The sequence below is a fragment of the Dreissena polymorpha genome, chromosome 3 (assembly GCF_020536995.1).
Source record: "Dreissena polymorpha isolate Duluth1 chromosome 3, UMN_Dpol_1.0, whole genome shotgun sequence".
In the NCBI taxonomy this organism is placed as follows: domain Eukaryota; kingdom Metazoa; phylum Mollusca; class Bivalvia; order Myida; family Dreissenidae; genus Dreissena; species Dreissena polymorpha.
In genome coordinates, this window is record NC_068357.1 from 107162024 (window position 1) to 107234112 (window position 72089).

A 72089-nucleotide genomic window follows, 5' to 3' on the forward strand; every position below is an offset into this window, starting at 1 on the left:
AACTCTTATAAATTCCAACGATTTCCTCGTTTTGTTCACGTTCTGCCATCAGCATCATAATATACGGTACATGCCCTCATCAATATTTCCGCAAACATCAATGTCATTATCTTCACTTTATTATGTTGTCTCCAACATCACCATCACCATCCCCTATATTATCAAATATTTCACTATAATATATCGCCACCATAACCATCATGTGAACATGTATATCATGATCATACCGTTCAACTACAAAATACCTGTATAACAATAGCCAAGTTTCTGGGAAAACTGGACTTTATGCGTGTGGGTAAAGTTCAGACACAGATTAACGTGTGCACAGGCTAATCCGGGACAACACTGTGCTTTTAGAGAATTTTTCGTTTAAAGGTGGTCTCTTCTTAACAAAAATGAAGTGAATGAATCAATGGGGAACATGTTGTCCTGATTGGTCTGTGCGGCCGGCTAACACTAATCTGGGACGACACTTAACGTACACGCATTAAGCCACGTTATCACAGAACGCATCTCACCTGTATATTATTGTTGACAAGGGATCATGATGACGCCCTACTGGAAGACCAAAGACGGATTTGAGATGCAGCTGGGCACCAACCACCTGGGTCATTTCCTGTTCACCAACCTGCTTTTAGACCTTGTGAAGAAGTCGGCGCCCAGTAGAATCATCAACGTCTCCTCACGGGCCCATATGCGTATGTATGGGCATATATTTGTTTGAACATATGATCATATGAGCGAATGAGTGTATTGGCGAATGAGTATATGGGCGTATGAACATATGGGCGCATGAGCATATGGGTGTATGAACATATGAGGTTTTTAGCACATGAGCGTTATTGCATATGGGCGGATGAACATAATGGTTGTATGAACAAATGGGCGTATGAGCATATGGGTGTATTGGCATGTGGGTGTATGAACATTTCGGTGTATGCGCATATTGGCGTATAACCGTATGGGCGTATGGGTTTATGATAATATGGGCGTATGAATATGTAGGCGTATGAACATATGGTAATATGATTATGAACATATTGCCGTATGAACATATGGGCGCTTAAAAATATGGTCATATGGGTGTATGATGATATACCTTTAAGGGGTATGTACAGTTGGGTTTGTAAGGGTATATAGACGCATGGAAAGTGGATTTTCAGACACGAATATTATGGTTGTTGTGATTTGCATTCACTACACGTATTCAGAATAACATTTAGTTAGTTACTTGTTAGTTCAGTGATGTCCCGTCACACTGGCGCAAAACATGTTTGAATAATGTCCCGTACATGAATATTACGTTTCACTGATTTGAGTGATGAGTAATCGATATCTTGCGTTGAAGTCAGAGTCGCAAACATAGGACACTCTCAGAGCCAATTACAATCTCAATTTCTGCGATCTTGCAAGAAAACAACAATTTCGGATGAACAAACATAAACAAATATATGAGGAAGGGTGGAAGCCTCACAGCTTGATTGTGACGAATATATTTATAAACTTTATAACAGCTCCGAACACATATAATTTTGTAGTGTTCAAACCATTATTGATATTGCATAGACGTTTTCACACGTTGAATTTAGGGTCCGAATTTCATGATATCAAGGTCAATGTGGTATCGGGTTTTAATAAATGGCAAATCTATCCGACACATACAGAGGCTATATCGATATTTAAAATTATCGTTTTAAGAACGTTTGTTTAAAAAAAACAGCATGTTGCGAATAGCAGACCCGTTTGTCAAAGCGCTAGGTAACTATTATATGTTTAATGTAACATGGGCTTGTCTAGACAATACCCATAAGTTCACTTCCGGTGTGAGAGGACTATTGGTTTTCCACCGATCCGTCCGTGTGTCCGTCCAAATCTGGATCCTGCGATCACACTTAAGTACTTAAGCCAAGTTGATGAAACTCATTCTGAGGAAAGAGAGAGCATTATCGGGAATATTTACAGTATCTCCGATTTCGTAATACAAAAAATGTGGTTGCTATGGTTGCAGAAATAAGTGAAACCTAAAAACTGGATCATGAGAAAACTCAAAAAGGATTTTATGAAGTTTGATGAAACTCGGTATGTGGATAGAGGGCCATATGGTACATATGCACGTTGTTTCAGGATTGTTCGACAGACCATAATTGTGGTTGTTGCGGTTACAGAAATAATTGAAAACTAAAATTTGCATTCTGCCATAAATAAATACCGGGTAGTACTTAAGCTAGCTGTATATAATAACTGATTGAGTTCTTTGCCTTTCTCTGCCAACACGGCACGGAATTTCAGTTTTTGTCCGTGATAAGGCTGTGTTTTTCCCTTTTTTAGGTGGTTTACGTCGGATAAACTTTGATGATCTGAATAGCGAGAAATTGTACAGCCCCATGAATGCATACGCCCAGAGCAAGTTGGCTAATATCCTCTTCACGCGGGAGCTTGACAGACGACTGAAAGGTACGTAGCATATTAGCTTTCAAGCGCCTTAATACGCTGATCACAGCTCAGTTTTGTGTAACGTTTATCATCACAATTGAAACAAAATCAGACACAAAAATCAGATCTCTACAATGCCGTGCCATACAATAAACCAATCTCTTGTTGTTCAGGTACCAGTGTTACTGCAGTCAGCTTACATCCGGGCGTGGTGGCCACGGAGCTTACCCGCTACATCGAAATCCCTATCTACTTCCGGTTGCCAGCGTACGTGCTCTACAATGGGCTGATCCAGCACCTGATGAAGACGCCGACTGCTGGCGCTCAGACCACCCTGCACTGCGCGCTCGAACCGGAAGTGGAACAACAGTCTGGAAAATACTTCAGGTAACTGGAGCCTACCCTGGTGTTCCAAGGTTTTGAACACTAACGCAATCTACCTTACCGTTCTATGGTTTATTATCCTAAAAAATTCTATGGCATGCGTTTTTTGTTTTGGAACAATGCATGTGCTGTTGTTGTTCTTCAAGGTTCTGTAGAACTTAATAGTCTACCTTATATGTTTGTTTCTGACCATAATACAATGTACTTACTTTATTACATGTTTAGGGATGATTTAAAGTCTTCCGTATCTATTTATGGTTTTGGACACGTAATGCAATATTTTACCGTCCGACTATTTAGGGTCACAAATGTTTGTATTTTAATTTTGACGATTGGTTACTTTCCGAGAGGCCATGTAGCATGACACTTGATGCTAGTAGACAGACAGACAGACAGATTTTTTATTCGAGACTTATATAAAGTACATCGTCTATATATATACAGTTGCACATATATATTGTCAAGTGATTTTATACAAAAAATGAATAAGAAGAAAAAAATGAAATAGATACAAAAAAAAACACAAAAAGAAAACTCGTGTTTTTTAAATAAAATTGTAACAAATGCAGTTGGAAATATATAACATACATCATATGTATACAGGAGATAAATATATTATGATATATCATTTATCAGTCTTGATCGTATAGATAGCGCGTTTTTGACAAACATGACAGATTAATAAGTTCCATTTTATCCACCGTTTTTAACAAATTCAAGTATTTACAAACAGATGGTTCGATATAATATTTGTTGTTTATGTATTTTTTTTCTAAAATCGTTAGACGTAGGGCATTCACAAATAAAATGATATTCATTCTCAATATCATTTAAATCGCAGAACATGCAGTATCTTACAGATCTTTCATCTACATTTCTACAGTATCTACCCGTTTGAATTCTCTAAGGGTGTACAGATAAACGTAATCTACTAACATATGCTCTTAATGATTTAGGTAAAATATTTAGATATGGTTCATATACTAGAGCTGCTTTTAATTGCCTATACATATCCATCATAGAGCTTTCGTTCACAGCATTGCACCATTTAAGTTTAAAAGAGTCTACAATTCTACATTTAAATACAACCAAAATGATTTCATGTCAAAAGCATGCGCATTTTCGAATACATCTGTAAAACCATAATCATTTAACATCTTTTTAATATTATACCCAATTTTTACAACCCTTTTCACAATATCTAACGGCTTCGTTTCATAAATATTTTAAAATGATATTTTATTTAAGTTAATATGATATTTCTAGTATACAGTTTGAATTTTAGATTAGCAAGTTAAATGCAATATGTTTGAACAAACTCAAATGCAATTTTCCTCCCATGTTTTAGTGACTGCGCGGTGCTCGAACCCACAACCTTTGCTCAGGATGACGAAATGGCCTCCAAGCTGTGGTCTGTTTCTGAGAAGATGGTGGGGCTGACAAAATAAATGAGACCCCCTCTATGTTTTGTATTTAAAAAGTTTGCATCGATATACCATATTTTTGTCGTTGAGTTCTGTGATATCCGGCGGTTGCTGAGTAATCAATATTGTTGAACGGAATCAAGGAAATAGAGCGACGTTTTACAATTTAGTTTTAATAAAATTTTCGTTACAACGAAGTCCATTGTTAACTTTGTTCATTAATTTTGCTTCTATGTTAACAGTTATTGCCGCAATGTTTTAGATTCAATAAATAAACTTTGAACTTTTGTATTGAACGATCTTCTTGTTGCTTAATTAAACTCCGAATATACATGTACAATTGAATAGTGTAAAATATCTGGCACTACGCATTTAATGCTCAAATATACACTACTTTTTAGCTCACCTTATTGCTCAGGTGAGCTTTTGTGACCGATCTTTTTCCGTCGTACGTCCGTCCGTTCGTCCGTCCGTCGTCCGTCCACATTTGTTCGTAAACGCTCTAGAGGCCACATTTATTGTCCGATCTTCATGAAACTTGGTCAGAAGCTTTATCCCAATGAAATCTCGGTCGAGTTCGAAACTGGGTCGTGCCGGGTCAAAAACTAGGTCACTAGGTAATTTTTTTTTTTAACTTGTAAACACTGTAGAAGTCACATTTCATGCCCAATCTTCTTGTAACTTTGTCAAAATGTTTGTCTAAATGATATGTTGGTTGAGTTCAAAAGTGTTTCAGGTCCGTTGAAAAACATGGCCGCCAGTGGGCGGGGCAGTTTTCCTTATTTGGCTATAGTGAAAACATGTGAACACTCTAGAAGTCACATTTTTGGCCCAGTTTTCATGAAATTTGGTCAAAACATTTATTTTCTTGATATGAGAGTTGAGTTCGAAAATAGTTCCGGTCAGTTGAATAACATGGCTGCCAGGGGGGTGGGCAGTTTTCCTTATTTGGCTATAGAGAAACCTTGTAAACACTCTAGAAGTCACAATTTTTGCCCAATCATCATGAAAGTTAGTCAAAACATTGGTTTTATTGGTATCTCGGACGAGTTTGAAAATGGTCCAGATCGGTGATAAAACATGGCCGCCAGTGGGCGGGGCGTTTTTCTCTATATGTATATAGTGAAAACATGTGAACACTCTAGAAGTCACATTTTTGGTCCAATTTTGATGAAATTTGGTCAGAACATTTGTTTCCTTGATATGAGAGTTGAGTTCGAAAATGGTCCAGAACGGTGAAAAAATATGGTCGCCAGTGGGTGGGGCATTTTTCTCTATATGTATATGTTGAAAACATGTGAACACTCTAGAAGTCACATTTTTGGTCCAATGTTCATGAAATTTAGTCAGAACATTTGTTTCCTTGATATGAGAGTTGAGTTCGAAAATGGTTCCGGTCATGTGAATAACATGGCAGCCGGGGGGGGGGGCAGTTTTCCTAATTTGGCTATAGAGAAACCTTTTAAACACTCTAGAAGTCACAATTGTTGCCCAATCATCATGAAAATTGGTCAGAACATTGGTTTTATTGATATCTCGGACGAGCTCGAAAATGGTCCAGATCGGTGAGAAAACATGGTCGCCAATGGGTGGGTCATTTTTCTTAATATGTATACAGTGAAACGAGTGAACACTCTTGAAGTCGCATTTTTTGCCCAATTTTCATGAAATTTGGTCAAAACATTTGTTTTCTTGATATGAGAGTTGAGGTCGAAAATGGTTCCGGTCAGTTGAATAACATGGCTGCCAGGGGGAGAGGGGATGGGCAGTTTTCCTTATTTGGCTATAGAGAAACCTTGTAAACACTCTAGAATTCACAATTTTTGCCCAATCATCATGAAAGTTGGTCAAAACATTGGTTTTATTGATATCTCGGACGAGTTCGAAAATGGTCCAGATCGGTGAAAAAACATGGTCGCCAGTGGGTGGGGCATTTTTCTCTATATGTATATCAGTGATTCATTTTGAAATCTACATCAATGAGTCTCTGGGACTCACATATTTTTAAACAATGGGTTCAAACTGAAAACAATGGGTCCCAGATTGTGTCTTGTGTAAATTCGTTACAAATAATCTACTTAACATGATACGCCAGGGGCTCTTTTAAATTATGCAATTTTACAGCTAAAAACAGAAATATGTTTAAAGCAAGTGAAATCTTTATTTGTTTTACTTTTAATATTAAACAGTGAAACATACAACATCTTAAACAGAGAACTTTTAACATCTTTAACAATTTGGACTGACTAGACTTTTAATAAATTGGATCAGTCTTTATAATTATTTGGTCAAAATTAGTCCTTTCAAACAGTGTGACAAAATACAATTTCTAGTTTGGTCAAAAGGTTTACAACTTCAATACAGATTTAGTGTAACAACACTCATACTGTATTTAAGGTGTATAGCCTTCTCGCTTGTTTTTTTCTCCAAACAGAGAGAGCTTTTCCCCCAAATTCATTCAGGGCCAAATTGCACAACTTCACACTCATGAGTTTGCCTTCTTTCCCTACAGTTAACCTGTTCCTGAATTTGGTCAAGACCTTATTCTGTATAAAAAAACTCTCACATCCTGCAGTATGAACAGCAGATGTCTGTGTTGTCATATGTACTTACATTCTACGTAACATAGGACGGAATACTGTACGACCTGTATCACTATTATGTATGTACCGTATACAAATAAAAGATGCTATTTATTTCAGAAGTTGCAAATTTTAATTGTCACTTAAGAAACACCAACACTGCCCAATTAATCCAGAAAAGTATAATAACATCGCTTTACTAAGTAAATAATAAGTGTCTGCGCTCACAACAGACAAACGCAAACTGTGTTTTCCGCCGTTTATTCTTCATATTTAAACCACATAGTTTACATGGAGGCTGTGTTATCGATAAATATCTACACAGCGAGTTTAAATTGTTCAGGATCAATTTCGAAAAGCTTTTTCGGTCGCATTTTCTTTGTTTACCATCCGGGACAGCAAATAAATCGTCCAACGAACTTTTAATAACGCCGTAACTGATTGGAATATTGATAAATTTCAACCAACCAAAATACGCGTACTACATTCCCAATGTAGTAATGTGACTTCCGTTCTACTTTTCAAAACGGTGTTGACATGTGTTTTGCTTATATCCACGAATCGTACTCGGTATCATGTACAACTTTGACGATGTTGAAAATCGGAGTTTTTAAACAATGCGTCCCGAAAACGCACATGTTTGAGAATGATGCGTCCCAAGAAAAAATCATGCGTCTGGCACGCGGGACGCACGGCAAAATGAATCACTGTGAACACTCTAGAAGTCACATGTTTGGCCCAATTTTCATGAAATTTGGTCAAAACATTTGTTTCCTTGATATGAGAGTTGAGTTCGAAAATGGTTCCGGTCAGTTGAATAACATGGCTGCCAGGGGGGGGGGGGCAGTTTTCCTTATTTGGCTATAGAGAAACCTTGTAAACACTCTAGAAGTCACAATGTATGCCCAATCATCATGAAGTTGGTCAAAACATTGGTTTTATTGATATCTCGGACGAGTTCGAAAATGGTCCAGATCGGTTAAAAAAAGGTCGCCAGAGGGTGGGGCATTTTTCTTTATATGTATATAGTGAAAACATGTGAACACTCTAGAAGTCACAATTTTCATGAAATTTGGTCAAAACATTTGTTACCTTGATATGAGAGTTGAGTTCGAAAATGGTTCCGGTCAGTTGAATAACATGGCTGCCAGGGGGCAGTTTTCCTTATTTGGCTATAGAGAAACCTTGTAGACACTCTAGAAGTCACAATTTTTGCCCAATCATCGTGAATGTTGGTCAAAACATTGGTTTTATTGATATCTCGGACGAGTTCGAAAATGGTCCAGATCATTGAAAAAACATGGTCGCCAGTGGGTGGGGCATTTTTCTCTATATGTATATAGTGAAAACATGTGAACACTCTAGAAGTCACAATTTTGGCCCAACAATTTTCATGAAATTTGGTCAAAACATTTGTTTCCTTGATATGAGAGTTGAGTTTGAAAATGGTTCCGGTCAGTTGAATAACATGGCTGCCGGGGGGGGGGGGGCGTTTTCTCATAATTATATAGTAAAAAAAAATGCTTGTGAACACTCTAGAAGTCACATTTTTGCCCAATCATCATGAAACTTAGTGAAAAGATTGGTTTTATATATATATATATTACATAATTAATGCCATAACTATTGCCTTTAGATTGTCCAAATTTTCATTATATTATACAAAATCCTTGTAAACACTCTAGAGGTCACAATTTTGTTTCAGATTTTATGAATCTTGGTCATAATATTTATTTTTGTAAGCAAAGTTTGATATTTGGTAAGGGGGGACAACTCAAAATAAAGGTCACTAGGTCAAATCTTACAAAAACAAAATCACTCCATATGCTAGAGTTTTGGTTCAATGATGATGAAACTTGACCAGGATGTTTGTCTGGACAATATCTAGGTCAAGTTTGACGTTTGGTAAAGATTGAATTAACCGAATCCTCTCAGGTGAGCGAACTAGGGCCATCTTGGCCCTCTTGTTTATATATTGCAATTGCTGTAAATATGTTATGCCAAGCTTTAATAAGTGACCAAGAAGGAACTGAGATTTTGAAATAAACTTCGTGTAGTATTATGTACAAATGTAAAACATTTGATAGATTACACACGCCAGTTTTCCAGCGCATGCGCTCTTCACAGTTTGCATACGGTAGTTATAAATTTATTGCGTTCCAATTAATTCGTTAAGTGCATTATTATATCCGTTTGCATATGTGAAGTTGCTTCATATATGAAGCTGATTTTTGGCACATTTTTATGAAAACTATGCTACTTTATAACTATGCAGTAATTAACATATTTGTATGGCACATAATTTTATTGATATTGCAACTTGATCTTGACGCGATTGCAGCGAGGTTGTGGGAGCGTGAAAAAGCTGGTAAAATTGGGACATCCTGTAAATATGAACACTTATGTGTACATGTATTTGCCCGGGGTTAGCTGTACGATGGCAGCACCTTTAAAGCGTAAGTCTGCGAGCCGACATGCAACACGCAGATTTATCATAGTCATGCAAGGGTCGGGTTCTCTGTCTCTGTTTTTCAAAATAACGTAGAATATTCACTTGTTATTACATTTTCCATTTACCTTACGAAGACGCTGTTTTGTATGTGTCTGTGACGTGTGTGTGACGATCTTTTCCTGCTAGCAGTGTTTGTCAAAGATAAGCAATTATATTTTCTTGAAGTGTTTGCAAAAATTGCGTGTGTGCAGATGCTCATATTTCGTGTTTGTATATATTTCATACAGTTCCGTGACCATTTGCATTATTGGCGTCGCACAGAAGTGCGGCGACTAGTATGTAATACGTTTTTTTTCGCTTATGTGAGGAGAAGTTATTTTACGGATCAATGTATATATTTTTGTTGTCAGAATATCTTGCATAGTGGTGATTTTTTGTGTAAATTAGTGTAAAAAAGTACTACATTTGTGCCTATTACATTTACTACAACATTTATTGCCAATAAAGCAAAGCTAATTCTTTTAATTAATAACTGATCACAGGGACTGGACAATAATAAATGATCACAGGGACTGGGCGAAATACGCGAACCGGTGAAACTTTATGGTTTTGTATAAAAACAAAACATAATCAAAATATATTTATTTTGTGGTTTTTCTAACAATAGCGCAGACTTTTGCTGTTCGAGTTTTGGTTAACGCGTATTTTCTTCAATTTAACAAGACGACAGCGATAACATGGTTTATTGCTTTATTGATAACCGTTACGCTACAGTCACTTATTAATATCTTTGTTAGAAGGTGATTTTTCAAGCGGTTCCGTAGTGTAGTGGTTACACGCTCGCTTCACATGTGAGAGGCCCAAGGTTCGAGCCCCAGTAGAATCAAATTATTTTATTTTGTTCTATGTAAACTTTTTGTTTTGATGTAGACATATTAGTTTAAATAAATATGCTGTTTTATTATAACCATTTTTTGTTTATATTATGCCCATGAAATATATGTGTGAGGGGGGGGGGTCGTAAACACATTAAAACTTTTACAGTGTTTTCATATCGATGAGTACTCAACCCCTATCGTAAATGAGCAACGTAAGAATAAGTTCAGAATCATCTCCCCTTGAAGTTGAGAAAAATATGAAATCACGCTTATAAGATAAAGCAGATTTTTAAAACCTAGACAGTTCTGTTCCATTAATGAAAACTGCACACGGATGCCAGTAAAAAAGGAAACCAATGTAAATAAAATGAACTATGAAATAGTTTGGGGTAACAACACAAAATCATAGATAATGGTTATTTGGGGGTTAAAACACAACATCATAGATAATGGTTATTTGGGGGTTATAACACAAAATCATAGATAATATTTATACCAGTATCTTTTTCTTTTTTGTTTAAAATAATCGGCCAATATATTAATATTTACAGTAGAAAAAAAATCGTTCCATGTAACTTCATTGAGTGCCTTTTACACTGAAATTCCCGACGCTCTTTGATGCTTTGCATCAATACTTATCTTGTTTGTGGTATGTAATCCCCTGTTAAATGATATCGAGGTAAAACTCCGATCTCTGGCCAATTAACAAATTTATAAAGGCGCAATGACGGGCCGAGATTCTGAATCTCGGTTTAATAACGGTAAAACGAATGCATTATTCCGGTGTCGATATCGGGTCGACAGCACGCCGTGTTGCAGGTCTCGGGCCGTAGTAAAACACTGATACTAGATCGACGTATACAAATCAGTGCGATGTCTGGTCGAGCTACTTGAATCTCGAGAATATTGCGGTAAAACGACGGCAGTATGCCGAATTCTTTGAATGAATGTACTGTCTGTTCCGTTGCATATAGATTTGTTGGAAACTGTTATCTTAAAGTGCAGAATTGCGTAACTAAAAGAAAACACCCAAAATATGTCAATGTTTTAGAATCGGATCCGTTGCCGTTTCGTGTATTGGCCGGTTACGCACTTATGGTAACGGTATTTTCCGTCTTTGTAAAGCACCGTGAGTCTACATGTACGTTTACGCTAAAGAGGACAAGAAGCACACAGCTCAACCCGATTAATTTGTTTCTTCAGTTACGGTTTGGGCAAAAATTCAAACCTCTTTGCCTTGTGGTTGTATACAATGGTTGTTATGTACAAAATATGAATCGGACAAAGTGCTCGGACTTATTACATATATATGATATTGCTTGTGACCTTGACTTTGGAAAAAAACCCGTCTGAGTCTTGCAAGCAACACTCCATCCCGTCAGTCAAGTTGTTTAAACCCCATAAATGTTCAACAAATTGACAGGACACGTGCTTACAATGAATTTCAGTCATTAGAACTTTGACATAAAAGCCTGGTTCCGACGTCTCGAATACTCTTAATTCTGTATTAACAGAATTCGTTAAGGTGAAACAAATCAGAAAATGCTGTTATACACATCATCAACAAAAAAACTTAATATTCAAATAACTCCATAAAATGTTTCAAGATAGCACTAACTTGTATACTTTAACAGACGTAAGAATTTTCGAGAACAGTCGCGATATTTGACCCGAGTGAGACACTCTCGCGCATCCTGGTCATCACATGTACCAAATTATTTAGATTTTCATACATTCTGACAGTTCGTTATCTCCCGAAAAAGTTATTGTGTGTATTGGAACATGACCTCGTGTTGATAACTTCTGACAAGTAATATGCAAATCCTTTCATGGAGGACAAAGTAATCTTACGAACACAGGTAAAGGACGGATAACAAAAATTTAAATTTTGAACCTAAATTGAGACACCGGTAAAGGATTTTCGGGTATGGATCTTGCGCAAAAGGCTCCATGACACTAATAACTTCTAGCTGACAATAAATTCATGCTTAACATGACGTTTTGCTCCAGACAAAAAGCACAGAAATTATTGTCTCAGTCCAGCCAAAGACCGCCCGCTCAAAATGATAATGTTGAACGGTGCAAGATGGAAAAATGCACGTACACATGGAACATGGGTTATATTTGAATAAAGCCATTACCTGTTAACTAATATCCATTGTGCACATATAAATTTTATTCAAACGGGTTCTCGTTAGATCGAGCCATGTGTCAAAACCTAAATACTTTTAATCCATGATGGTCAACACATGCGAACGCTATTTAGATGCGTAAGTGTCGATAAAATGAAAAACAATCGTTATTAAAACAATGTCCATAGCAATTGCTCCCAAAATGCCCTCATGTTGATGTAGTGTCGATAAAATGAAAAACAATCGTTATTAAAACAATGTCCATAGCAATTGCTCCCAAAATGCCCTCATGTTGATGTAAAAATTGCGATACAAATGTCATATTACACGGCTATACAATAAATGTCATCCTTTAAACATAGTAAAAACGATACACGTGTCAACTAATGAACACAACACAAACTACCAGCAGATTTGTTTCAATTTTAACTGAGAAATTATAATGGACGCATCATTGGGGAATTCCCAGTTGTTTGTACGCTAATTCAGCGGCCATGTTGGAAGCACTTTAAAGACAAATTCCGGGGAATCGCGCGCATCATGGCGGTCATTTCTTTTATCAATCCGCGAGTCCAACCATTTTCTCCGAGACAGTCCACAGCTTGGCTGCCAACTCGTCATCCTGGGCCAATTTACTAGGATCCTTCACCGCGCAATCACTATAATAAGAAGCAAAACAAAAAAGTCATAAGCCATATGTCTTTCACATGAAGCTCACAAGAATTTAACTGGTCTGGACTGCTTTTGTGATGTTCCCGTAAGCATGTTAGAAAACAAACAATATACCATCATAGCAAATGAGCAAAATATGACATCTGAAGTGTTAACAAGGTTACACGTTAGCCAATATAAGGAAAACTGCCATGCTACCCGGTGACTTCTTGAGTGTTAACAAGCTTCCTTAATTTTACTTGTGACATAGTTTCACGAAGATTGGAAATGTCTGTGACCTCTGTCGAGTTAACAAGGCCAATGTTGAAGACATACGAAGCACGACCGACAAAAAGGCAATCACGTTGTGCTCAGGTAAGCTATTTAAATACACGGAGACTCCAATTTATATCCCGGGGGTGTGGGGGTGGCATACTTTTAATACATCTGTATGAAGACCATCGTGTTGTTAAAAAAAACAAATACCAAATACCTTGGCCTTGAAATTTTAGAGAAAAATATTTTTAGAGTATTCACTATGTAAATATTGGGAAACAAGTAACACTCGGGGGTGGTCAATTTTGTACCCCTGGTGCATGTTTTAACAGAATTTGCAAAGGACCACCATAAGATGTTACGTGCCATACACAAAACCAGTGAACCTTGCGGTTTGAGATAAGAAGATGTGTAAATACGTTTTCGCTATATGCATTTAATAGAAACAAGTAACACTCGGGGTGGGCAAAATTTTCACCAAAGGGAGGCGATTTGATTGGAAACGGCCCATCATGCGACGCTACTTGCCAAATACCAACCTTTGGACCTCGCGGTTTCAGATCAGAAGAGTGTAAAGCTGTCAATACATACATAGCCTACATATAGGAGAAACAAGATTCTCCCTGGGTTGGGTCAATAATGACCACATAAACATGACTTGGAAGAGGACATCAGGCAATGTTACATACCAAACACAAAATCTTTGGGACGTGTGGTTTCAGTGATTGTTTACGTATTTCTATAAACATTTTAATCCCAGGGGCATTATTAAAACAAACTTGGTACACGACATCCGTACGGTGTTTTATGCAAAGTATTACATCTTGTTGTTTAGAGATGTTTAAAGCGTTTTGGTATAAAAGTCTATTTAATTCATTTGAGCACCGGGGCAAGGCCATTTGCAACTCGAAGTCATAATTTGAACAAACTTATTAGAGGTCCTTTATTACATGTTAAACCTCAAATAGTATTATATTTTAGCTATTGTGATCTATATATGCAAAGGTCTATACATGCAAAGGACCGGTATGATTTGTACTATTTTCAAAAAGGATCGACCAAGTATCTTTCAAGTTTCAGTGAAGGCTGTTAATGGGTTGAGGAAGATTAATGAGACTTAAGTTGTTCTGTCCTAGTTAAGTTTACATTTTTACAAAGAAAATACAAACGGAATCGCGAAACATTTTATGACGCATATGCTAGTATAAAAGATGGCCCTTTGAAAATCATTTTTATATAAGCTTTTAGATTGGATTCGGGTGAATTTTGAAGATTCTGTAATTGTGGGCGCTTTCTAAGTTTCAAAACAACGATAGCATGTATTCGGTTAGTGTGTCACGGTCACAATTCCGATACAGCAACTATTATTATTTACATATCACGAAATCGTTCTGTACGTAAATTCCACAACTCTGAGAAAAATACGCAAACTCTACCTGAAGTATTTCCCGGACTGCCGCTCTACTTCCGGTGCGAGTGCGCAGTGCAGGCTGGTCTGAGCGCCCGCAGTCGGCGTCTTGCAAAAAAACTTGAAAAACGCGTGGTAAAAGATGAGGACTGGGATGCGGATACAGATGTTGTATTCGTTGATGTACCGGAGCAGCTCCGTTGCCACCGCCCCTGGGTGAAGGGAGGCCGTTACCACGCCCGTCCCTGCAGGCAAAAACATAAGCTACACAGAGCGATTTTTCCTTCCGCGTTTATATGTATGAAAGTAAAATTTGATGTTATTTTATCATTTTAACTCCTAAACACTCTGGGATGACTTAAGGAACCCGAGATGCGTGAAGTGAAAGGCGATACATTGCTTTTGTAGTTTAGTAGTACGATTACAAAGAGCATCTTTCTTAGGTGATTTGCCCACAAGATATAAGCGCAATGATATTGCCCTACTGGTAATTATTATAAAAGACACTCAATTTCTATTTGAAAGAATTTATTTTAGAGACGAATACAATCAATATGAAAATCTTTAACGATTAAATTATCTTTAACCCTTGTTAAATACAGTCTCTATAAAAACGGAGAAAACTGATCATCTTCTGTATTGATCCCCAATTGTAAAAACGTTCCTTTAAGTCGTCTGCTGACGCTGATTGTCAAATGTACCTTTAAGTCGTCTGCTGACACTGAGTGCCAAACGTACCAATTAAACGTCTGCTGACACCGATTGGCATACGTACCATTACCGGTAAGTCGTCTGGTAACACTTATTTACAAACATACCATTTAGTCGTCTGCTGACACTTATTGTCAAACGTACCTTTAAACCGTCTGCTGACAATGATTGTCAAACGTACCTTAAAGTCGCTTGCTTGCACTTATTATCAAACGTACCTTTAAGTCGTCTGCTGAGTTCGCGCGTGAAGAGGATGTTGGCTAGCTTGCTCTGACTGTAAGCCATCACGGGGCTGTAAGACTTCTCGCTGTTCAGATCATCCAGATCCAGGTGTTTAACAACTGCAAGAAAAATTGAGTCTCGTTTTGGGAAAACTGGTCTTAAAGCATGTGCGTAACGTGTCGTCCCGGATTAGCATGTGCAGTCCGCAATTTCCGACTTAACTTGATTTTCGCCACGAAGAGACTTCCTTTACACAAAAAACTATACAAGTGGAATACACAGGCTAATCTGTGACAACATACTACGCACATGTACGAAGGCCAGTTTTCCAGAGCGAGAATCGTGTTGACAATTGCGAGTATATGTATTGTTATTGTTTGTACACTTTGCATAGTGATCGGTTGTTAATCGCGTTTTTACATAGGCGACCCTGGTTCATTTTCAACTCCCGGTACATGTGAGTTTGGTTGTTGGTCACCATACAGGACAGTTGAGATCAAGGTCCGGTGGTTAAGGGGGCACAATACACGACCACTCGAAATAAAATGTCTTTCAGTTAACAAGATTGATATGGTGATCCTAAAGCGCCCACCAGACTTAAAGTTGTACAACAATCATTATTGAATATTGACCTGATTACTTAGGGACGGGCGGACGGATCGTCGATTTAGAGCTTGTTAAGCAACCCAGATATATGTTCGCAGAGATTAAAATACGTACAAGTGTGGCCTAAGGATGAGACAGTGACGATTCTACTCGGTGCCGATTTCTTAATGAGGTCCAACAGCAGGTTGGTGAACAGAAAGTGACCCAGGTGGTTGGTTCCCATCTGAAGCTCGAGCCCGTCCTCCGTCTTCCACTGGGGCGTCCACATGACCCCTTAAATGGAAAGCGATCCACTGCACGAATATCAGGACATTATATTTCTTGAACGTCAAAGAACTAATAAAATTAAGTCGTTTCTTTTGCATAACAAATAGCTATTTGAATTTTTACTCATTTTTGTATCATTCAGAAATATGATCTTAGGCTCTGTTGAAAACGACAAATGACGAATGGTTTAGCGTGACCATTGAAAGAAGGAGGAATTAAAATAATGCATACATACTCATTACATTGGGTTAAATATGTATTGCAAGATAAAACATCGTATCTTTTTTTCAGGTAATTACTTTTCGCAAACGAACTGACAGACTTATAAATTGAGGCCTTAGTAAAGAGACAAATGGCAACTATTAGATCAATTAGTAAAATAAGCTCCATGACTACATTTTACTTTAAGTAACCTCTGATGAAATATAAAGGTATCTCAATACTTTTGAGAAATTGCAGGATCCACCTTTGCAGACGGATGGACTGGCAGTGGAACAGAAAACCTAAATTCGCCTCTCTAGAAAAAAAGACCAGAAAAAGACTAAAACAATCATTACCTGCGTTATTTACGAGGATGTCCAATCGGTCCTCTTTTTCGAGCACCTCTTTTGCACATGCGCGGACAGATTTCAGTGAAGACAGGTCCAGCTTGTATACGACGACATTCGAGTTTCCGGTAGAACGTTTAATGTCGTCTGCTGCTTCGTTCGCGCGTTTCATATCGCGACAGGCGAGAATCACGCGGGCGCCTGGAATTGAATGCTACGAAAAATATCTATATGCTATTTGTTCATTCACGTTTTATAATGATTTAATTTGAACAAGTTTACTTCCTAAAAACATAATTAAAGAAAGCTCTGATGCAAAGGTTGTTGGGTGCGGTGCAAGGCTCCAACCTACAACGGCGTTTAACACTTTATCTTAACCGGGCGTCTGGGTCTTTAACTCACACCCATCCACACTTCTATATGTGTGTCAAGTGAATATTAAATAACAACAGTGGTTACGTTTTCACAACGCACATAATACGGTGATAAGTTGAGAATACGCGTACCCCTTCCAGCGAGGTCCTTTGCGGTCTCCTTGCCAATACCCGTGTTGGACCCAGTGATTAGAACAGTCAGGTTGTGGAGCTTCACTGTAGAGCGACACACCCCGCCTTGTGAGTAGCGCCGCAAGGCCCAGAGGGCGCACGCTGGAATAAATTGATCTGTAATATCTAACAGAGAAAATATCAGTAAAAAGGAAATATCCGTCTACAGATAATCAGAATATGATTGAAAATAGGTTTTAAAGGTTATCAAAAATATTCGTTTTAATGAACACATCATAGATGAACGATTAAGAATAGACAATTATTAATTATTGTAGTGTCGAAAACGGCGTGTTGTAGGTAAATTGAGCTGAATGCTCAAGCGTAATGGACGTCACAAGCTGCTCCTAGATGACACTTACGGGGTTTCAGGTGCATGTACATATTTCAGTTTCAGGACGTCTCTCTTACGGGGTTTCAGGTGCATATACATATTTCAGTTTCATGTACATATTTCAGTTTCAGGACGTCTCTCTTACGGGGTTTCAGGTGCATATACATATTTCAGTTTCAGGACGTCTCTCATATCTAAAAAAACACATTACACGGAAAAGCTGTCATATCACCAGTAGAGAATGCACAGGCTGATCCATGACGACGCCTTTCGCAAGTGCTTTCAAGGGAAATAGTTTCGTTATGTTTAACAATTCGTAAAATACAGTAACTAACAAATATATTATATTTTAAGAGCAAGAGAGACAGATTGATAATACAAAATAGCCTGCCCCTTTAACGAATAAATGAGCTTTAAAAGCAAAGCCTTACGCGTTATCGCGCATTTTTTAAATGGACCGTATGGAGAAGTATTCTGTACGCTATCTTATTAATACAGGTATTTTCCAAATTATCGATGAATTCGATATCTGTATTTACACAAAACTAATGTCTTTTAAAGGGGCCTTTTCACAGATTTTGGCATATTTTTAAGTTTGTCATTAAATGCTTAATATTGATAAATGTAAACATTGGATCTTAAAAGCTCCAGTAAAAAATCAAGAATAAAATTTAAAAAAGTAGCAGGTACCAGGGCTCGAACCAGTGACCCCCGGAGTCCTGGAGTAAGTCTGAAGTGAACACGCATTAGCCCTCTCGGCTACTCCGCCGGGTATCTTAAGTTAAGAATTTCATACCTTATATAAGCAATCTTCGTAGTTTCGTAAATTTAAACAACATAACTCTCCAAATTATTCAATCGTTTCGCGTTGCAACGCTTTATAATTTTTAGGTTTTAAATCATTAAAAGATACATATAATGGCTATATTGGACTATGGTAAATGTTCAGTAATACTGTTTCCTCACAAATATCATAACTAAAACGAAAATTTGCGAATCTAAAACAACTTTTTTCAATTTTGTCAATTTACCAAACCGTGAAAAGATCCCTTTAAGGCTAAAGCAGCTTTAAAAAAAAGAAAAGCAAACAAATACAGGCGAATACTATGGTTACTCAAGACCGCACAAACTGGGTCGGTACAATCTCGTTCAAAGCAAAGACATGTAACATCCTGTAATGAAAAAAAAACATGTACACGACGTGGCGGTTGGATTTAAGAAGTCTCAAGACATTTCACAAACCACGGAAATGGTATGATGTATCACAGGTGGTTAGCGTGTTGCTATGATATCAATTAGTGAAAACATCATTTTGAATGATAAATAATCATATTATAACAAAAAATTATCTTTTCTGAAAAAAAAAATCACTATCAAATATATTTATATAACAAGGTATGCAACTCAAAATCACCACAAATGGGGTGCATCGCTTTGAACAGCCATATCTTCATCGATTGTGCAGCGTTGTTCACGATCTCGGTCTTATTCAACGCAGAAATGAATTTCCTTTCTGGAAATGTATATGTCTTGCAATATTTTTACAAATGCTAGGTAAACTTTTAAGAAATAACACGATACACAACTCGCATGACCCAGTTGACAATGATCATGCAGTCTTTATGAATGAAATCTCCAGTTGTAAAGACACACCTCCGCATTGGACCAATGAAATCACTCGTTTGTTTAAAATGTCAGTTAGTTGAAATGTATGTAAACAAAGGTTTCAAACGGCGCTGGACAGTTAGTCTTGATGCATAATGTAACGACAAGAACGGTAATAATATGTTTTCATACGTTTTATTGAATTATGGTATCGAGGTACATGAACTTTGTAGGGAAGATGCCCTTTACTCCGTGAAGATTTCAGTCTTAAAGACTGATTACCGTTCTTGTCGTTACATTATGCATCAAGACTAACTGTAGGAGCTTATTATTTTATTACTGGAACTGACCAAGATTGCTCTTTAAATCAAGTAGTGTTTCGCAAGTGACTGACAAGATCGCTTGCTAAGGCCATTCGTCTGATAGCGCTATAATAATACATAAAGTAACGTTAACGTTTCAGGGACCCATACACACAAATTGTGTGTATAGGTCCCTGGTTCGAATCCCGTTAGAAGCATGATCGAACAAATGATGAGGTACTGTATACATTTCAATAATGTTTGCATCAATAAAACACCGTTACTAAATAAATATCTAACGTAAAAAGAGGGCACAAGATTTGTTTTTATAAATCTATGTATGAAGGGGAAATGCCGTCGATGTACGAATCGTACGAGTAATGGAATAATAATAATAATAATAATTATTATTATTATTATTATTATTATTATTATAATAATATAAAGAAACTGGTTTATAAATATATTGTCAATGATGTGTCCAGGGACGGAACCAGGATTTCTGGTAAGGGTGGGCAGGATATTGAAAGATTTGCTAGGGATCCAGGCGGCCACTAGGCCCCCGGAAGCTCCACGATCTCAGTGATTTTGAAGGCTTTGACAACCAATCAACAAAAAGAGAATCAATGTGCAAAAAGAGGGATACATCAGAATCGCAAAGTTCGACTTGAAAAACCGGTCGACAGAGAGTCTTAAGCTAAAACATTTAGCGATTGTCTGTGATAAGTGGGAAATGTTGTGTACGAAAAAGAAGAAAAATGGGTTTAAATAGGAGATTTAGATCTAGTTAAGTGTGAAACATCAAATGAATTGACTTTACTTTGGCGAATTTAGGGGTGGGGTGGGGGAGGGAGGCGTACGCCGCCCCCCCCCCTTGGATCCGCCTATGGTGTCGTATACCCGTGCAGATGTGTGCAAATTCACGTATAAAACACCTAATTTATAAGACAGTATAAATGATTGTTGATAAAAAATACTTTACATTCCTTTAATGGTAAATGACATCAAATACAAATAACCAATTTACATTATGTACGCAATAATTGACCACTCGCCAGCTGTCAATCAAACTCACGTAATAATCAATCAGATTTCGTTTATTGCGGCCACATGGTCCGACAAACAAAGACTGTCGGAGTAATGGAATAAGCATTTTATGAAAACACAACTTAGTGGGCGGAGCGATCGCGTATTTGGCGACTGGTCAATTAAAACATTAAAAAAATAGTACAGTATTCTTACCTGCTGTTAGTGTGCATGCTACAGCAACTTTATGTTCTTCCAAATATTCATACGAAACGCGTGCGGTGTTATTAATTTGTTCCATCTTTCTTTGTAGACCCAAATCCGTCTGCCTCCGCACCGTAAAAAGACGCCTTGTTATATAGCTAGCCTATGCATGAACATGTATGATGAAATGTACACCGTCCCAGATTAGTGTTTTCCGATAGTGTTTTCAATGGTCGAATTATCCCAGCCAATCTTTCCTCGACGGTTGCATTATGGTTACAATATACTAAATAATTTTGGAGTGCAATACCCTTTGGAACGTCATTTATTTGAAGACACAATTCTCTCTATGGGCACTTGCCATGACTTTATTTTTGAATATTTCTGTGTGCATGTGGTAGAGAAAACGTTGCTGTATACTACAAATTCAGTGTTTTGCTTTTAGGTTGGAGACTACATGAGACTTTGACAGATGGCGGGAAACCATCATCAACTGGAGAAAATTTGACAGGAGCTTAAATGTAAGTATAAATGGTCAATATTCTAGCAATTTCACTTGTTTTCAGTAATTCGAAACTAAGTGACCTTTAATTTAGTCAACAACAACAACATGCTGAGTGAGAAGTAAACACATGTACTTCCTGCTTGAAGCAGCCGGCATTTGACAGATTTCAACGGTGGGTTTAAATAAGTTAACAGTGCCAAAAAAGTAAACGGTAATGACCCATTTTGTTTGGCTCAGTTTGAAAGCATTTGCTGTGATGGTGCAAAGCAAGTTGTCCACTGTGTGCGTATTGTTACCCGGAAAGATAAAAACGATGGCCGGGTTTATCTGAAAATGGGGTTTTTACGATCAAGTTCCGAGACCTCCGAAAAGGTCTATTTTACCCCAGATATCAGTTTAAAGTGCATTTTCTGTATTGTTTTGTGCTTTATTTGCAAGCTGTTGATGAGCTGCACTGAAAATTGTCTGAATCTATTTTCAGGTTGTGACTGAAGGCCTTGTTTTGAGGGTGTTTTGCAAACCAGTGGTTGTCGGCCTGGGAATTTTCAAGAAAAACTGTAGACTGCCCCCTTAAGGTAAAAATCCAAAATTTCACACCCAACACCCCATAATCAAAGGTGACATTTTTTGATAAAATAGAGTCATCAACACCTGAAAACAGCTTTCCCATTCAATTCTGACCAATTTGAGCAGAGATATTAACATTTCAGTAGGGGGAGGTAAGCCTGATTTTTGAAGAAAACCCTATTTTGCACGGTACGCGCATCTGCTTTAGAGCTGCAGTCTTTGTTTCTTTGTGCGATATGCTTATTTGTTTATGCAAGAAAGACTAAGCTGACTTAATTCAACTATATGTACAACATTTGGTGCCTTTCATACCATTTAAACCCCTAAATGTGCATAAACTTTGATGAAAAGCGAGTAAAAAACACTGATTAAAGGGAAAAATCATCAAAATTCATTTTATTTTTGAACTTTGACCAGTGTGGTGAGCAATTTTTTACTCCGGATGTAAGCTGACACTGATTATGAGTCAGTTTTGGCAATATGATTATATCTACATTTCATATCTGTGCAAATTGAGTGATTTTTAGACTTGGGTAGATAATGGAAAGAATGACCAAAAAGTTGCGTGAAAATGCCGCCGTTGATATGCTCACTAAAAATAGTCTCAAATTGTACATTGCAGTTATTTTACAAAGAAAACCACCCTGTTTAATCCAGAATTGACTAAAGAGTACAAATAATTCAAATTTAGATGGGTTTTAAACTTTGGACTGCTATCTTAAGGAGGCAGTCTACAGTTTTGTAGCCATATTTGCGCATTTGCCCCAGTCAATTTCCTGAACTTAAGGTATATGGCCTTAACAAAATTGTTTTTTGACTCCAGGAGCTTAAATGTAAGTATAAATGGTCAATATTCTAGCAATTTCACTTGTTTTCAGTAATTCGAAACTAAGTGACCTTTAATTTAGTCAACAACAACAACATGCTGAGTGAGAAGTAAACACATGTACTTCCTGCTTGAAGCAGCCGGCATTTGACAGATTTCAACGGTGGGTTTAAATAAGTTAACAGTGCAAAAAAGTAAACGGTAATGACCCACTTTGTTTGGCTCAGTTTGAAAGCATTTGCTGTGATGGTGCAAAGCAAGTTGTCCACTGTGTGCGTATTGTTACCCGGAAAGATAAAAGTGATTGCCGGGTTTATCTGAAAATGGGGTTTTTACGATCAAGTTCCGAGACCTCCGAAAAGGTCTATTTTACCCCAGATATGAGTTTAAAGTGCATTTTCTGTATTGTTTTGTGCTTTATTTGCAAGCAGTTGATGAGCTGCACTGAAAATTGTCTGAATCTATTTTCATGTTGTGACTGAAGGCCTTGTTTTGAGGGTGTTTTGCAGACCAGTGGTTGTCGGCCTGGGGATTTTCAAGAAAAACTGTAGACTGCCCCCAAAACTTAAAACAGTGACCGCTGATTCGCGTCGAGTTCTTTCTTACATACCACATGACCTATCTTTTTTTACCTATCTATTTTATTGTTTTAATCAATTCGGCTTGGAATGCTCTAAAGGTATGGTTATTAGGGTGTCTACTTGCAAAAGTTTGACTTTATTTTTCGTTGAAGTTGTTGGTTTTACATTGAATTTGTTAAGGAAATCTTTTGGTATATTGTGACCTATTATCAGTGTATGTGAGAACATGGAGCGACAACTCTGTTGGGAGATTAGATCCCAGTGTACTGAATAATGATCAAGGTCACTGGGATCATTCCTATTTTTTTGTTCTAGAAATTGCCAAATACTCGTAAAAATCATATTCGAACTGATTATACCTGCCATATTTAAGTTATCGATTTAACAGGAAAAAACAACAAGTTTTAGCAATCAGAATCTATATTAAAGTAGTTTCCAATGATATTGTTTAATTTTCACTTTCGATTTGGAATTTATTTTTACACATGATATGTTTGCACATTAATTACATCAGCAAATTAATAAATATTGTATTGCATTTATAAGAAAGTAAAGTAAATATGGTCCTTATGGATTAATACATTTACATATTAAAATATAATTAAAGTTCAAAATAAATCAATAATGTAATGGGAATTATTAAGTGCAGTCTTAATAAGCTTCCAAAATGGCCGCCTGGAAAGAATTTTTGACAAATGAAGGTTTCGAAAAACTGAAAGAAGCGAGGCATTTCGCCGACGAACTCGCTAAAGATGATCCTGATGAAGAACCATATCGGTCTTTGTATAAGGCGAGAGATCTTTTGAATAGTGTCAAGAAGGTCTTGAAGAAAACCGCCGACAAACGTCATTGGGACGCGGATTTCTATTTCGTTTGGTGTGCTCTGGAATTAAAACTAGGTAGTTGCAATAATCCAACTCCCAGCGTTGGCACCCGTTATGCGGTGCTCTTGTTTATTATTCTTAACTAACATTGTTTTATGATTCAGTAATGGAAAGACACCTTTTTCGTTGGTATTTAAGTTGAACATAATGTTTAAAGTAAATAAAGATTTCTTTATGAAGTATTTAAGCCATCATGATACACATTGGCTTCCTGGTTAATTGTTGTTTAGTTTAACCTATTTACTTTAGCTAAATTGCATCGAAAGCCTCAGGCTTATTGAAACGCTCTCGAGTCCGTTTCCAGGGCCTAGAACCAGTACTTGGTGTCTTTGGGGGAAATCTAAAGAATGCTCCCACAGTGGGGATCAAACCCGTGATCACTTATCCATTCCAACACTGCAACCTTAGTGTGAACCAAGTGGCATTCATTTATTTATGAATGCACAATGAGGCCCACAATATGCATTTCTATAGAAGTTATTAATGTCCTCAGAAATGTAACATCCATCCAGTGCTTTCCACAGGAATTTTTTCAGACGCCCCGGGGCCGTTTAAGGGGCGGGGGTACTTATTACTTTTCCCGTCACTACACATTACAGCAGAATCTAGTATATCCCAGTTTAAAAAGCAAAATCTGGTAAATATTTACCATAAAAGTGCTCAAGAATTTCAAGAAACACAAACATTCGACTTTTTTCAAATTAATTTTGGCATATGTTACTATTTAAAGATGTGACGAAATGTCCAATCGGGGCATTTTTTTCCTCTGAACACGCATTAATCTCCTGACATGATGTTCTCCTTTTTATACAACACAGAATACACCCACACTTTCCATGCAACGTTCTACATGTCTGCATAATTTTCGCGTGCTTTTTATTGAAACAAAGGATAAAGCACTGTTTATTGTCCTTTACCGGTTTCACCGGAGGGGACTTACGGTTTTCCCTCTGTGTGTCCGTCAGTCTGTCACACTTTTCTGGATCCTGCAATAACTTTCACTGCTGAAAATGGTGGATCCTGCACACTATTCTGGATCCTGTGATAACTTTAAAAGTTATTCATATTTTTTCATGAAACTTGAAACATGGATAGATGGCAATATGGACATTATGCACGTTATTTCATTTTCTTCCTACGTCAAAAATTATGACAACAAATATATAAAAAAAAATTAAAAAATTCTGACAATGGTGGAGCCGGCAATAGTCTTGTTTTACGCTAGAATTTGTTAATGTCATGTTAGCATTAAAATTCGGAAGCGTGTTTCGGATTACAAATTTAATAATACTGATTTATTAATCGACAGAAACATTTACAGTTGTGCGTAATTAATTCAACGATTATTTGTTAAAGCGCATTACGAGTCGAATAAATGTTTTGACCATATTAATTGATTATGCATGAAATGCACAATATCCACGGGGATTACACTCGGTTGCCATCAGTCTTCTTAGTAAGTGGCCGAGACTCGTCGTATGCATGATCTTAATGCAGGTTTTACTGCCTACGAGTGTTGTTGCTCATTCAAAGCATGCGCTCTAATTGGCCAATATCGATTTTCCATTACAATGACAATCGGCCTTTAGGCGTGCTTTAGGTGGGTAAAGAGATACATGACGTAATTGACAGGGGATCATAAATCGGCTCTAACAATTTTTGGTGAAGTCGATATCGCTTTGATCTTAAGAATGCCTAGTTGCAGTATGAAGAATTCACACTGATCAGAAAATTTCAAGCGCCCCGCAGACTCTGATTTCGACTTTCAAGCGCCCTGGCAAGGGACCGCTAAATGGCCTGTGGAAAGCACTGCCATCTCACCCTTGTTGTCTATAAATAATTTACACAGTCGTCGAAATTCGCATTAGTCCGAAAGCAAAAAACTAGTATTTTTATGCCCCCCTTCGAAGAAGAGGGGGTATATTGCTTTGCTCATGTCGGTCCGTCGGTCGGTAGGTCGGTCGGTCAGTCGGTATGTCGGTCCGTCCACCAGGTGGTTGTCGGATGATAACTCCAGAACGCATACGCCTAGGATCATGAAACTTCATAGGTAGATTGATCATGACTCGCAGATGACCCCTATTGATTTTGAGGTCACTAGGTCAAAGGTCAAGGTCACGGTGACCTGAAATAGTAAAATGGTTTTCGGATGATAACTCAAGAACGCATACGCTTAGGATCATGAAACTTCATGGGTAGATTGATCATGACTCGCAGATGACCCCTATTGAATTTGAGGTCACTAGGTCAAAGGTCAAGGTCACGGTGATTCGAAATAGTAAAATGGTTTCCAGATGGTAACTCAAGAACGCATTCGCCTAGGATCATGAAACTTCATGTGTAGATTGATCATGACTCGCAGATGATCCCTTTTGATTTTCAGGTCACTAGGTCAAAGGTCAAGGTCAGGGTGACCCGAAATAGTAAAATGGTTTCCGGATGATAACTCAAAAACGCATATGCTTAGGATCATGAAACTTTATGGGTAGATTGATCATGACTTGCAGATGACCCCTATTGATTTTCAGGTCACTAGGTCAAAGGTCAAGGTCACGGTGACCCAAATATAGTAAAATGGTTTCCGGATTATAACTCAAGAACGCATACGCTTAGGATCATGAAACTTCATGGGTAGATTGATCATGACTCGCAGATGACCCCTATTGATTTTCAGGTCACTAGGTTAAAGGTCAAGGTCACGATTGATCATGACTTGCAGATGACCCCTATTGATTTTCAGGTCACTTTGTCAAAGGTCAACGTCCACCCCCACCCCCCCCCCTCACCCCATCACATTTTTTTTAAACATCTTATTAAATTAATTACTTCACCCCGAAGTATACCCCCTCTCACCCTTATCCTCCACGCCCCAACCCCCCACCCCACCCCCCCCCCCCCCCCAATTTTATTTTTATTTTTTTTTATCAAGAGGGCATATTTGGTATTGCTGTTTGGAATAAATTACAATAACATGTAGCAATATGCATCACACCACTTTGTTTTCTCAATCACATTGCAGTGTAAAAAGATGTAGCATTCCAAAAAAAAAGAACATTTTTCCAAACCTAATTTTTTTTTTTTCATATTCTTGTTCTTTTGTGTCTTTCTTATCCAAATTTTGTATCTCCTAATTTTTTCGTATGTACAATTATTTTACTATCCAAAATGTCCAACAATCGTACCAAAGTCAAAATCTGTTTAAGACTACTTATAAAACAATGCAAATAAATATGTGGGACTTCGTTCATAAATTTTTTGTACATAAAGGAAGTGGAATGCATCTAATTAAATACAGCTATTGTGTTTATGCCAATATACATGTAATTTTCTAATGCACTGGAGAGCCTGTTGTTTGATCTTTAGATGAGCCAAGTGTACCAACTGTGTTTTGTTGTATCAAATGAACAGTTCAATGAAACTGTTTCCATGGCAACTTTGATTTCAGTACAATGTACTGCTTTACCAGTCAATATTTTTAACTTTTGAGCTTAGTGTCTCATTTGTACATGCATTACTGTATTAACTCCAAATCAACTAGTACAAGTGGTAGGCCAGTATTACATGGACTGGTGTTCACTGTTTACACAGTTTCACAACCCCATCTGATACTGGTCAGTATCTTGGCAAGTGGCCAAAGTTGGGAGCGGAATTAATGGTCTATTACATAACTGACTTCTGTGTGTGGTAAACACATGATACTGGTCATGTGGTCAAGTTGCACTTGTATACATTTGCCCAATACACAACACTAGCCTTGGCTATTTTTAATCAGATTGCATTGCTATCTATGGTGGTCATTGACTAGGGGAGTTAACTGCTATAAATAACATGTTTCATTACCATTAATAAATAAAACATTACAAATTGTGTGCACGTTTCACATATTGTCAAATAAGTCAAAATGTGTGAAAGGAATCCAAAAAATCAAAGACTCAATCATATAATGGATATAATTGATTAGTATAGGTCCTGATTGGTTTTTGCACTATTAATTGGATACATTTCACAGGTCATTGACATACAGTGACAAAAAACATATTCACACAATGGCTGTCACTACAACGGAGAGCCCATATGGGGGGCATGCATGTTTTACAAACAGCCCTTGTTTCTTTCGGGCTTGTAGGAAATCTAATATTACAAGCCCGACGTGCTTGTACAATTCATTAAACAGAAAACGAGTTCCACTTTCATTTTCAATATTTGTTTACAAAGTTTTGAGCCGCTTAAATCAACAGCCGCTTATGTTTTAACACACTGCGCACACATGCTGGGCAATCAGCTGATGATTGGATTACTGTGCATAAAGCGCATGGTTTTGTGGTTCCCGGATTACTATTATGTAAAATCAATGTTTTGCGTTGCGTTCGGGACACAGAGAGTTATGGCTGAACAGTTGTCATTCAAGTACGTCGTTGAGGAATGCAAATCTGAGGTAACTGTGATTGACGCATTTGTCAACTGGCTTTTTGTAGAAAAACCTGGCACTTAATTGCTTATATATTTTCTGGTGGTTCAGGTTTGTTCTCTCTTTCACATGGATATGGGATACATTTCTGCTAATTTTTTACCTAAACTTTATGTATATATTTATAATTGGGATTTGATTGAAATCTGTGTGTGAAATTAATTTCTTCTTATTTCAGGATCCGAAAGAGGCTGGCTCAGATGACGAGGAAGCTAACTTGGATGAGAATGAAATTAATAAGAGATTTGTATTGTATTCTAAAGATTGAATAAATGAATGCTTCTTTGGATGTTTTATGTTATGTTTATCTGCCTTTTTAACAAAAATGTTTGGGCTAGTAAAATCTGACTCAGGCTTGTTCAAATTCCCATAGTACTAGCCCGACTTGCTTGTAGATTTAAATCTGAATTTCAATAACTGTTTACACTTACTTCTTGTTAAACTAATAAACTTATACATTAAACATTATGATAAGTCTTATTATAGGTAAATTGTTGCTAATGATTAACCGAAAAGTGGCCATGGCATAATGGATATGGAGTCCGCTTAGCAACAGGGAGGTTACTGGTTCGATCCCCACTGTTGGAGTGTTCTTGAGAACTCCACCATAGACATCAAGGACTGTTTCTAAGCTTTAGGCTTTTGATGCAATCAAGTTGAAATAAACAGGTTAAAACTAATGAGAAACAATTTAATGTAGCCTAGTGTTCATTCTGACCGGTATTTTGTAGCCAAATTTTATTTCTATGATATTTGCGGTAGGCATTCAATTGTAACAAAATTGTATTTCAGGCTAATGGCCCTAAAATTGTTCGTATTGTTAGGTTTAGTCATCTTTATCATGGTCCTGTAGGAAAAGTTTGGAAACTGGTGAATGGACGTTTCAGTTGCTGTGTGAATTTTATGAAAAGATTTTAAGAATGAAAGCATATTTTTTAGAACCTCAAATTGCATCATACAGTTTCTCAAATGTACAATCGTTTGAGTCACCTCTTAGTACCCAAATAGGGCTTGACATCACTTCGCAATTTTCTGGGGTATCCTGTGTACCTAATGCACATTTCTTCTGCATAATGTATGAATGCACACTGTATAAGAATAATTTTGCATTTTTAGCTTGACTATTATATATGAAATATATATAGTCATTTAGTGGAGCTATCCTACTCAACCCGGCGTTAGCGTGAGTGTGAGCGTGCAAATGTTAAAGTTTTTGTACCACCCCAAATATTTCCTATGTCCCTTGATTTAACATATTGCTTTTATATTTTGCATACTTCTTTACCAACATGACCCCAACCTATAAACAAGAGCAGACAACTGTATCAAGCATTTTGTAAGAATTATGGCCCTTTTTCCACTTAGAATATGCATATTATTGATAAATCTATGTTAAAGTTTGCCTACCACCTCAAATATTTTCAATAACCCTTGACATATTGCTTTCATATTTTGCAAACTTCTTACCAACATGACCCCAATCTATAAACAAGAGCAGACAACTGTATCAAGCATTTTGTAAAAATTATGGCCCTTTTTCCATTATAATATGCATATTACTTTAGTTACATTGCCATAACTTCTTTTTTTATGATTGGATTTTATTAATACTTTGACCAAAACAACGCTTACCTGAATACCACAATGGATTCCACCCAAACAATACCCCACGCCCCAACCCAGAATCCCTGCCCCCCTCCCCCCCCCCCAAAAAAAAATAAATAAATAATTTAATTTTTTCCTTTTATTTTTATTTTTGAAAGATCATCTAATAAATGACCACACCTACATTATACCCCCCTCTCAACCCCCCCTACCCCCCCCCAAAAAAAATTAAAAAAAATTGTCCTTTTTTTATTTTTGAAAGATCGTCTAATAAATGATTGAATATGAACAATTTCCCCATGATGGCTTACGTTATACTATCAAGCACTCGAATAGTCGAACGCGCTGTCCCCTGACAGCTCTTGTTATAACTCCTAGGGTGGCATATAGCATTTGCACTGTCTGTCCGTCCCTCCGTCCATCCGAAAACTTTAACATTGGCCATAACTTTTGCAATATTGAAAATAGCAACGTGATGTTTGGCATCCATGTGCATCTCATGGAGCTGCACATTTTGAGTGGTAAAAGGTCAAGGTCAATGTCATTTTTCAAGGTCAATGATCAAAAAACAAATCCAAGGGAAGTAATAAGCTTTAAAGGGAGATTATTATCTGTACATGCCAAATGATTAAAACAAATGAATAAATCAAAGCGGCGCAGTAGGGGGCATTGTGAACTGAAGAACACATCTCTTGTTTTTATGCTCCCCCAAAATTTATTTTGGGGGGAGCATATAGTCGCCGCTTCGTCTGTCCGTGTGTGCGTCTGTCTGTCTGTCTGTCTGTCGGTCCGTGCACAATTTTAGTCCGGGCTATTTCTCAGCAACTAATGACCAGAATTCAATGAAACTTTATGGGAAGCTTCACTATCAAGAGGAAATGTGCATATTATCAGGGGGTTCTGGTCGGATGATTTTTCACAGAGAAATGGCCCTTTGAAATTTTTGAAATTTTCCATTAACTGTACATATAGGGCAATTCTTGTCCGGGCTATTTCTCAGCAACTAATGACCAGAATTCAATGAAACTTTATGGGAAGCTTTACTACCAAGAGGAGATGTGCATATGATCAGCGGGTTCTGGTTGGATGATTTTTCACAGAGTTATGGCCCTTTGAAATTTTCTATAAAAAAATTCTTGTCCCCCCCAACTACTGTGCCCTCAAGACGTTTCCTTTTATCTGAATATATAGTGCAATATTGTGACCAAAAATACCTTTGGGGAGCATCACCCGTCTCCGACGGTTTCTTGTTTCTAATTTGCAAGACCATGTGCTTTAATTGGCATAAAAAGTCTATTCATTTTTATACGCCCGTATAAAATACGGGACGTATTATGTGAAACCCCTTGGCGGGCGGGCGGGCGGCGGGCGGCGGGCGGCGGGCGGAAGGCATCACTTTGTCCGGACTCTAATTCAAATTGTATTCATCCGATCTTCACCAAACTTGGTCAGCAGTTGCATCTAGTTGATATCTAGGCCAAGTTCGAATATGGGTCATGCCGGGTCAAAAACTAGGTCATAGGGTCAATAAGTGCATTTTCAAAGGGGCCACTTTGTCCGGACTCTATTTCAAATTGTATTCATCCGATCTTCACCAAACTTGGTCAGCAGTTGCATCTAGTTGATATATAGGCCAAGTTCGAATATGGGTCATGCCGGGTCAAAAACTAGGTCATAGGGTCAATTAGTGCATTTTCAACGGCGCCACTTTGTCCGGACTCTAATTCAAATTGTATTCATCCGATCTTCACCAAACTTGGTCAGTAGTTGCATCTAGTTGATATCTAGGTCAAGTCCGAATATGGGTCATGCTGGGTCAAAAACTAGGTCAAAGGGTCAATTAGTGCATTTTACTTTGTCCGGACTCTAATTCAAATTGTATAAATCTTATCTTCACCAAACTTGGTCAGTAGTTGCATCTAGTTGATATCTAGGCCAAGTTCGAATATGGGTCATGCCAGGTAAAAAACTAGGTCATAGGGTCAATTAGTCCATTTTCAACAGCGCCACTTTGTCCGGACTCTTATTCAAATTGTATTCATCCGATCTTTACCAAACTTGGTCAGTAGTTTCAAGATAAGTAATATCAGTACAGGAAATACTGCCATTCTATACCTATGTAGGTCTAAACAATTATGATTTAAATATTGTGTTTTAGAGAACAAATGAGACTAAGTGTACACTTATTGATATCAATGCATATATATGAATACATCAGTTATATAAGTTGTTGTTGTTTTTTTTGCTTATTTCCAAAACAAATACATCAATCATCAGTGTATCATCTCCAATGGCACACGAATCGGGCGTATATTGCTCCGTCATGCGGCGCTCTTGTTATGTATATTTACACTAACTTTCAGGTACCATATACATAGCAACAGAAGAAAAAGCAACAGGTGAGGAGCATTTACTGGGATGTCTTGAAAAGTTGGAGGATTTCAAGCTTACAAAGGAAGGAATGGGCATATACCAAGATACCCTTAATCAGATGGGAATTCTCTGGTCAGGCAGAGGGAAGCCAGAAGAGGCCTTGGACTACTTCAAACAGGCCGAACTAATTTATGTTGACTTTAAGTCTATAGTAGGAGGAGCCCCATTTATGATTGATGAGTTTCTTACAGCGCCATCAGAGGAAGATTCTGATAAACGTGAGGCCGAGCGAAAGGTCAAATTTGAGAGTGCCTATACCCATACACTGTTCTATTTTGCACAGGTGTATCAGCAGCTTGGTGATGCTGAAATCTCAGCGCAGTATTGTAACCTGACCTTGCAGAGGCAGCTGGATTCCCAGTCTCTGGACCGACTTGATTGGAGTCTGCACGCTGCTACTTTGTCACAGTATTACATGACCCAGAGAGACTTTAACATGTCTAGGCATTGCTTGGCTAGTGCTGAGGTGGTATTTCAGCAGGAGGAGGCCAATGATGTGACAAACTGCCCTGATGAAGTTAAGGAAAAGATGCAACAGGCAAAAGCAGATATCATCAGGTGTTGGATAAAGTATGCTCTTGGACTAATGGATTATTCTAGGGAGCAACTGCTGCAAGAGGCAGCTGGTAATGGTGAAGAAGAAGCTAATGATTATAAAGCTGATGGAAGAGATTCTGATAAGGAATCTGAGGCCATTGGGGTACAACAAGCTTCTGATGCACACTCTGTTCATAGTAATGGTAAGGTAGATGAATCTGAGGATACTAGCAGGGAAGAGAACGATCCCATTATTGCTGATGAAAGTGTTGAACAAAATGAAACTGAACAAACAAGTCAAGAAATTAAGAGCACTGCAAATGAAAATGATCAAACCTCTACTGAAAATACAGGTGAAGACAAAAAATATGTTGTAACAGATAACACCAGTCAACATGAGCAAGTGGTGTTAGACAAAGAAAATGACGAGGAAAAAAAGCAATTGGAACGAGAAGCTATTTCTAAAAGAAGTGAATTGTTGAGGAAAGAAGCTATGAAAAAGGATGGTAAAAAATTCAACTTGGAAGTGACATCCCACGAAGAAAAAATCACTGACAAACCTTTGAAAACATTTGACGAGGCAAGGGAGATATTTCTTATTATTAAAAAATGGATCGAGCAGGCTAAGGAATTCTACAAACTTGATCACCACTGTCCTGATTATGTTGCCATTGTTCAAGATCATAGTCTTTCCTTTAAATTTCTGTCATTCTTTGAACTTGACATGGAGAGGCAGTGCAAGATGCAGAAACGAAGGATTGACATGCTGTCTGAGATACTTAATGAGTTGAATCCTCAACACTATTTGCTTGTCTCTAGGCAACTCATGTTTGAGATTGCAGATACCTATAGTACTTTGATGGACTTAAAAATGGCGATATTAGAAGCCGCCGGGGAGGGGGTAAGGCCTACGCCTCATCATGTCAAGAAGATCAACTTACTGGTCAAGGAGAGTATAAAGTATTACCAAGAGTACCTAAACACTTTGAAGGGAGGAAAACCAGTATATCCGGATGAATTCCCAAACAATGATGTTCGGCCAGGGCTGGTGGCAATGTTCTGCATGGGACGGCTTTATTCCAAGTATATTCCCGGCGATGTTCAAACTAGACTGATGAACATTAAGAAGAGCAAAGACTGCTACCAGTTTGTTGTTGATTATTGCAATAGAAACCGGTCTGCAAAGGCTTTGGTGGAAGGCGAGTATCAAATATGTAAGGAAATGGTGGATCTACTTCCAGCAAAAATGGAAAAAATACGGCTAGAAGCAGAAACATGATTGTGATAATCAATGATCTATTTATTTAAGTAATAGGTTTTTGTTCAATATAGTGATGCATTTTGACATTTGGGAACAGTATTTTTGCTTGATCCTTGTTGGACAAGAAACTTTAAACTGCAATATACATCAAAAGATAAAACTTATAACTGTAATCAAATTACAACTTAGTATGAATTTAATAGAACATTTGCAAGTCACTGCAGGATAATAAGGTATCCATAGATTCAGTGTACTTGTTTTTGACGAATACAAATTTTATTCTATGTCTTTTTTTTAGCTCACCAGAGAACATTGTGCTCATGATAGCTTTTGTGATCTAATTTTGTCCATCATGCGGAGTCAACATTTTCCTTGTAAACGCTCTTGGACGAGTTGGAAAATGGTTTGGGTTGATTAAAAAACATGTCCGCCAGAGGGCAGGGCAGGGCATTTTTCCTTATATGGCTATAGTAAAACCTTGTTAACATTCTAGAGGCCACATTTTTTTCTGATCTTCATGAAACCTGTTCAAAAGATTTGTCCCAATGATATCTTGGACGAGTTAGAAAATGGTTCCGGTTGGTTGGAAAACATGGCCACTAAGGGGCAGGGCATTTTTCCTCATATGGCTATAGTTAAACTTTGTTAACACTAGAGGCCACATTTAGTGTCCGAGCTGCATGAAACTTGTCCAGAATATTTGTCTCGATCATATTTTGGACGAGTTTTTGAATGGAAAAATTGCCACCAGGTGGCTGTGCATTTTCCCTTATATGGCTATTGTTAAACCTTTTTAACACTATTAGTAAAACCTTGTTTACACTCTAGAGGCCACATTTATTGTCTTATCTTCATGAAACTTTTTCAGAAGATTTGTCTCAATTATATCATTAGCAAGTTCTCAAATAATTCTGATTGGTTGAAAAACATGGCCACCAGGGGTGTGCAATATATTTCCTGTTACGGCTTTAGTAAAACCTTGTTAACCCTGAACACTCTAGAGGCCACATTTATTGTCTGATCTTCATGAAACTTGGTAAGAAGATTTGTCCCAATGATGTCAAGTTCTAAAATGGTTCTGATTGGTTGAAAAACATGGATGCCAGGGGGTTAAGGCATTTTTCCTTATATGGCTATAGTAAAACCTTGTTAACACTATTACATTTGTTCACAATTATTGGACGGTGTGTCAAGCGAAAGAATTACGTCGATATCTCCAAGGTCAAGGTCACACTTGGAGTTTAAAAGTCAAAAATGGCCATAAATGAGCTTGTCCGGGTCATTACTATGTCATTCTTTGTGAGATTTTAAAATGACTCTGTACATTAATTTTGTTCACAGTGATTGGATGGCGTGTCTGATGCAAAGAATAACAGTTCAAAGGTCAAAATGGCCATAAATGATAATGGCATAATAATTCTTTAAAATCGCCATAAATAAGCTTCTCTTGTTTTGTGAAGACAGCATGCAAAATATTCTGTGTCAATGCAGCATGTCAGTGCTCACTCTGGCCTTCAGAAAATAATAGCCATCATTTTTTCCTTAAAAAAAATAATAGCCAAAACAGACGCAGACATTTCTGCAAAATGGTACTGACGGTAAAAAGAAAAAAAATGAATCTCGTGTTATCTATGTTTAATCAAATGTATATCTATTGGATTTAAGTTATAATATAAACTTAAAAACAAGCATAATATCAGTGTCATTTTCTTATAAAATATTATCATGTCTTTACAATAAAGAATACAATCACGGTTGTCGGTGTGACTTAACAAACCAGACATCAGCTACAGTTACATACATATAAACTTTGAAGCAAAAGATAAATACTTTTATTAAAGAACTATTATTAAAATAAGAAAACTGCCCTTTCAAATTGTTCAATTTTTAAAGTCTATCTAAGGTGCAAGTTCTGGTTAGTACAAAACGAAATATTGTCAACCAGACCATCCGTAACACCGCATATGTATTCGTCATTCTATAATTTTTTTATAAAGAATGCCAAAAATAAATTAAAATCAACAAACCGTACGTATCCGAAAACGACTGTCCGAAAACATGTCAAGATATCTATTTTGCACATGAAATAAAATATGCATAGAATCTATCGTTTGACTGCAGAAAATAAAACCCCGTAACCTTACGAATACGCAATCTATATAGGTTGAAATATTGTTTTAGAATGTGATATTTCAGTGCTTTACTTTACTCATAGATACATAATTTAAAATTGCGAGATGGCAGACATTTGCAACATGCGTAAAATGGTACTGTTTTCAGAAAGTAGCGACAGCGTGAATAATTGCAACATTGCAAAACTCAAGTTTTTTATACTGCTTACCTTTTGAGAAGTGTCGAATGTTTTTAACGTTAATTAGTATTTTGAGCACCAAAAGCACATTAATTATAGAAAAATATAATTATTATGAACAAAGATGTATTAATATATCTTTGGGTAGATCTATCATTTGTGCGTCGTAAACAAAATAATTACAAACAAAATTGAAATCATTATCACACATCAAGAAATGTTGAAGCAGACGACAGATAGCGGTAATGACGGGGATAATTAGTTGATGGCGATTAAATAATTATTTAATCAAGAAATGTTAAATGTAATCTAATTGCAGAAAAAAACGGCGTGGAAAAACTAAACCAGCCGACAATATTCGCGGCGATTTTCAATAATTACGCTTAAAAAAATAATTGGCGAAAAAATAACGAAAATCTAACAGTTACCGATACTTGGTAAAGCACTGGGAGATTAAAGACGTTTTTTTCGAAGTATATCAGTCTGTGGAACAATGATTCAGAAAAACGCTCTAGGCCACGATGTCGCAGAAGTTATTGACGCGTGTATGACAATACACAGGGTCGAGTGTGTACACAGGTAATCTCGTTATTGATTTTTCCTGCTTGATGGCCCCAATTTACAGGCGTTTCGCATTCGACAGAAAACTTGTAGAGGCAAATTAATTTTTTGAAGTAGGCGGATAAAATAATCGCCATTTTTTCTAGACAATTTTAAGAAATAATAGCCAGTTGGATTAAATAATCGCCATTGGCGATAATGTCTGGCAGCAGCGTGAGCACTGGCATGTGGGGGCCACACGTCATGTCTGTGACAAAGCTCTAGTTATAAATATTTTTTTTTGAAAACCTGGTTTTGTGACAATTTTGTCCTTTGTTTTAATTATTTCATTGGCAGTAATTGCATATTGTTTAATATGCTGTTCACCCTTTTTATGTTCCTTTTACTTTTTCCTTTTTTTTTTCCCCGGATCGAATGATCGGGGGTATATTGTTTTTGGCCTGTCTGTCATTGTATGTGTGTGTGTGTGTGTGTGTCCCGAAACTTTAACCAAAACTTTAACCTTGGTCATAACTGTTGCAATATTGAACATAGCAACTTGATATTTGGCATGCATTTGTATCTCATGGAGCTGCACATTTTGAGTGGTGAAAGGTCAAGGTCATCCTTTAAGGTCAAAGGTAAAAAAAAAAGTCAAAGCGGCGCATTAGGGGGCATTGTGTTTCTGACAAACACATCTCTTGTTTGGTAGATTTCTGATTAAGACTAATATATATGAAAAATGTTTATATATTTTTTTTATCTTGATTTTTATGCACCCTTTCGGAGAAAAGGGGATACATAGTTTTCACACTGTCCGTCTGTAAGTCTGTCTGTCTGTCAGTCTGTCGCACTTTTCATGTCCGCTCTCTAATTCAAATAGTTTTCATCCGATCTTTACGAAACTTAGTCAGACGTTGTATCTAGACAATATCTAGGTCAAGTTCGAATATGGGTCATGCCGGGTCAAAAACTAGGTCACAGGGTAGAAAAAACAAATCCAATGGAAGTAATAAGCTTTAAATGGACATAATTATCTGACCTGCCAAATTAAATATTTTTGTTAAATAAATCAAAGCGGCGCAGAAGGCGGCATTGTGTTTCTGACAAACACATTGTGGTAAAAGGTCAAGGTCATCCTTCAAGGTCTAAGGTCAAAAATCCAAATCCAAGGGAAGTAATAAGCTTTAAAGGGAGATAATTATTCAATATTGAACATAGCAACTTGATATTTGGCATGCATGTGTATCTCATGGAGCGTCACATTTTGAGTGGTGAATCTCGTCACGGTGGTGGCTTTTAATTATTTGCTTCTAAAAATATAGAGATTATATATTTCCTTACCAAGAATTTAAGTTCTTTTCACAGTTACTGTACATATTTTTTATTTTGATTATTTATGACTCAAATGATTGATTTGTCAAAGTTTTTTTTTAATGATATAATTATCATTTCTTTCCTGTACTAATTTGTGAACGGTAGGGTTCATTACATACCTGTGGGCTTATGTCCATAGATACATGATGAACTCTGGCTATGATCTCTTTGATAAACCACAAGCCTTGGTTGTCAGTGATGTCTGACTTGGTCATTTTTTACTGTCTACAGACCCCCACCACCACCACCCAGGTTGATTTGGACAAAATCCAAGGGAAGTAATAAGCTTTAAAGGGAGATGATTTCTATACCTGCCAATTGATAAATAGAAATTTTATTTCAAAGCGGCGCAGTAGGGGGCATTGTGTTTCTGACGAACACATGTCTTGTTTATGGTATGCTATGATATTAAGCAAAAAAAGTCCAGACTTATATTTGGGCACGCCCCCTTCCCACATTTGATCTTTTACAAGACTCTGTTAAAATTTGACTTAAACTTTCAGATGGTTTTTATCTAAGATAGCTTATTGCTTATCTAAGAATTTCACTAATGGCACGCGTTCATGGCTGGGCATTAGTGGCAGATATATTGAAGGCGGACACAAATTACTGTTTTAATCAAAAAGAGATAAATCATAAACGCCGCTTTAAGTAAGTAACATTGTAGGTATGCATTCTTGCATGAGGTATCTTATCCACAATTTAATTCTATTTTATTCTATATTGAACATAGAAACTCGATATTTGGCATGCATGTTTATCTTATGGAGCTGCGCATTTTGAGTGGTTAATCTACAGTCACGGTAGTGGCTTTTAATTATTTGCTACCCCCCCCCCCCCCGGTTGGATTGGACAAAATCCAAGGGAAGTAATAAGCTTTAAAGGGAGATGTTTTCTATACCTGCCAAATGTTAATAGAAATTTTATTGTGAAACATTTCAATATTGCATAAATTATATTAATTAAGTACAGGTCTATCCTGTGTCAGTTCACTAGTCTGTATCTGTGGTAATGGGTTGTAAAAATGCTTTGTTGCATGTTTTTGTTTTGATGTGTTTTACATTAGTTGATTCTCCATCAATTTGCTCTGTTTGAGATGTTAATTATTTTCCTAAAACAAGCATATTTGCTTTGAACTGTTTGTTGTTAAGTTCTTATAATCATAATGTATATTTAGCTCGACTATTATATATGAAATATATGTAGTGGAGCTATCCGACTCACCCCGGTGCTCACCCTGGTGTCGCATTAGCGTTAGCCTGAGCGTGCAAATGTTAAAGTTTGCGTACCACCCCAAACATTTCCTATGTCCCTTGACATCAAGCATTTTGTAAGAATTATGGCCCTTTTTCCACTTAGAATATGCATATTATTGATAACTCTATGTTAAAGTTTGCGTACCACCTCAAATATTTTCAATGTCCCTTGACATATTGCTTTTATATTTTGCATACTTCTTTACCAACATGACCCCAACCTATAAACAAGAGCAGACAACTGTATCAAGCATTTTGTAAGAATTATGGCCCTTTATTCACTTAGATTTTCTATGTTAAAGTTTGCGTACCACCTCGAATATTTTCTATGTCCTTTGACATATTGCTTTTATATTTTTCACACTTCTTTACGAACATGACCCCAACCTATAAACAAGAGCAGACAACTGTATCTAGCATTTTGTAGGAATTATGGCCCTTTTTTGTCTTTAACTTTGAATATTTTGTTAATTTTTGTGTTAAGATCCACTTTACTCCGTAAGTATTAAGGCTATTGCTTTCAAACTTCAAATACTTTCTTACTATCATGATGTACTGTACCTGGCAAGTTGAATTCGACCTTGACGTTTGAATGATCTTGACTCAAGCTCAAATTAATAAATTTTGCCTAAATTGCCATAACTTCTTTATTTATGATCAGATTTGATTCATACTTTGACAAAAAAACACTTACCTGACATACCACAATGGACTCCACCCAAACTAGCCCCCACGCCCCACGCCCCAACCCAGAACCCCCCCCCCAAAAAAAAAAAAATTATTATTTTTTCTTTTTTTTGAAAGATCATCTATTAAATGACCACCCACCCACATTATACCCCCCTCTCCATGATGGCTTACGTTATACTGTCAAGCACTCGAATAGTCTAGTGGCTGTCTTCTGACAGCTCTTGTTATGCCTCCTGGCAGGGTGGCATATAGCAGTCGCACTGTCAGTCGTCTGTCCAGCATTCTGTTTTCCAGCATTTTTTTTATGCAACGCTTTCAGATATTTAGCTGAATTTTGGCATGTGAGTCTACCTACTTAACATACAGATGAAGTGTGAGTTTCATTCTGGTCCATTGAATTTTGGCGAAGGTTTGGGTCTGGGACTTAATAATTTAGTAAGGGGTATTGTGCTTCACAAACATGTCACGTTAATTCATGATTTATTATTTAAAATCAAGTTACTAGCAATTAAGATATTGTTGGTAAAAGTGACATAATTAATTGATTGTTGTCATGAGGGTGGTAATTAATATATCTCATCTTAAGGAGCAAGTCCGAGAAGTATTATACAGTTTAGTTAAGTTTGTCAATTGTAAACAACAACAAAGAGTGCTGTGTGTATTTCTAGTTATTTTTCATGGTGTTTTATGTTTATATTTTGTACTTGGTCTGAGTATATGCATGAATAGACCATAGGATTGTGAAAGAAATTATGCCTTCATCAAAAAGACTCTGTGAAACCTGTAAAACAGACAAATATGAAAAAAATAATGTGAGCTTAGTAAGACTCAGACACTGTCTGACAAGAAATTTGAAAAGTTCACATGTAACAGGCATGCCTTGTTATGCCCATTTCGAAGAAGAAGGGGTATATTTTTTTGCTTGCTGTCTGTCTGTAGACCAGTCTGATTGTCTATACAACAGTTCGTTTCCGATCAATAATTCGTCAACTGTTTGGCTTGATACTTCACATGTGCATTGTCCTTGGACATTACATGACCCCTATTGAAATTGGGGTAACTAGGTCACTTAGTGTGAAAATCATTTCCAATCAATAACTCGTCAACGAATTGACCGATTTGCTTGATACTTCACATGCGCATTGGCCTTGGACAGTAGATAACCCCTCTTTAAATTGGGGTCACTAGGTCAAGGGTCAAGGTCACTATCACACTTAGTGTGAAAATTGTTTCCGATCAATAACTCATCAATGAATAGACCGATTATCTTGATACTTCACATGGGCATTGGCCTTGGACAGTAGATGACCCCTATTGAAATTGGAGTCACTAGTTCAAAGCCTGGTCACTGTAAGATCTACTAGGTCAAGGTAACTATCACACTAAGTGTGATAATCATTTCCGATCAATAACTTGTCAAAGAATTGATCCATTTGGCTTGATACTTAACATGTGCATTGGCCTTGGACAGTAGATGATCGCTATTGAAATTGGTGTCACTAGGTCAAAGGTCAAGGTCACTATCACACTAAGTGTGATAATTGTTTCCGATCAATAACTCGTCAACGAATTGGCTTGATACTTCACATGTGCAGTATCAATGAAAATTGTTTCTGATAAATAACTCGTCAATGAATTGACCGCTCAGCTTGATACTTCCCATGTGTGTTGGCCTTGGACAGTAGATGACCCCTATTGAAATTCAGGTCACTATGTTAAAGGTCAAGGTCACTGTCACAATAAGTGTGAAAATTGTTTTCGATCAATATCTCATCAACAAATTGACCGATTGGCTTTATACCTCACGTGGGCATTGGCCTTGTACAGTAGATGACCCCTATTGAAATTGAAGTCACTAGTTCAAAGCCCTGTTTGGAGGGGCATATGTCGCCGACCGCGGAAGACTTGTTGACAGCAATTTTCCTAATCTTTTACAACATTTCAAAATAATCAGACATGTCGGACACGTCATTCAAATATTGTTTTCAGTCTGCTAGAAGTGAAGGAATAGTGCTTTGCACCCGTCTGCTGTTCAGTCAGTCAGATAATGGATTAATAGACAATGTTGATTTCGAGCTAAAATGTTGTGAGCTTATTAACCTTTGAATATAGGTATATCAGTAGAAAGGCTATAGGAGGAAAAGAAGGCACTCATGAGTTGGAGGTCAAAGGTCAAGGTCACAGTCTAAATTATCAATTTTCAATTCCCATAATTACATAACCCTTATGTTATTTAAATTATGGTAAAAAACTTATGATACATTCCTTATTGTAGATATGTCATGTATGTGTGCTGTTAATGCTCAAGAATTATAATGACTGCCTAAGGCTAAAATTGTTTCAGGTCAGTTACAGTAGGGGGCTTACATGTTTTATGACTATGTTTGGTTTATTTTATTGTTGCATGAATGCTTTTTAGTGTGTCTGTTTTTCCCATTTACAGATCATTAAAGCTTACTGCATTTTATTGCATTAAACATGAAAAATCGAATCTCAATGTTTTTATTAGCACAATGTGCTCATATTGAGCTTTTGTGATCGCCTTTTTGTCCAGCGTGCGGCGTCAACATTTGCCTTGTTAACACTCTAATGGCCACATTGATTGTCCAATCATCAAGAAAATTTGGTCAGAAGATTGGTCTCAATAATATCTTGGATGAGTTCGAAAATGGTTACGTTTGCTTGTAAAACATGGCTGCCAAGGGGTGGGCATTTTCCCTTATATAGCTATTTATGGCTATACTAAAATCTTGTTAACGTTCTAGATGCCACATTTATTGTCTGATCTTCATGAAACCTGGTCAGAAGATTCATCCTAATAATATCTTGGACAAGTTCAAAAATGATGCGGGTTGGTTCAAAAACATGGCTGCCAGGGGGCGGGGCAATTTTCCTTATATGGATTTAGTAAAACCTTGTTAACACTCTAGAGGCCACATTTATTTTCCGATCTTCTTGAAACTTGGTCAGAAGATTTGTCCCAATGATATCTTGGATGAGTTCGAAAATGGTTTCGGTTGCTTTAAAAACATGCATGGCCACCAGGGGACGGGACATTTTTCCTTATATTGCTATATATGGCTATAGTAAAATCTTGTTAACACTCTAGGGGCCACATTTATTGTCCAATCTTCATTAAACTTAGTCCGAGAATTCATCCCAACAATATCTTTGAGAAGTTAAAAAATGATGCCGCTGGGTTGAAAATCATAGCCGCCAGAAGGCGGGGCATTTTTCCTTATATGGGTATAGTAAAACCTTGTTAACTCTCTAGAGACCCACATTTATTTTCCGATCTTCATGAAAATTGGTCAGAAGATTTGTCCCAATGATATATTGGATGAGTTCCAAAATGGTTTTTGTTGCTTTAAAAACACACCTGAAAGCTGGGCATTTTTCCTTATATGGCTATATATGGCTTTAGTAAAACATTGTTAACACTTTAGAGGCCACATTTATTTCCAATCTTCATGAAATTTGATCATCATGAAACATTGTCAGAAGATTTTTCACAATGATATCTTGGACAAGTTCGAAAATGGTTCCAGTTGCTTGAAAAATATGGCCCCCAGGGGCCTGTGCATTTTTCTTTATATGGCTTCATGAAACTTTGTCAGAATATTTGTTTTAATGATATCTTGGATGTGTGTAAAAATGGTTTTGGTCTGTAGAAAAACGTGGCTGCCAGGGTGTTCACTAGTCATGAAAGTTTGTAAGAACATTTTGTTCTTATGACATCTTGGGCTGCACGGGACAGGTAGTTCCTTTGAATCTCAGGTGAGCGACTTTGGGCCATTCAGGCCCTCTTGTTTTGTTGATCGTATGTACATGGGATATGATATGTTATCAGGATAGCACATGGCCATATCGTCCTATTGGTGCAAAAAGGTCCCACGTGCCTTTAAATTTCAATTTCACATGGTACCTTTTTGCACCTAGAGGGCGATATGTTCGTCCAAACGACCGTGGTTGCTTTAAAGGGTGCAATTTGGGCTCAATTCACATGTTGACAAGATTATGGCAATTAGTCATAATTCACTTTATAGACGAGATTATGTTGTCAAGGTGAGAAGTGGTATACTAATCACTTTGCTAATCGGACAGCCAAAGTACATTATAACTTAACATATGGAAAACGGTAAATCATTTCACATAAACGTATCTTTTATTAAAGGCACATTAGTAATAAGACTTAATACACTCTTGTAGCATTTAAATATACATGTAAGAAAATATTAATAATTTCTACGTCATTACCTCAGTGCGCGGGTATGTTTGAATTGAAACAAGACGACCAAAGACCTTAGGTCAGTCACCTATAAGATCTAATTAAACTGAGTTAATCTGAGTACTTTCAATATGGTTTTACGAAAAAAAGGCGTATTCAAGTGCCACTGTAGCATATCAGGAAACGTGCCCAGCACCCTGGCGACCATGTTATTTTACGGACCGGAACCATTTTTATCTTTGGCCAAGATATTATAAGAAAATAATCAAAGTACTGACAGTACTGGTGTACGATGCTGTTGAAGAGAATTGATATAAAAGCATCTACTAGTATTTAAGTATATCTACATCACAACAATTGTGTATGTGGGTACGAACATTTTGGGTAGGAAAAGAAACTGGTACGAAAATTTTGGGTACAAAAATTTTGCCAAAAAAATTGGGTACGAAAAAAGATTTGGTTACGAAAAAAAATGGGTAGGAAAAAATATTGGGTACGGAAATAAATTTGGGTACGAGCAAAAATTTGGGTAGGAAAAAAAATTGGGTACGAAAATGGGTACGAAAAATGTAGGGTACGAAAAAAGGGGTGGGGGTACGGGTAAGTAGTACCCGTAGGGAACTTGATTCATTCAGCAAAAATGGGGGGAGGGTTACATTTTCGATCAAATATAACAAGAAATATCTTTAAAAAGATATTCGACGTGTAATTTCCCTATCACTTATCTTAAAAAACGCTCTGTTACAGTGAAACGTTTGTGGGTTATAACATTACGTTTCAGCATATAAATTCAAAACTTGACTTGCTCTTTAATTACACCATGCTCTTTAATTTCACATGTAAATCATACCAAACTTAATGTTTCGTTGTTTTCTTTTCTAAGTTAATGATGCTATGTGTTCGGACGTGATTTCACATGCCCATGTGCATGAACATATAATTTTTCTCTTTGGATTTTTTTCCCCTCTAATTCAATAAGCTTAGGCATGTTTGTTCGTTAAGTACGACACTACATGATGATTTCCGAAAGTAGGTATGAGCACATAGTCGTTAGAGAGAGCACTTCAATACGTGAGTTCGCCCATGAACACATGGTAAAGTTAACTAAATCTCCGCGATATGACCTAATATGTGTTTAAAACAGGAAACAATATCCAACAAACGAATGAATTATCAAACATAGTATGTGTACTGATATGGCTCTGTAATTTCTGTTTGAAAAGTTTAGTAACTATGTCAAAAGAAGAAAAGACGCACAAGAGCGACTTTCATAGATGTCATATAGCTATTATGCTGTTAATAAACCATAGTCGCTACAACGTTTACAAATGGCAGGTTCAAAATATTCGTTTTCTTTACACTCATGATCGCGTTGAAAGTTAATTATACACGTTTTAATTTGCAATTTATTTACTGAATCACGACAAATTTCAAATACAATACAGAAAATGCATAGTTGTTTCATTGATCTATAAAAATACATGTATAATGGATTGACTATAACTGATTTAAAATTAACGTTTTCAAACTATTATTTAATCTTTTCCCCAGAATATGCTGTCCTATTTATAGCTGAGCTTCCTATACCTTTATCAATAATAATCAGCGAGGTATGCCGATTAGAAAAATCGAGCTGTCTCAATCGGACTGGCTCGGTCTTTTACATAGGTCGCCATTGTGAAGAATTTTTTCATGGTATGATAACTTAGACGAGCTGCTTCGCAGTATCGTCAACAATGTTTTGAGTAAGATTCGTGTACATTTGTCATTAAGGTGACCTCTAGAGTGTTAACAACGTTTCACAATCCAAGATCTATCGACACACATTGATAGATCATTGATATAAGTAGCCCACCTCGGTGACAATATTTTTCAACGGATGAAAACCATTTTCGAACTCGGCCGAGATATCATCAGCTTAAGTTAGGTGAGGACGTCGTATGCAGAGTGGACACATTTTAACAGGGACATATACACGGCTGTTAATCACGAGCGCAACCTCTTTTTTGAGATGCTTTAATAAATGAGCCAATGTTACTTCCGAGGTGGCGCTTAGGATATTTTTACAGGGTGATTATGTTTTTATGATTTTAAATATATTTCGCATTAGTTTAAAAAATCGGACAATGTAGTGCGATTCAGCGAAGATAAGTTTAGCCAAAAATGTACAGAAACATAAATTAATTACCCGTTTACCCATTTTAAAACGTGAGAAGCTTTATAAGTTATGGCATGATGGAGTTACTGATATTTCGTTTATTTAATTATTTTTATTTTCAATGCATTTTATTTCATTAAAAACCTTATTTGTTTAAAAAAAAACAATAATATTTATCAAAGCATACCAAAAGTGTGGAAATTATATTATGTTTATGCCATTTGTGAAAACATGGTATTTCTTGATTTAAGAGAGGCCATATTTACGGCAATTTTGGATTTAGACCCGATTGGAAAAACAACAAAATCTGTTGACACGAAAACACAAATTTACCACAGACAGTGTAGATTATCATCAGCATATTATTCCAATTAAACCTTTCAATCATGCAGCGTTAACCTCTTTTTCTTCTAGAGCTCAATGTGAGATTTGATATGCCCTTTGTTTATGTTTTTTTTTTATATCTTTACTTTAACTATTATAATTAAGAGAAATGTATTTTTATGTTAAAAAATATTTTGCATGCACTTTAAAGTATCAAACAGGTCAGAATACATAAACATAACAAGTTAAAAGACTAGTATATCTCAAAATATATCAAAATGCGCATTAGGCTTTTTTTCTTTATATTTGTTATTTACCCCATCCACCTTTCTTGTCTTGAATATCACCATTATTGAACATATTATATTTTTATATTCCGTAGCCCCATAGGTATGTTTAACTGTAGTTATGAAAATAATTATATCTAAACTCTTTTTCAGGTACAATTTAAAAACATGACATAAGAACAAAAACACATGTTTTTTGTGTACCGTTTTTAATTGATATAGTCATTTTTTTCATTTATTTTTTAATAATGCACCAAAACATTTATTCATTTAATAAGAATAATGTGTGCTTAAATTGAATGGCTTTAATGAAACAGCTTACCAAAAACCATGGGAAATATATGTTGTTTGTGTCGTTTGCGAAAAAACGGTATTTCAAATGTTTTTGGTCGGCCATCTTGGCAGCCAACTTGGATTAAGGCCCGTGGGCATACACATTTTCTTTGGAGCAAATTTTTATTTTACCCAATACAATGCAGACCATCATCAGCATTAAAAAAAAGTCAAATCATGCACCGTGGACCTCCGTTCCTACTAGACTAATAACCCCACTACAAACGTTAAAATATCGTTATCTTAAAAGAGCATTACAACAAACCGTATTCAATGCATTCCCAGTATCATCGACAACAAATAATGACGGTTCATTCAATGTTTCTCATATGTTAAATACAAAACTTAATGTTAACAAACATTTTTATTTTACACTGCATGTTAGTAAAACGTAATATGATTGGTCAGGGCACTGCGCTATACCAAATCATTTGAAAAATGGCCAATCAGATGAAGCATTTTAAAATCCTATGTATTTGAACAAAATTGTTTTGTACAAGAAAAAATTCAGCATTATAGTATGCCATCATTTGTATTTAATTAAGCAAGACATGTTTTTGAATCTGGTTTGTTTTAATGTACATTCTACTTGCTGTTGTGTTTACTTGGTGACACCCATGACTTACGTTTAAAGACTGTTTTATGTTTGACGCTTAATTCTGGATCGCTCTGTTAATTGAAATAACTTATTTTTCATTTGAATTAAAACAATGGCTATTCTAATTTCAATTAAGACAAGGCAAACATTATGAAAGCCGATTAATTGGTATTTGATAGGCAATTTCTCATTACTCCCAATGCCTGTGGTAGATGTGTGTACATGTTTTTAAAAATAGTGGAGTTGAAGTATGCTTCATCCACAGCTGAATGGTGTATTCTGTTTGGTCTTTCAAGTTGTGATGCTGGATTGTTTACTTTCTACACCCATTATTTAATCTTAAACAAATTAGCATAATAATACATTTGGCTGGTCAATAATATGTTTTTTTCAATGATGCCTTTATTAATGACATCTGATGCAATTCTCTCAGATATTATTTTGAGAATGCTTGCTTTTGTAAAGCCATCGTATTGCATGTAACAAGAAACAACATGCATGCTAGAATGTCAAAGAATTGTTAGAATTCCTGCTACAAGCCTGTATGACCTTGACGTTTAACCTCTTGACCTCAAATTCGATAGCTGCCATTCTTTCTTCAAAGTTACCAGCATACCAATTTAGATTATCCTCGGTCAAATTGTTCTCTAGATATCATGCAGAACCCAATTTCTAGATACTAGTTCATGTGACCTCATCTTTTGACCCGGTGTCCCAAAATTATAATGTTTTTTTTTTCACCCTCAATACCACTATACCAATTTGCATGATCGTAGGTTAAGACAATCTCAAAATATAGTGCTAAAAGAATTTCATTTTACAATCCCATGTGACCTTTATCTTTGAATTGTTGACCTTAACATCAATGGCTGTCATTCTTTACTCCCAAGTAACCAGCATTCTTATACAGATTTTCCGAGGCCCAAACAATCTCTAGATATCATGCAGATAACAATTCATTGATGTAAGCTCATGTGACCTTGACCTTTGACCTGGTGCCCTCAAAATCAAAAAGCATTTTCGTTTCAATCCATATAACAACTTTACCATTTTGCATGATACAGGTCAATCTGTTTTAAAAATATAATGTCAAAACTATTTCCGTTTACAAATCCATGTGACCTTGGCTTATGACCTGGTGACCTTAAAATCATCAGGAATCCTCGCCTTCACCCAGGTAACCATTATATAAAGTTGCATGATCATAGATAGAAGCATTCTTATTATATTGCATGGAAACAAATTTAATAGTTCAAGCATTCTGAAATAAATCCGTCTAAGAAAATCAGAATTCCGCCTTAATCTTAACAGGAAAATGGTCCCTCTTAGGCGGAAAAAAGAAAGGCGTATCTTTTTCCGTGTTAAATGAGCGGATAATATTACTTTGCTCTTTCACTTAGGGAGAGTTTGTCACTTTGATAAATTTTGTAGGCGGAAATTTGGACTTTGTTTTTGAAGTGTCAGGCGGATTTTCAACTTAGACTTTTGGACAAAGTGGAATTTTATGCTTAGAAATTATTGTAGATATTTCTATCAGACTAAAAATATGTATAGGCTAATGATTTGATTGGGTATTTGATAGACATTAACAAATTACCTGTATGAAATAATGGGGCGGATTCCGGGCCTAATCGAGACGGAATTGGCACGTAATGTTGGAATTACGCCCGTACAAACTACAACTGGCGGAATGAGTTTTACGCCCGGAACTAAAATTATTTCAGGGCGTAATTCAACTGTTTTTTCAGGGCGTAAAACAAATCCTTGCGTCTTTGTATACTTAGTATTTGTATGATGGAGGTTTGTGAACAGAATTCTGCCTTTTGTTTCTTTCGCGGGGCAGAATTTGATATTTGTGAAGCCACATGACGGAGCGTAATATTGAACTTAGCACATTTCTATGAAGCTGAACAATAACTTAATAAATTTAATTTAAACCAAAGTAGAAAACAAAATTTTACCAGTAACTTATAACTTAATAAACGTTTTTAAATAAAAATATTTAAGTTTATTTATACATTTGTACAATCAATGGACATTCATTATAGACACAACTATTCCAGTCACAGTATAATTCATACAGCATAAAGCTTTGCTCTAATTTATGATGTTCATGTTCAGATTCTAAAACATATTTGGGAGTTTGTTTATACTTAATTTGTGAGCAGCTGTAAAGGAGACAGACTTGTGACTTGTGATCATGAATAATACTCTTAGATTCTGCATTTATTGGCATTGCTGGTAATTTTTTTTTTGATTTAGGACATACATGTAACAATAACACATTTTAAATATATTTTATCTATTGCTGACTTTGACAGTTTTCACTTATAATTTTAAGTCTGAGGGATGACCATGCATTACAAATCTATTTTAACATATTTTTTTAATTCACTCCTTTAATTCTTCTGATTTTTGTGTGCATATTTTGCCCCTTTTTAATTATTATTTCATAATTACAATAATGACTGTAAAGTTTAATAAAGAACAAGACTTGGTTGTTTTCACCATTTAAAGGTTTCCTTAATAACAAAACACACAACAGTCTATTTAATTAATTACTCTATAATATTTTTTTATAGTACTTAAGATTTCCCCAGTCTGAAACACCATAAAAATGAACATAAATATACCAATGTTAATTTAATCTCAGATAAAAACTGACAGCCAGCTGACTTGATTGTGGTATTTTGCTGCACCAATTCTCACTGAGCACTGAGTCGTGTGTTTCAGAGTTTATTTACAGGTCCTACTGGCCTCTTCACGAGGTTACGGTAGCCCGACCTGCCCCTGTGACCTCTCAGGGGAAAAAGATTAATTTTAGAGTCAAAGTAGGTCAAATTTACCCCGGCTTCCCGGGTATTCGCCAAATACTTTAATTTTTAAAAGAGTTCGTTGCACGTTGGCCAATGAGACCTTAATGTGCTATCTACCTAAAGGTGGTGATGAGGAGCGGATCCCGCCGAGTGTCCCGCACATTACTAATGTACAAGACACTCAACGCGACCCACATCCCAACACCACCCGGTACGTAGGACCCGGAACACACACACGTATCGCTCTCACACCCCCACTCATTACGGGTGGCGCGTATGAGAGCGCCACGCCCGTGTGTTCCGGGTTCCTTGGTGGTGATCTGTGACATCTGTACACGTTTATAGTTTTAAAATGTGGGGGAAGATAGCAAGCTATCTTTTTGGCCATTTTCTAAAGAAACCTCCACATTTTACCAAATTACATTATTGTTTGATCTCCTTTTGTCATACGTTATTTATATTGGTGTATATATTGTTATATGTTTTGGAACTTTTGTTACATATTAAAAACGGTCAGTCAATGACCATTTAACCACAGCGTATGTTTTGTGTGTTACTTCCACCCAGTTGCATAAAGACAAACTATACGAAATACCGTATCAGTGTTTTTTATGCGTTGGGTGAAAGGAACGGCAATCAGATAGACTGTAGCCTATCTACAGAACAATCGGATACGCTCGGCTATTTTCCCTGTAAACAAGGTTAGAACCGGATCAAACCAGTTCATTGTTAGTGTTCTAGAAGGCAAGCGGCTAAACAAAGGAACAATGGAAAAAATTCGTTTTACCCACCACCTCCCCAATCTCCTCACAAAGCGGCACATGCATGCAGGAAATAAATTGTTTTATTTTAACGAGTATATTTTGCAACAACTTTTTGTATGTTGGGCTTCTAATTGACTGCATTGTCAAAAGAAGCCTTACAGAGCACGCCATTGAGGTCTTTTCTAAAGAAATCCATGTACTTTACATATCTAATGAATGCCATTTTCTAAAGAAACCTCCACATTTTACCAAATTACATTATTGTTTGATCTCCTTTTGTCATACGTTATTTATATTGGTGTATATATTGTTATATGTTTTGGAACTTTTGTTACATATTAAAAACGGTCAGTCAATGACCATTTAACCACCATTGTCATACGTTATTTATATTGGTGTATATATTGTTATATGTTTTGGAACTTTTGTTACATATTAAAAACGGTCAGTCAATGACCATTTAACCACAGCGTATGTTTTGTGTGTTACTTCCACCCAGTTGCATAAAAACCATCTGTGCTTATCAGGCTTCAGTGGATTGGTTAATAATTCACAGGAAGTGGTGGAGGTTGCTGTTTGCATTGAAAACATTGAGAGCGTTTAAGCAATTCACTGACTTTGAACTAAATTGTCAGTATAATGCTTAAGCAAAATGAGGACTAAACTGTAGCGAAAAAATGTCTTGCAGGGAGTATTGTGTAAAAATCAATTTGTATTTAATACAATGTGGAAATAAACAATAAGTTTGTTGCAAAAGAGGTTCAAAGTGGCTGGTTTAACTGTGATTTGGTCTCATCAAATTCCTGTGTTTTTGGAATAGTCTGCAGAACAGCATAAAAGGTTGGTATTTTAACTCCTAAAATTTCCTCTTTTATTTAGATTATTGACTGCCTATAATTGTAATTGTATTTGTGTACTGTCCCAGTGGGAAATGTAAAAAGATGATGAAAAGTAGACGGGCATTTGAAGAAAAAACAACACAGTTTGAAACTAAAATGAAAATACACAAATTTCTTTAGAATATATAGTAAGTACTTAAATTAACAGATCTTCAGATAATGTCATAGAATTTGGGAGAAAGGTTGCTGGTGGCATAACTTTACCATCTCGGACCTCGAAAGCCGCATCACAAATTGAGAAATTCGTTAGCAAGAAAGCACTGTTGAAAAAAAACATCTTGTGAAAAAATGAACTTTTTATATTTGCTCTGTGTGCAGCGCCCGAATGATGAGCACAAAGCGGTCCTTGACAAAGGAAAGCTGGATTTGTTGATAGGTAAATCACAATTTTACTATACAAGTTATTGTATTAATAGTTTTAAATAGTTAAATTCAAAATAAAGATAAATTCGAATGATATGATAAGTGCTCCTGGGCTAGGCATAATAACAGAGTGTCTCAGTACCTTGCCGCCCCAAGATCCAAACCTGCCCTTTTTGACCCCCAGCATGCCCTTAATTGGATCTGATGACATTATTTTACAGGAAATTCAATGAATTTTCAATAAACTAATTTTATTTTAACAGTGAAACTAGTTTTATCAATAAAAAAAGAAAAATGAAAATGCATGTAATATTAAATAATATGCATATAAAGCACATGTTATTTTAAAATATTCCACAGGGATAATATCCAAGCACGTTCAAAAGTGCACAATATATATTGCCAAATTTGGACTCTGCCTTTTTTAAATCCTAGCTGCAAGGCCCTGGATTATATAAAAAGTTTGAAAAACAATTTATTCTACATAAGTTATCAACAGAATTTGCAATAGGTGAACTTTAGTTGTACTTAATATCAATTTGCATTTCAGATTATGCCATAGGATGGGGAGAATCGCGGACCTGAACAATGCTGTGATAGAGAGGAATTCCTACTCAAGAAAGCAGTTTAAAAAACGCCTTCAATGTGAAAGAGTGAACTTTTTATTTTGGCCGTGTATAAGAACACTTTTTTTTAAAAAGTGCATGTCTATCAAATTATTTGTTTAATGTATATATTATGAATATTTTTGTTGTATGTCTTTAAAAGCTACATTGTAAAAGTATCATAGCAATGCGGAACGAAAACGCGTACATTTTCCGCATAAGTTCCGCATTTTTTGTGAATGCGGAAAAAATGCGGGGATTTTCAGCATTTGTTCCGCATTTGCAGAAGTATAAAATATAAAATGGTGATCCATCTTTTTAAAATGTATTATCTTAAAATAAATATAAAGATACTATGTAAAATATATCTCGTCATAATTTTGACTAGTTTTTAGCTAACCTGAGCACAAAGTGCTCATGGTGAGCTTTTGCGATCGCCTTTTGTTTTTTTCAAATAGCCCATCTTAAATGAGTATATTTACACTATGCATGTAATCCGATTTCCGCCCGTTATCTAAATTACGCCCGTAATCTAAGTTATGCCCATAATTTTAACATTCCGCCTGTAATCTGAATTCCGCCCGTAAACTACTTTCCGCCCGTAATTTGAAATTACGTCCCACCTCATTTACATATTTCGCCCCTTTTTTCCACCCGGATTGCGCCCGGAATCCGCCCCTCTTCTTAAAATCATATATAGAAAGTACGACTGGAAATATTTTTTACGCCCGGAATTTAGTTTGCGATTCCGTGCCGATTCCGGGCGGAACATTTCGTACAGGAACAGTGCAGGACGTGAGCTTCCTTACTAAAGGATTCCTTCACAATGCCTTACGGTCACCATATTTTTAGCTCACCTGAGCACAACGTGCTCATGGTGAGCTATTGTGATCGCCTTTTGTCCGTCGTCCGTCGTGCGTCGTGCGTTGTGCGTCCGTCGTCAACATTTGCCTTGTGAACACTCTAGAGGCCACATTTGTTGTCCGATCTTCATGAAACTTGGTGAGAACATTTGTCCCAATGATACCTCGACCCAGTTCGAAACTGGGTCATGCTGGGTCAAAACTAGGTCACTAGGAAAAAAAAGAAAAACCTTGTGAACACTGTAGAAGTCACATTTGATGCCCAATCTTCATGTTACTTTGTCAAAATGTTTGTCTTAATGATATGTTGGTTGAGTTCATAAATGATTCCGGTCCATAAATGGTTCCGGTCCATTGAAAAACATGGCCGCCAGCGGGCGGGGCAGTATTCCTTATATGGCTATAGAGAAACCTTATGAACACTCTAGAAGTCACAATTTTTGCCCAATCATCATGAAACTTGCTCAAAACTTTGGTTTCATTGATATCTCGGACGAGTTCGAAAAGGTCACAATGTCAAAAAAAAAGAAAAACCTTGTGAACACTGTAGAAGTCACATTTGATGCCCAAACTTGATGTAACTTTGTCAAAATGTTTGTCTTAATGATATGTTGGTTGAGTTAAAAAATTGTTCCGGTCCGTTGAAAAACATGGCCACCAGGGGGCGGGGCAGTATTCCTTAAATGGCTATATAGAAACCTTGTGAACCCTCTAGAAGTCACAATTTTTTGCCCAATCATCATGAAACTTGGTCAAAACATTGGTTTTATTGATATCTCGGATGAGTTTGAAACTGGTCCAGATCGGTGAAAAAACATGGTTGCCAGGGGGCGGGGCAGTTTTCTCTATATGTATAGAGTGAAAACATTTGAACACTCTAGATGTCACATTTTTAGTCCAATCTTCATGAAATTTGGTCAGAACATTTGTTTCCTGGATACGACGGTTGAGTTTCAAAATGGTTCAGATCGGTAAAAAAACATGGCTGCCAGGGGGGGGGGGGTCTTTTTCCTTATATTTATATAGTAAAAAAAGCTAGTGAATACTCTAGAAGTCACATTTTTTGCCTAATCATCATGAAATTTGGTCAAAACATTGGTTATGTGGACACCTCGGACGAGTTTGAAAATAGTCGTGAACATTTGAAAAACATGGCCATAATGACAGAGGATTATTATTATGTTGATGATTGGTTGGGGATGAAGTGCAACAAACGTATTTTGCCATCTGAAACCCCTTCATTAAATAATCTCAAAATTTTAAGAAGTACCGTAATATTGATTTCACAGAAAATTACTTAAGGGAAAAATAACTGTATATAACAGTTTAGAGTCAGGCCCCAAATTTCTGTGCTGGCCACTTTTCACACATTTCGTTGCATGTAATTTAGACCTGCCGCAGACCAATAAAAAAAACATATGTCACAGCAGGCACCTCATTATCTCCGACAGTTGCTTGATGCCGAACCCCTTGTTTACAGCCCTTTGCAGTGAACAGCATGGAACAGCAATTGCCATACAGTGGTATCAATATAGAGATAAACACATAAATACATCTGTCTGGCATTTATTAGCTCACCTGAGCGATAGCTCGGGTGAGCTATTGTGATCACTCACCGTCCGGCGTCCGTCCGTCCGTCCGTCTGTCTGTCTGTCTGTCTGTCTGTCTGTCTGTAAACAATTTGTAAACATCTTCTTCTACTAAACCATTGAGCCAATTTCAACTAAATTTCATGTGGAGCATCCCTAGGTCATGGGACAAAAGAATTGTTAAAAAAAATTTGATCACATAACCAAGATGGCCGCCATGACCATATATGGTAAAAACCTTAAAAAATCTTCTTGTCAGAAACCGCTCATCAGATTTTCAAAAAAATTCACAGGGATGACCTTTGAAGGCTCCCCTGAAAAAGTTGTTCAAAGAAATTTGATTCGTCAAAAACATGGCCGCAGGAGGTAGTTGAACTTTGCATGTTTATTCGTTTTTGCCTATTTTGTGAAAACTTTCAAAAATCTTCCACATTTTTCATGCAATCTGTATGAAATTTGGTCAGAATGTTTATCTTGAAGAAATCTGGGTTGGGATTGTATTTGGGTCATCTGGGGTCAAAAACTAGATCACTAGGTCAAATAATAGAAAAACCTTGTGTAGACAATAGAGGTTACATTTTACATCCAATCTTTATGAAATTTGGTCAGAATGTTTGTCTTGATGAAATCTGGGTTGGAATTGTATATGGGTCATCTGGGGTCAAAAACTAGGTCACAAGGTCAAATAATAGAAAAACCTTTAACAGCATAATTAATTGTTTTTCACTAAGTGTATTATAATAATTTAAAAATCAGATTAAAGAGAATAAAATTTTCTTTATTATGGTTTTTATTACATGAAAATCCATAAAGGATAAGTGTTATTAATCGTTGCTTAATTATTGAACAATGCGAACTATCGGTATTGATTTTTTTCCTGACATGCAGTCCCAGATATTAACCGCTTTCAGCTGTAGACTGTGCTTCAATACATCGCCGTGTTATTGAGCTGAAAAATTGATACGCAGTCGGCATACACAACGGTCATCGAGACAAATTACTGATGTGAAAACAAATTGTACATCGTAGCGGCTTAAATAAACAATTACATCTGATTAAAGATTAAAGATTGCTGCCGATTTAAATCAATTTGAGTACTTTTTGCATATATTTAATGCCGAATGGGAAGCTGTGTTTAGACTCAAGTTGACAAAAATGGCAACGAGATACTTGCCTGTTGGATATAAGGTGAAAGATCTTGAAGGTGCATAAAATAAGTGGCGCTGGGAATGGTTACACGAGAAAGACTACGCTGTAGTCTACGGGCGGGGAGTGAACTGGTTGAGAAAAGTGGAAGCTTGTGAAAAAGCGATTTGAGAAGTTTGTAAGAAAACCCTAAATTATCAGTCTTGTGGGAAGAAGGCATTTCGTCTCCACGCAGAGGACCCTAATCACATAAAGAATATAAGAACCATCAAGACCAACCAGGTAGGTTTTTTTTTTAAAACTAACACCCCGAATTTGGTCGTATTTTCTGTTGCTAAAGTTTATTGTTTAGTTTTTTTTTTCATCAAAAATCGGCAAGATAGATCTAGCAAATTTGCCAATTTTTTTTATTAATAACGTTTGATTCATTGATTGTGAGCTTTTAAAATATTTTGACCTTTGAATAAAGCATAAAACAGGAAAAGAATTTTAACAGTAATTGAAAATACGATCAAATACGCCATTTTTGCTGACTGGGACAGGTCTTTTTTAGTTAAATAAAATGTTTTATTGTCCCCAACATATGAGCCCAGCAGCAAGAAATGTTTTTTTTTACTTTTTGTAAAACAAATATGGGCAACCTACCGTAACCCAAATTCGACGATGTTCTATTTTTATCGATTTAATGGATGATTATTGTCTTGGAATCATTTCAAAGTAATACAGCCGAGTTTAAAATTATTATTTTGTGCTATTTAACATTTCATTATTTCTTTAATTATTTGCTAAATATTGCTTCATGTAACCATTACATCGTCGAATTTGGGTCACACCGGGATACAATTATTTAGCATTCAAACAAAACGATTGGGATAAAAACTAGGGGAACCCATGCTGAAATTTTCAATTTTAACTGTTGAGCAGAAGCCACCATACCCAATTTTCTTAGGTGAATGTGGAGGCTTCTGGAAGCATGATTCTGTGAATATAAATGGTGACAAACATTTGATTCTGCATTTATTAAACATGTATTATTGACTTTTTAAAGTATGTGTGAAAAATATAATAATCTGTAACGACTGTTACAGGTTTGACCGGGTTCTTCAAAAGCAACACCTGCAGTCGAGTCCATGCCAGACAGTGGGTGCATGTGAATTAATTGCCTTTTGACTAACTTTTGTGTGTTCCTTATCAAATACATGAAGATTTTCAAATATATGTGTATGTTTTTTTTTTAAGAAAATAGAATCACCAGAACAGGTACAGGCACCCTTTTAATGCGTCGAATCCAGGAGCTTCCGGGGGCCTCCGGCCCCCTTGTCCCCTGGACCCACTGAGGGCCCTGTGGCCCCCTGGCCCGCAGCTTTAAGTTCAGGATTTTCAAAATATCCAACTTTGACCCCTGCAAATGCTTTGCTAAAACTTTGGCTACAGTTTCTAAAATTTGGCTACACAAAATTCCATTTGGCTAAAAAGTTGGCTACAGAAATTTTTAGGCCAGGGGAGCCCTGTTTGGATTGTATTTGGGTCATCTGGGGTCAGCAACTAGGCACTAGGTCAAATAATAGAAAAACCTTGTGTAGACTATAGAGGTCACAGTTTTCATCAGACCTTAATGAAATAGAGTCAGAATGTTTGTCTTGTTAAAATCTGGGTTGGGATTGAATTTGGGTCGTCTAGGGTCAAAAACTAGGTCAGATTTAAAAAAAATTTTGTAGACAGTAGAGGTCACAGTCATTAAATCTTTATGAAATTTGACCAGAATATTAATCTTGATGAAATCTGGGTTGGAATTGTATTAGGGTCATCTGGGGTCAAAAACTAGGTCACCAGGTCAAATCATAGAAAAACTTTGGGAAGACAATAGAGGTCATAGTTTTCATATGATCTTAATGAAATATGGTCAGAATGTTTATCTTGATAATATCTGATTTTGGATCGTATATGGGTCATCTGGGGTCAAAAATTAAGTCACCGGGCCAATTCTAGTAAAACCTTGTGTAGATGAAAGAGGTCACAGTTTTCATCACGTCTTAATGAAATTTTGTCAGAATGTATTAATTAATGAAATTTGGCTTGGGATTGTATATGGGTCTAATAAAATTTAAGTTTATGAAGCAAGGTTAGTCAGGTGAGCGATTCAGGGCCATCATGGCCCTCTTGTTTTCGTATAAAAATCAGCATGCTGACTGCATAAAAAGAACAGATTACAACATTGAAGCAAGCTCATGAAATAACAAAATTATGTACTTATATATTTCCAAGAAAGGTTTATACAATATATATAAATTTAATGGGCGTGATATTTCATATGTCTTAGCTTTAAGTACAGTGATGCCTCATTGAACTTACTCAATATGGCTATTATTTAACTAATAACTATCACAAAGTCCCAGTGTATATTATGAATATCAAGAAGAAAAAGTAAAGATATGTACGTAAAAATATCCTTTACAGCTTAGGCAACAACTGTTGTCAAAATTCAATTATATTGATCAATAAAAAATAGATTGAAATATTCTCCAACTTTACTGTTGAACATTTCGTGTCTACATGTACACATATCATATCACAGATATAGTTTGTTCAAGAATTAAAGAGATAGAGAAAATGTACTTAAAACCAACTATTTGCGATACTTATGATATTAAATGCAGCTTGTATTTGAGAATAAATTTCACAATTTAAATGCATTTTAGTTTTGCATTGGTTGTAAATAAAGAGTAGAAGCGTTGAGGAATTGTTTACAAACAACACTTACAAATGTGAATAATTAACAAAAATTTACTCTTAAATGAAGTATGAAATTTCATTTTAAATCATAAATACAGACTGATATACAAAAGTCATGTAGGCCTACATGGATGATATGTGAAATACAGTATTATGTGAAAGTCAGAGAAACATTATTCTAATTAATTTTATATAGAGATGTACGTCATGTATGATATGTGAAATGCAGTTTTACTTGAAAATCTGAGTATCATTGTTCTAAATAACTTTAAATGGAAAAACAGTGAAAACGTATTTTAATAATAGAGCACACTAAGTCTGTACTTCCGCCTGTCTGCTCAGCACTCGTCCTCTTTTGAAGATTTTACACTTAATAATCGAACTATAAAGCGCAAGTTAAGTATGTACGCCCGTCTGTATGAAGTACTTTTATTATTTTGAACTCTACCTTCCCAGATTAGTGTAGTTCCTTTGGGTCGCAGGTGAGCGCCTTAGGACCCATGGCCCTCTTTTTATGCTTTTGCCAAGGCGGACTTTTTCTGGTTAAGGTTTTCAGTGTAATTTTTCCGCCTAAGCACAGAATGATCTTGGACGGAAAATTTTCCTGCTAAAACTGTTTTACGCCTATTTAGGCGGTTTCCGTCTACCTAAGCGGAAAAATTAGCATATTTCGAGCCCTATTCTCCTTAAGGTCCTGCTAAAGCACATATTACGCTTTATAGTAGTAAAAGACGGAAACCGCCTTATTTTTTAGGGTGGTTTTCAGCTAAGGTATTGGCGTACTTTTTCGTACATACTGACACACTGATCAATTTACATAAGTAAAGCTATATATCCCCTGAACAATTGTATTTATTTACCTTCGTATCAATATCTACATAATTAACTATTGTTTGATGTACAATAATCACATAAATAATACAAAACAGCATATCGCCATGTTAAACTTTCCTATTTCAAACTATATTAGACAGTCGAACTGACTAAAAACATTGTCTTTCAGTTGCATACTTTTGCAAATATTCAATTGCAATTAAAATGACTGTGATCAAACAAAATTAAAAGCGCAAGACTACAAAATACCTTGGAAACATGTAATTATAAGAGAATGTCAACAAACTGTTTCCGCTTTCCACCCTGTCCCATGTCAGCAGCATCATGTGCCTTTTGCAATCCTTGATATGTCCATATCCATTAGATTCCTAAACTACATACAAAATGTTTAATAACAAGGGACATCTGTATGGGAAGTTAAAAGCATCTGATCTCCTCTTACTGGATCATTAACACAATACCAATTATGCTTGAAGTGGAAATTAAGAAATAAAAAAACTTAGAGAAACAAAATAAAGCGGATGTAAGAGTCGGTGGTTAATTGTACTACAGATGAGGGATGTAGAGGCAGGCCTAGATGTAGAGCCAAGTTGTTGGAATGGCTGGACTGCCCCACCTTCTACCCACCAGGCAATTGTCTGGCTGGTGCTGGTGGTGTTTGCAGATCTCCATTTCACCACACTGGTGCCCACCCGCGACAATGTCTGGCAGCCTGCTGCACACATATTACCTGGAGTGGTTCTATTTGAGCACATGATTGTTCACCTGGCGACTATAACCATAAACTCGAGTGGCAAGAAGGTGAGAGTTGTTGCTAGTTTTTTTTTTACTTAGGACATACATATAATCTGACCTTAATCGTAAGGCTACGTTTATATTCATTCAGGGGCAACTACCCCCTTTTCGAATTGCGGTCCTCTCCCGTACTTCATGGGCGGCGGGGTTCCCGTTCCGGTCCCCTTTGTGGCGTGTTTTTACCACCCATTATGCCTTTCTGGAAAGAATCTGTTCTATTTTTATCTTTTTTATGGCATTTTATAATAAATGCCCGTTTTCAATCAACAATATTGTGTTTGTTCTTTCCTTCAAGTCATACGAGTCCGTCCGGTCTATGACCTTTTCATTACCACCGAGGACAATACATAAATAATATTTTATGCACACATAAAAGATTTTATGTCATTGTACGATTTCTTAATTGTTGAACATTATATTGGTTCAAGCCTTATATTTAATTACTTGTGTATAACCTCAGGGTGGGGTCACATGGGCTCTTTTGACCAATCAAATTCAGTGTTGGCCATTGTGGCCCTTTGTATCCTTTTAGACTAACGAGGAATCCAATATGGTCGAAATTAACAACCCACCTCCACCCCTTCTCCGCCATAAGGTTTTGACTCCCGTACTATGTATGTTTTTACCTGTGTGTAAAACACATTTGTTTCTTATTTTACTGTTATACGCATCAAATATTTTTCTTTTATACTTATTTTGGGCGTGTTTTTCCCGCCGTCATCACATTCAAATTCATGTTTTTGTATGTGTATATACGCGTGGCGTGTTTTTACCACCCATTATGCCTTTCTGGAAAGAATCTGTTCTATTTTTATCTTTTTTATGGCAGTTTTTACCACCCATTATGCCTTTCTGGAAAGAATCTGTTCTATTTTTATCTTTTTTTATGGCATTTTATAATAAATGCCCGTTTTCAAGCGTGTTTTTACCACCCATTATGCCTTTCTGGAAAGAATCTGTTCTATTTTTATCTTTTTTATGGCATTTTATAATAAATGCCCGTTTTCAATCAACAATATTGTGTTTGTTCTTTCCTTCAAGTCATACGAGTCCGTCCGGTCTATGACCTTTTCATTACCACCGAGGACAATACATAAAAACTACTAGACATGGTTTCAGGTGTTTTTGTAAACATTTAAATGAAATGACACAAAGAAAAGTTACTGCTTAAATAGTACATCTTAATTATTTTAAAGGCATCCTAGAATTGAAACTGACAGTAAACCTTTCTTGTGAGTTTTTTATGAAGCGCACATCCCCTTACAAGTGGCATTATGTCATAGTCAAGCCTACTAGTCTTGTCAAAATCGGCTTCTGGGGTTAACGCCAGTCAATTTCTATATCCTCATTTTAAGGATTTTTATTATTTTATTTATAACCATTTCAACACTGTTCATTAAAAATGTTATTGATGTTCAATACTGATGGGATAATTGCTAAGAAATAATGCAATACATGTTGCCTTCTAACTGTTATAAGCAACTACAGGTGGTTTAAAAAAATAGATATAAATGAAGTAATTGTAATGGATTAATAATGTCTTATTAAATAATCATATAGCCGACCCACAACTTGTTGTGGAATCTTAAAGCAGTCTGTTAAACAGCTCTCATAGCATTTGTTCATAATAAGCTTAAATGAAAATTGATGTATGAAAATTGATGCATTTGAATCCAAATTTAAAATGCCATTGTAATGTTTTTAATTCTATAAAAAAAGGTTATCATTAAAATGCAAAACGATTCCTTTTAAATGTTTTAAAAATGATACAGGTCCTTACTTAAAAACAATGTAGTATGAGAAAACTTTGAATGCTCAGCTTGTGTGAAACGTGTTTGTTGACAAAATGTGTTATAAATGATTGAGGATGTTTTCAGATATGTATTGGATGAACAAAAGTAACATAAATCAACTATTCATCAACTATTCATATAATTTTTGTTCAGTTTTAAATCGTTCTAGAATTGTTTTGCAGGCTCTTATTTTGTTGATAGCTAAAATGTGTGTGCCATTTTGCATTAATTAACTGCTGATATTATTATCATCATTTTATTAACCCTTTATTTAGAAATTATGTCATAATTACTGGTTACGAAATTTCAAATTTTGAAAATATTGTATGTGTAAAAATATAATCCTGAAATTTTCATATATAAGTTTTTTTACATAGATGTTTACTTCATCTTGTTATTATGATCACTTTCTTGGTAGATTTGGAAAAACATGCGTAGAAAATGTATCATAAAAAGAAAACAGAGATAAGTATGTTTGTCCCTGTAATAGACATATATTTATTCATGTACATGTACGTTGAAATTTGCGTTAGGAAAGAAATACCCGCTATTAACTTAGGTTAACATGATTCAACTTAAACCAATAGGTGATTACCTCAAAGCTCATTAAAACATTATCTTCAACACAATTAGGTCATCCAAATTTCCTTACCTTCATTCTGTAGCCTTATTGCTGTGATGCAAAATGACTTATTTTGTATGGTAGTTTAGACTGTTCATTCACATATACCTGGTATCATGTATTCATTATCACTGCTATCCGCAGCATATATGGAGCCTGTCTGACGATGTGCACCAACAGTGAGATGAACAACAATAGCAACTGCGCACTGGTATGCAAACAAATAAATAAACAAAAGACTGGTCAGTCCAACTAAAGTCCTAGCTGTCTTATGTCTAAGCACATGTTCAATTAAATTAATTTTTGAGGTTCAGTCAAACCTGACTAAGCGGTCACCACCTGATTTAAGTGGACACCTGGCTAAAACGATCAGTCTAGATCTCCCTCCCTGGATGACAGAACATAGACAACAACAACAACTGCGCACTGGTATGCAAACACATTAATAAACAAAAGACTGGTCAGTCCAACTAAAGTCCTAGCTGTCTTATGTTTAAGCACATGATCAATTAAATTAAATTTTGAGGTTCAGTCAAACCTGACTAAGCGGTCACCACCTGATTTAAGTGGACACCTGGCTAAAACGATCAGTCTAGATCTCCCTCCCAGGATGACAATCAGTCATTGTTACACCTGAGTTGAATGGTCACCTGCTGTAAGTCATTTTGAGGTGTGAAAAGTAAACACTTAAATTGATCTGTGTTGTCCAGCTTGTTTGACATCAAATAGACTATTGTGCCTAAAGAAAGCTGTGGAAGAACTGATTGTGGTTACTGCATTTGCTATAATGAATTCAGTCCACTAGGAAATAAATATTAGGGTGTTGAGGTATGTTTGATTGGGATAATTAGGATTAAATCTTCAAAATCAATACTGTCCAAGTATGTCACAAGTTTATAATAATTATAGCTAATTAAATGATCACTTATGAGCACTTCTGCACAGAGTGAAATTTTGTGTACTTGTATCACCCTGAAGATCAGTGAGTTTTTTTCAGTGTGATATTATAGGTTGAGATTGTTTTGATTGAAAATGATGACTAAAGCAGTCAACTTCCTTGAGCAGCCACTTTGACCACTTTCATTGACTGGCTGCTGTACAGAGACTGGACTTTATATTGTCAAACTGTGCCTCAAAAACAGTTGAAATATTCCAAACTTTAAATAAGAATCATGCTTTTCTTAAAATATCATATCAAAATGTTGCATCTTGGCCTTTTTTACATTTTCTGACGTCCAAATGTTTTCTGTTGAAACTGAAGTTAAGTAAATGCTAATATGGCTTGTTAAATATTTGTGTGAATACTTTAATTGAGCTCAATGTTCCTTAAGATTCATTTAAGTGTTGAAGTAAACAGTATCATGAATATAAAGTCCGGACTAATTTTGGATTAATGAATTCTGATGGATATTTTCATTAATGTAATTCAGGTCATGGTCGATAAGAAGGAGTCATGAGTAAATGGGAAATGAAAGAAGAATAACAAAGACAACCACAGCTCTCGTCAGATTATGTTTAGAATACTGGTAATTTTTTTTTACCATTTTATGCCTTTTGCTTGTCAGCATGCAGTAGTATCTTCCATGTTTCTGTCTTAATAAATTAGTTCTTTTTAAGCTGAATTGTCAAGGGTTTACTCTGCTCGTTAGTAACACAAGGAGATTATACTTATCTGCTAATTGAAGTCATGGTCAAAACTGGATGCAAAAATGACACATGAATTCGTCAGTATATTAAATATTAAAGAGAAAGAACAAGGTGCCATCTTAGTATTTCATTGAAAATGTTTATTCGTTGGGTGTCAAAATGCTAGTATTTCTTGAATAAACAATATATTACATGTTATTTTCTAATAAGAGCCCCCTTACAAGTAATCGTATCAGCCTGTTTATCACAGGGCCATGCCTCTGTTGGCAACCATTCTGAGAACTATGCAGCTAGTAATGCAGGTGCCGACCTGCCATGTCCAACCTGGCACCAGCTCCAGCTCGGCTAAGAGGTTGTTACCTCTACACCGTTCAATGCAGGACTGTAGACACTGAACTTTAGACATGCTAAACAAACACCTTCACCTAAAGTCGACGGTTTTTGCGCAAAATGTTTGTTGAGATGAGACCAAACAATTATTAAGCAAAAGAGAAAGAATCTGTTTTTGTTAGAATAAAAAAAGAAAAAAAGTGTGTTATTTATATTTAGCAAATAATTGTATGTCTATCTTTTTATTATAATTGATCATAATGGGCATTGAGATTTATAGCTTGCTCTTATTTTTTAAATATATAATTTATTTCAAAAGTGCACACCATAGTTTGATTTATAAAAAAGAGCAGCTGATTTAAGATTTACTACTTTGGAAATACAAGATATCATTTTATGGAAAGTAGTTACTGACGTTTTTATACAATTTTCCTTTTTTTTCCATTGTGTTTATTTAAATGTTATGTTATATGATTCATGTAATTATATTTGTGTTTCAGTATTTCATGTTGTACTTTTTGTCTTCAAACAAAATTGACATCAATGAGACAGATGCCCCCCCCCCCCCCCCAACAGGACCTTGACACCCAGCACTCAATAATTTGATTACATATCAAACGGAAACCAGTTTAACACTTAACGTCACAGTGACCTTGATCTTTGAACAAGTGACCCTAATTTCAATCGGGGTCATCTACTGTCCAAGGCACAGGTGAAGTATCAAGCCAATCAGTCAATTTGTTGATGAGTTATTGATCTTCCTAGAAGGGGCAAAACAAACTGAAATTTAGCTGTATTACATAGCAGATTAAGAGATGTGTGTTTTGTAACAAAGGTCATGTGAAAAATAATCTTAAAATATATTTTCTCATAATTTATCATATATAATACATATTTCTTTTAATCTTTTAACATGTCCTTGTATTTCAAGACTTCCCATACCAGCAAGGGCTTCAGAGGCAATGCATTTTGGTGAACAAGAGCACATCTTGCGGATGCAGACCGCTGATTTATTTTCTTTTTAAAGGTGAAGGGACTCTCAATTTCAATCACAAAGGAGGGAGGGGTGGAGTGAAGAGGGGTGTATAGTGTGGCGGTGTGGACATTTATTACATTATCTTCCAAAAATGCGAGAACAAAAAAATGCAAAAAAAATTAAAAAAATTCGGGGGTGGGTGGGGGGTGGGAGGGGATTCTTGGGTGCGATGGTTGGACGGCATTTCAAAAATAAAATAATAAAAATAAATATTTGTTTTTTAACCGTTTCAAAAAAAAAACATTGGGGGGGGGGTGGGTATAGTGTGAGGGTGTGGTGGTCATTTGTGAGATGATCGTAAAAAAAAAAAATTAGGGGGGGGGGGGGGGATCGGGGGGGAGGGGAGGGCACGGTGGATGGTTTGGGTGGAGTCTATTGTGGTATGTCAGGTAAGAGTAGTTTTGTCAAAGTATCAATCAAATCTAATCATAAATAAAGAACTTATGGCAATTTTAGCAAAATTTAATAATTTGACCTTCAGAGTCAAGGTCATTCAAAGGTCAAGGTAAAATTCAACTTGCCAGGTACAGTAACCTCATGATAGCATGAAAGTATTTGAAGTTTGAAAGCAATAGCCTTGATACTTTAGAAGAAAAGTGGATCGAAACACAAAATTTAACCATATATTCAAAGTTACTAAGTCAAAAAAGGGCCATAATTCCGTAAAAATGACAACCAGTGTTATGCAACTTCTCCTTTTACTGTACCCTTATGATAGTTTGCAAGTGTTCCAAGTATGAAAGCAATATCTATGATACTTTAGGGATAAAGTGGACCAAAACACAAAACTTAACCAAATTTTCAATTTTCTAAGTATAAAGGGCCCATAATTCCGTCTAAATGCTAGTCAGAGTTACATAACTTTGCCTGCACAGTCCCCTTATGATAGTTAATAAGTGTTGCAAGTATGAAAGCAATAGCTTTGATACTGTAGGAATAAAGTGGACCTAAACACAAAACTTAACCAAATTTTTAATTTTCTAAGTATAAAAAGGGCACATAATTCTGTCAAAATGCCAGTCAGAGTTACATAACTTTGCCTGCACAGTCCCCTTATGATAGTTAGTAAGTGTTGCAAGTATGAAAGCAATAGCTTTGATACTTAAGGAATAAAATGGACCATAACACAAAACTTAACCAAAATTTTCAATTTTCTAAGTATAAAAAGGGCACATAATTCTGTCAAAATGCACGCCAGAGCTATCTAACTTTGCCTGCCCAGTCCCCTCATGATAGTAAGTAAGTGTACCAAGTTTGAATGCAACATCATTGATACTTTCTGAGAAAAGTGGACCTAAACGCAAAACTTAACCGAACGCCGACGCAGACGCCAACGTCTACACCAAGGTGTTGACAATAGCTCATTTTTTTTTCAAAAAATAGATGAGCTAATTTAAAAAAAATAAAAAAATAGATGAGCTAAAAATGATTGCACTTGTATCCTTTATCCTACCTCGACCAAGTAAGTGTGAAAATATAGTTTAAATAATGTTTGTTCGAAAATGAAAGAAATATTTATAATAAGAGCTCAAACTTATGAATGGACGTCCATTTTTTCTCTGCTTTGTCACACAATAAATGAATACAGATAATCATAATTGAAACTGATTTGGGCTTGCGATATTTCTAAGCTATAGCCCAGTCGAGCTAGTTGCAAGTACAAATTACTGCTGAGACTTAAACTTCCGAAATCAGATTAAGACGCCCAGAAATTGGGCATTTAAAGGTTTATCAAAGCCCTGAGCCTGTCTCGGGCTAAGTTCAAGCAATATACTGAAAGTGAATGTTTAATTATTACAAACAATTTAACCACATGAAGAGCAAAAAGTTACAATTTAAATAGTAGGTATACATGCTTATAACAAAATGCTTTAGAAAAAGAAAGGTGTCCCAAAGATATGAAGTCCCAATATTAATGAAGACTTTACAGCCAATTAATGAATAAATTTTATTGAATAAGTTTAAAAAAAAGAAAAAAAAATGTCTCATATTCTTCCAATATTTTTATAAAAACCTGCACAACAGTCTGAGATTTTGTACAAAGTTTGTGTTGAATATAACAAGACAATTTTCCCAACTTCCATGTTAAGTATATGCCAACAATAATGTGATAAGTTATTATTGAAGAATTCAAACATATTAAAATTTGCAATGTTAATTTTAGTTAGATTAATTTGGAGTATTAATACACAAATTGTACAACTGTCTGAAAGGATAACATTCATGTGTGTTGGCATTATATACTTATAAGGACCATACCCTTTTTCTTATTGAATACATGTACTGTTTTCCACTTGCCCATTTTGTCCACCAAATAATGAGCACACTTTCTGTTGAATTGTAAAAGCAACATTGCATTATCAGTCTTATGGATGCACTTGCCATTCCAGTTGAAGGTGAGAAAAGTACTATTGTTCAGGCTTCAGATCTCAATATCGATTGCAAAGGTTCGACATGTAATCAGTTGAATACTCAGATCACAATATTCACCCTACTCGAGTCATATAGTTAACACTGTTGGAGAATCCAATCAACAACAACGGTTCAGCCTTCTGCGAGAGATAATCCATGGACAGAATTGTCAAGACAAGCAAACACAATCTGTGGTCTCTGATCCTTGCCAGGACACAAGATATCCATGCAGTTCACCCAGTTTGGAGTCTCATAGCTGCCAATTTGCTGAAATGGATAATAAAAAATAGTCCATACAAGCCGAAAGTGTCATTCCTGATGTGCAATTATTTAATCTCAAGTTTATACTTCATGAAATTCAAAATGAATGATATCACATTGTGACGAATAAACGTACACAAATATACAATTCTACCTATTTGCAAATAAAACTGCCAGTGAAGTATTTCTAAAATGATAATAAGTACAGTAATAATAAAAAGTTTTTAGTTCAAGAGGCCGAGGAGGGGGCAATGTCGCCTAATTCCTCACCAATCTTGTGCTTATTATCTCTGTGAGCGATTGTGTATGTCTACCAAATTGTGGGTGGGGTTATAAGACTGGGTCTGGGACTTTGAAATGTTTAATTTTCTCATATGGTGATACACTTTTAGTCTAAAGAATGCTTTTACAACAATACAAGTAATAAATATTTGCTGAAATCCATCTCATTATCTTGGTCTTCAATAATGTCTTCAAGTGCACAACTTGTGCATTCTAAAGGGAAACGATGATAAGAGTGCACCTTCCTTAGGAACAATCAAAGTTCCCTACCACAAGAAGACCAACGCAAATCCATCACACAGTACCTTGCCCTCCAAAAACACTTGCAAGGCGCTGAAGTGTCCAGCACACAGCAGGTAATCTATCTTGCCATTCACTGCTGGATGGCTCAGCATCTGGCTGATGTGACAACCAAACCAGCGTTACCAAATTCTTCCTCTGATATCTGCAACAGAGTATACAGATAATACTGGGCTGCATTCCATATTTACTTGAAATTGTATTGAGCCCCTATATAAGTGCTTACGGTGATGTCCCACATTAATTAGCCTGTGCAGTCTGCAGAGGATAATAATGGACGACACTTTCTGCTTTTCTGGTATTTTTAGTGCAAAGGAAGTCTCTTCTTTGCAATTATCCAGATTAAGCAGAAAGTGTCATCCCTGGTTAGCCTGTGCGGACTGCACAGACTGATCTGGGACGACACTTTAAGCAAATTCATTAAACCACTTTACAGTGAAAGAGGCTAATATTTTAATTAGTTTTCTTGGAATAAGTACTACAATAGGAACGTACTTTGGTACAGTAACATTTTCTTAACCATTATTACACAGAAAAATACTGGAGTTATCAATCAGAAAACATTGTATATTTGAGGACCAAACATAATTCAAAATAGAATTTATTAAAATTACGGTCGCAGTGGTGTAGTGGATATGGTGTCCCCCTAGCGATTGGGAGGTCATGGCTTCAATCCTAACTGTGGCAGCTTTCTTTAGATTTCCAACATATACACCAAGAACTGGTTCCAGTCGAAGGAAACAGATTTGAGAGCGTTTCAAATGAGCCTAAAGCTTTCTATGCAATCTAGCTAAAATAAAAAGGTCTCAACATAAATGACTGACACAATTTCCCTGCTTCAAAAGTGACCTGCGTGAAATAATGAACAATACAAAGAAACAAGAGAATCAAATGAGTGTCCCTCTGGGAATACTTTGCTTAATACATGTGCAAAACGCAAAGTTTAAGATTTGCCTTTGCAGTCTTCACAAGCTAATCAGGGACAATACCTTTAATTGTATTTTTGGTTTAATAGAATTTTTTCTTTGTGGAAATCCAGTTTAGGGGGAAAGTGATATCTCTGATTAGCCTGTGCAGAATGCACAGGTTAATCTAGGATGACACTTTGTGCACAAACATTAAGCCCAGTGTTTCCCAGAATGAGGCTCCAATGGTACTGACTGTGAAGTTCTGAAGAATATACAAGGCCCCACTTGTGCAGCCCAGTGCAACTTGTACTGGATGTTGGTGGGAAAAAGTA

At 36.3% G+C, this 72089-nt stretch overlaps 5 protein-coding genes and 2 long non-coding RNA genes across 8 annotated transcripts in view; 4 read left to right on the forward strand and 3 right to left on the reverse strand.

Moving 5' to 3' along the window:
* LOC127870889 (retinol dehydrogenase 12-like) overlaps positions 1-4537 on the forward strand; it is a 9653-nt gene extending 5116 nt beyond the window's left edge. Inside the window, exons 4-7 of the mRNA XM_052413471.1 lie at positions 540-698; positions 2329-2454; positions 2607-2820; positions 4166-4537. Of these exons, the coding sequence (XP_052269431.1) occupies positions 540-698; positions 2329-2454; positions 2607-2820; positions 4166-4265 (599 nt within the window). The 3' untranslated portion in view covers positions 4266-4537. The remainder of the gene's footprint in view (positions 1-539; positions 699-2328; positions 2455-2606; positions 2821-4165) is intronic.
* A 7719-nt stretch (positions 4538-12256) lies between these two features.
* Positions 12257-21254, reverse strand: LOC127870887 (retinol dehydrogenase 12-like). Its single transcript, XM_052413470.1, has 7 exons — positions 21003-21254; positions 17481-17621; positions 16984-17175; positions 16274-16432; positions 15550-15672; positions 14649-14865; positions 12257-12944 (listed from the first exon to the last, which is right to left on the reverse strand). Exons 1-7 carry the CDS (start codon positions 21085-21087, stop codon positions 12845-12847), a joined length of 1017 nt encoding a protein of 338 aa, XP_052269430.1. The 5' UTR covers positions 21088-21254; the 3' UTR covers positions 12257-12844.
* Positions 21255-21535: 281 nt separating this feature from the next.
* Positions 21536-23053, forward strand: LOC127870908 (uncharacterized). The gene is made up of 3 exons (XR_008044996.1): positions 21536-21667; positions 21977-22070; positions 22941-23053. It is a non-coding gene; the product is annotated as an uncharacterized LOC127870908 (long non-coding RNA).
* An 881-nt stretch (positions 23054-23934) lies between these two features.
* On the forward strand, positions 23935-36143 carry LOC127870867 (KIF-binding protein-like). Its single transcript, XM_052413433.1, has 2 exons — positions 23935-24368; positions 32790-36143. The coding sequence occupies exons 1-2, from the start codon at positions 24137-24139 to the stop codon at positions 34673-34675; spliced, it is 2118 nt and encodes a 705-aa protein (XP_052269393.1). The 5' UTR covers positions 23935-24136; the 3' UTR covers positions 34676-36143.
* Positions 36144-40895: 4752 nt separating this feature from the next.
* On the forward strand, positions 40896-43322 carry LOC127870904 (uncharacterized). Its single transcript, XR_008044984.1, has 2 exons — positions 40896-42195; positions 42342-43322. It is a non-coding gene; the product is annotated as an uncharacterized LOC127870904 (long non-coding RNA).
* A 24720-nt stretch (positions 43323-68042) lies between these two features.
* Positions 68043-72089, reverse strand: part of LOC127870885 (uncharacterized) — a 385033-nt gene continuing 380986 nt past the window's right edge. The window contains exon 9 of the transcript XR_008044964.1: positions 68043-70041. The gene's annotated coding sequence lies outside the window, so the exon portion shown is untranslated. The remainder of the gene's footprint in view (positions 70042-72089) is intronic.
* Positions 70129-72089, reverse strand: part of LOC127870893 (uncharacterized) — a 12984-nt gene continuing 11023 nt past the window's right edge. For both annotated transcript variants that reach the window (XM_052413477.1, XM_052413476.1), the window contains exons 6-8: positions 72011-72089; positions 70855-70994; positions 70129-70273 (exon numbers count right to left, since the gene is read on the reverse strand). The exon at positions 72011-72089 is cut by the window's right edge and continues 50 nt beyond it. In XM_052413477.1, coding sequence (XP_052269437.1) covers positions 70938-70994; positions 72011-72089 — 136 coding nt within the window. In that variant the 3' untranslated portion in view covers positions 70129-70273; positions 70855-70937. The remainder of the gene's footprint in view (positions 70274-70854; positions 70995-72010) is intronic.

What these genes read in the sequence shown, in the direction of transcription:
- LOC127870887 (XM_052413470.1), bottom strand. Translation starts at nt 21,087, where the DNA reads ATGGAACAAATTAATAACACCGCACGCGTTTCGTATGAATATTTGGAA. An exon ending in AGCATGCACACTAACAGCAG is followed by an intron (nt 17,622 to 21,002) that starts GTAAGAATACTG and finishes AATTTATTCCAG; the next exon opens with CGTGCGCCCTCTGGGCCTTG. An exon ending in CTCATCCTTAGGCCACACTT is followed by an intron (nt 15,673 to 16,273) that starts GTACGTATTTTA and finishes TTTTTCTTGCAG; the next exon opens with TTGTTAAACACCTGGATCTG.
- LOC127870867 (XM_052413433.1), top strand. Translation starts at nt 24,137, where the DNA reads ATGGCCGCCTGGAAAGAATTTTTGACAAATGAAGGTTTCGAAAAACTG. An exon ending in TGCTCTGGAATTAAAACTAG is followed by an intron (nt 24,369 to 32,789) that starts GTAGTTGCAATA and finishes ACTAACTTTCAG; the next exon opens with GTACCATATACATAGCAACA.